Source organism: Vitis vinifera, chromosome 3, assembly GCF_030704535.1.
Source record: "Vitis vinifera cultivar Pinot Noir 40024 chromosome 3, ASM3070453v1".
Taxonomy (NCBI): domain Eukaryota; kingdom Viridiplantae; phylum Streptophyta; class Magnoliopsida; order Vitales; family Vitaceae; genus Vitis; species Vitis vinifera.
Window position 1 is genome coordinate 11368007 of NC_081807.1, and position 72089 is coordinate 11440095.

The 72089-nt window shown below is 30.5% G+C and overlaps 3 protein-coding genes, 1 long non-coding RNA gene and 1 other non-coding gene across 8 annotated transcripts; 2 read left to right on the forward strand and 3 right to left on the reverse strand.

Moving 5' to 3' along the window:
• The first annotated feature begins 16681 nt into the window (after positions 1-16681).
• LOC132253576 (small nucleolar RNA Z122) lies at positions 16682-16775 on the forward strand. The gene has a single exon (XR_009465438.1). It is a non-coding gene; the product is annotated as a small nucleolar RNA Z122 (small nucleolar RNA).
• A 353-nt stretch (positions 16776-17128) lies between these two features.
• Positions 17129-17830, reverse strand: LOC104878853 (uncharacterized). The gene is made up of 4 exons (XM_059735734.1): positions 17764-17830; positions 17570-17673; positions 17385-17460; positions 17129-17295 (listed from the first exon to the last, which is right to left on the reverse strand). The coding sequence occupies exons 1-4, from the start codon at positions 17785-17787 to the stop codon at positions 17197-17199; spliced, it is 303 nt and encodes a 100-aa protein (XP_059591717.1). The 5' UTR covers positions 17788-17830; the 3' UTR covers positions 17129-17196.
• A 15032-nt stretch (positions 17831-32862) lies between these two features.
• LOC104878535 (uncharacterized) lies at positions 32863-37024 on the forward strand. Of its 4 annotated transcripts, XR_009465416.1 has the most exons (12): positions 32863-33476; positions 33590-33730; positions 33820-33915; positions 34012-34592; positions 34705-34789; positions 34869-34949; positions 35052-35144; positions 35262-35497; positions 35566-35641; positions 35735-35854; positions 36593-36791; positions 36885-37024. XR_009465416.1 is itself a non-coding variant. In XM_059735992.1 (11 exons), exons 1-10 carry the CDS (start codon positions 32904-32906, stop codon positions 35846-35848), a joined length of 2076 nt encoding a protein of 691 aa, XP_059591975.1. In that variant the 5' UTR covers positions 32863-32903; the 3' UTR covers positions 35849-35854; positions 35993-36374. The 4 variants fall into 4 exon arrangements, 3 of the variants coding, with proteins under 3 accessions (XP_059591975.1, XP_010647392.3, XP_059591976.1); XM_059735992.1 differs by lacking the exons at positions 36593-36791; positions 36885-37024 and adding an exon at positions 35993-36374; XM_010649090.3 differs by lacking the exons at positions 36593-36791; positions 36885-37024 and having other exon boundaries at positions 32864-33476; positions 35735-35952.
• A 13466-nt stretch (positions 37025-50490) lies between these two features.
• LOC104878892 (uncharacterized) lies at positions 50491-52119 on the reverse strand. Its single transcript, XM_010649805.3, has one exon. The coding sequence runs from the start codon at positions 52117-52119 to the stop codon at positions 50491-50493; it is 1629 nt and encodes a 542-aa protein (XP_010648107.3).
• A 3306-nt stretch (positions 52120-55425) lies between these two features.
• Positions 55426-56551, reverse strand: LOC104878888 (uncharacterized). The gene is made up of 3 exons (XR_785494.2): positions 56447-56551; positions 55846-55891; positions 55426-55735 (listed from the first exon to the last, which is right to left on the reverse strand). It is a non-coding gene; the product is annotated as an uncharacterized LOC104878888 (long non-coding RNA).
• Between the last annotated feature and the right edge of the window lie 15538 nt (positions 56552-72089).

A 72089-nucleotide genomic window follows, 5' to 3' on the forward strand; every position in this document is an offset into this window, starting at 1 on the left:
TTTTTTAAAATTTTTGGTTTTAATTGTATTTAATTTCTAATTTTTTATTTTAATTGTATTTAATTTTTAAGTATTTTAATTTTAATTGTATTTTTAATTTTAAAATTTCTTATTTTATTGTTGATGCCAACTAATAAAATTTTTATTAAATTTTATTTAAAAAAATAAGAAGATGAATATATTTATATAATATAGTATTTAAAATCATTATTAATAAGAGAATTAGAAAAATCTTATTAATCATTTGAGGATCTTGGAGAATTTTTTCAAAATGATTTATATCTAATATTATATAATAAAAAAATTATAATATTGTAGACCCAAAATTTGTCATAATTTTATCTTTACATTAATTTTTAGTCCAATTTTACTCTTAAAATTAAATCCCGATTACATATGATATTTTTAACCTACTCAATATTTAATTATTAGTTTTTATTATTTTACATATTATATTATTTTATTTTATATTATTATTATTATTATTATATTTTTTCTTTTCTTTCTTTTCTCTCACCTCTCTCTTCCATTCCTTCCCAACAACCCTTCTCATTCTCTCTCTCCAATTTTACTCTTAAAATTAAATCCCAATTACATATGATATTTTTAATCTACTCAATATTTAATTATTAGTTTTTATTATTTTACATATTATATTATTTTATTTTATATTATTATTATTATTATTATATTTTTTCTTTTCTTTCTTTTCTCTCACCTCTCTCTTCCATTCCTTCCCAACAACCCTACTCATTCTCTCTCTCTCCAATTTTACTCTTAAAATTAAATCCCTCTTCAATTTTACTCTTAAAATTAAATCCTGTAATGATATTTTTAATCTACTCAATATTTAATTATTAGTTTTTAATATTTTATATTATTTATTATTATTATTATTATATTTTTTCTTTTCTTTCTTTTCTCTCACCTCTCTTCCATTCCTTCCCCAACAACCCTACTCATTCTCTCTCTCTTTCTCTTTCTCTCTCTCTCTCTCTCTCTCTCTCTCTTACCCCCACGTGCAAAGACCATCCCCTCATCTCTTTCCTCTTCTCTCTCTTCTCATTTCCCCTTTTTCTTTTTAGTTTTTTTCTTCCCATTTGTATTTTAGAGTGGCCAACCCCATTTTTTTCCTTCCCTATTTTTCTTTTTTCTTCTCGCCCCCAACACCCACACACCAGCAGACCCATTCCTTTTCCCTTATTATTGCTCTCTTTCTTCTTCATCTTCTAGGTGGACCACTCTACACACAACCCAACGCCCCGTAGGGTCGATTTTTTCCCCTTCTTCCCCATTTTTTTCACCTATTTTTTTCAACCACTCACAAAGCACACACCAACTGACTTTTTTTTTTTTTTTTTACTCCAGATTTTCTCTCTTTCTTCTTCCACTTTTTCTCCCCCACAAAAACGCTTCTTTCCGTTGAACTGCCACCCGCTCCCCACTTTCCTTCATTTTTTTTTTCTTTTTTCTCTTCATTTTTCTTTCCTTTTCCCCTCACCATGCTGGCGCCATTGCTCGCAACGTGACGCCGACGACATGACACCGACCCCACTTCCAATATCACCTTTCTCTTATCGTCTTTAATTTTCATATTTATTTATTTTCCTCTCCAACCACTGCATGCCTCATGGTCTCCAAAAAAAAGTGTAAATTCATTTTGATTTATTTTACTTTTTCTTGTTTTGATTTTAATAGTAATTATTGTTTGTGAAATTTGGATTATTGAATTAATATGAAATTTGAGCTTTGTTAATTAATATGGAATTTTGGTTAATTTATTGTTGGTAAATTAATATGAAATTTAGGTTCATTTATTGTTGGTGAATTAATTTGGAATTTGTTAATTTGGGTTAGATTAATTGATAATTTATATGGTTGTACATATTTGAATTATTTAATTTGGATATGATATAATATAGTGGTATATTTTGGATGTGGGTTTGCATATTAGGCTTGTATTATGGGATATTGAATTTATGCCTAATGAGATTTATTTTAATTTATCATGTTTTGAGTTTGATTAATTGAGTTTAATTTATGACTATTAATTTGAAAATTTTATATTAGGGCCTATGACATGTGAGATATTTTTGTTGGGTTATATTTACTAATTTTGATCTATTTTGATTGATGAAATTTATTGGTCTAATTTGAAGTTTGGATTTGGATTCGAATATTTGTTTTGTACTTTTGTACATTTTTGAATATTTATATTTGAATTATTTTTTGTTTTTGCATGAACTCATTTTGTAATTTTGTTGGCTAAGTATGGATTTATGACATGTGGAACACTAAATTTCATGGAAAAAAGTGAGAATAAAAAAACTGTAGGAAGACATTGACCTTGTTGTAAGCTTATTTGAGTATATATTTTATTTCCCACTACTATTTGATTTTATTTTTATTGGTTTCTATAAATATTTGTTTGTATATATTTATTGAATATGTACAGAACTAGATATCAAACAAACCAGAAATTTTGTTTAAATAAAAGGAATAATTTAGTAAATATGTTTTAATAAAATAATAATTTTAAAATATTCTTCTTAATAAAAGATTTTTTTTATTAATAAAAATTCAGAAAAATGCTTTTAGAAAAATTTATAAAAATATTTTTAATAGAATTTAATTTTTTTTTAATAAAAATGTCCAAAAATTTATTTGTTTAATAAAAATTGCCTGAAAATTGTTTTGCAAATAAAGTTGTCCCAAAAATTAATTTTTAATAAAATTGTCCAAAAGATGTTTTTTAAAAATAAAATTCTTTTTCCTTAATTACAATGGGATGAAAGTAATTTTTAGAAATAGAGGATTTAATTTTTTTTAATTAAAAATTATTTTGCAAATAAAGTTATTTTTTTTTTAATAATTTGTATAAGTCATTTGTCTTAAATGAAAAAAAAATTATACACTTTTTGTTTTTTATAAATAAAATTGTAAAAATTCATTCATTTTTAATAAAAGAGAGTAAAAATAATTTTTGTGACCAAATTGAAATTTTGTAATAAATTCTTTTGATACAATAAGTGTAAATAACTTTTTTGAAAATTGAATACAAATGAAATTGAGAAAATAAATTGACTCTTTTTTGTAAAAAAAATAAAATTCTTTGAAATTTTCAGAAAACTAATTTTTTTCAAATATATATATATATATATATTTTTAATTAGTTCAATAAATCAATTTACATAATTCTATTGTCATTTATTTTGTACATTTTTGTAATTTTATTTTGTCATCATCTTTGTGTATATTGTTTTATTCCTTTAATCTTGGTATTTATGATTAATTAATTAATTGTCACAATTCCCTTCATTCGTTTAGTAGAGACCGTATGTATACGGGCTTAAAGGGGTGCTATGGCTTGCCATTGTACCTTCCCAATAGGTAACTTGACCCTCGAATCTATATTCGATTTTTCACAGGCCTGTTTTTTTCCTTTAGAGTCACACTTAGGGTTTTTGTTTTTTATTTTATTTTTCCCTTAAAAAATAAAATAAAAATAAGTGGTGACTCCAAGTTTTTTTCTAAAAATCAAATTTTTACTAATAAATAAAAAGAGAGTCTCGCGGTCAAGTGGGGATGCACGTGAAAAACGTGGGCCCACAAATATATTTATTTATAAGATATTTTTATCAAATTAAAATGATAAATTAATTTTTTGATAATTTTATTTAATATTATTAAGTAAAAAGGTATTTCAAAAAATAAATATATTTGTGGATCCCATATTTCGGCTCAAGCGTTTCTCACTCGATGACGAGCTCGATTTTAATTTGAAAAATGATTTTTATTGATTAAGAAAAATTGACTTGGAGTCGCCACTTATTTTTGTTTTATTTTTAAAGGGTAACAAAATAAGAAAGAAAACCCTAAGTGCGACTCCTTATTTTGGAAAACGTGATCTACGAAAAACCGGATCGGGCTCGGGGGTCAGGTTGCTTATCAGGAAGGTACGGTAAAGACCGTAGCACCCCTCTAAGTCCCTAAAGTTGGGTCTCTACTAATAAAATGAAGTTGACATGGCAATCAATAGGAAGATCAATGGATACTCAAATCGATTAGGCGCATATGGGAATCGAAACATGCAATGGAGAATGAGCAGAATAGGAATGGGTGCGTACCTGGGCCATGAACGAACAGTGCACTATCATAGAAATGGAATCAGTACACAATTAAGAAATAATCGCATGCATGTCAGAGAGCAGGATGTACGATCATCCAATCAATTAATCAATTAATCATAAAGTCACCCATGTTGGGTCCCCACCAAAGCCCGTTTATTTAACACAACTTAATGTCACAGATTCCATTATTCTGGAATTATGAAAAATTCATTCACGCTTACTAAAACCAAGAGGAGCGGAAGATCGTTTGAAAGCTAAAGCGGAATTAAAACTATTCAGGAGAAAATTAGATTTTTGAAATTTAATTGAAAAATTGGAATCTCAAAGATCACTAGAAAGTTGGAGTTTTAGAGTTTATTTGGAGATCAGACTTTTAGAGATTGAAGGTGAGAATGAGAATTTTTAGAACTTGAATTTGAAAGAGGTTTGGAATTTTGAAAAAGATTTGAAGGTTCGAGATTTTAAAGAAAGATTAAGTTGCGAAAATTGGAACCTTGGGAGTTAAATTTTGAAAGAAATCATAATCGTGAGTTATTTGAGAAGTAGAAATTATGAAAATTGGAAATCTCGAAAATCATTTGAAGGCGGACTTTTTAGAAATGAACAAATAAAATGGTAGTAAAAATAATGATGATAACAAATGAGTAACTGGGTAAATACGATAATCAGAATATTAGGAACTGAAAATTAAGTTCAGAGATAGGACACTCGGAATTTTAGATAGCTAAATTTAGAAATTGGAATTTTGAAGAATTAGACTTTAATGATTGAGATTTTTAAGAGAAATAAATAGGTAAATATGGAATAATGCTATAAATTAATCAAAATGATATTTGGACGGATGAAAAGTGAATAGTGAGATTTGTGAGATTAAAAATTAAATTGGAAAATTGGATTTTGACAAAAGTGATATTTGAATGGATGAAAGTGAGTAGCGGGATTTTGAAAATTAAGTTTGAAAGTCGGATCTTTGAATAATTGAACTCTAATTATTGGAATTTTTAGAAGAAAGAAATAAGTAAACGTGGAATTTATAATAATGATAACAAAGATGATATTTAAATGAATAAAAGTGAATGGTGGAATTTTTTAGTCTAAAGGTTAAATTTGGAAATCCGGTTTTGAAGAATTGAATTTTAATGATTGAAATAAATAAATAAATAAATATGGAATAATGATACTATTTAACAAAAATAATGTTTAAACGAATAAAAAAAGAATAGTGGAATTTTCCTAATTGAAAATTTGAATTAGGGCGTTGGATTTTTGAAAGATTAGACTTCGAATGAATAGGTAGGTATGAGATTATAATACTAATTAACAAGAATAATATTTAGTCAAATAAAGATAAATAGTAGAGTTTTTGGGATTGAAATTTTAATTAAGACATGGGGTTTTCGAAATATTGGACTTTGAATAGATATGGAATAATGATTCTAATTGATGAGGATAAAATTTAGACGAATTGTAGAATTTTTGGGATTTGAAAAATTAAATTAAGACACGAGATTTTTGAAAAACTAGATTTTAAATAAATAGATGAATATGGGATAATAATCCTAGTTGATGAACATAAGATTTAAACGAGTATTTGAAGAATTAAATTAAGACATGCGATTTTTTGGATGGATTAGACTTTGAATAACCAATAAATACGGGATAATGATTTGATTTATGAAAATATGATTTAAACAAATATTTGAAGAATTAAATTAAAACATGGGATTTTTGAAGGATTAGACTAGATAGATAGATGAATATAGGATAATAATTCTAGTTGATGAACATAAGATTTAAACGAGTATTTGGAGAATTAAATTAAGACATGTGATTCTTTTGAAAGGTTAGACCTTAAATAACGAGATAACTACGGGATAATAATTCTAATTGATGAAAATAAGATTTAAACGAATTAGTGAAAGACTAAATTAAGATAGGGGATTTTTGAAGGATTAAGCTTTGAATAGCTAAATAAATACGGGATAATGATTCGATTGATCAAAATAAGATTTGAACTAATTATTGAAGAATTAAATTAAGACACATGATTTTTTAAAGGATTTTGGACTTTAAATAACTAGATGAGTATGGGATTATAATTCTAATCGATGAAAATAAGATTTGGACGAGTTATTGAGAAATTGAATTAGGGCGGAGGATTTTTGAAGGATTAGACTTTAAATAACTAGATAAGTATGAGATTATAATTCTAATTGATGAAAACAAGATTTGAACAAGTTATTGAAAAATTGAATTAAGGTAGAGGATTTTTTTAAAGGATTTTAGACTTTAAATAACTAGATGAGTATGGGATTATAATTCTAAATGATGAAAATAAGATTTGGATGAGTTATTGAGAAATTGAATTAGGGCGGAGGATTTTTGAAGGATTAGACTTTAAATAACTAGATAAGTATGAGATTATAATTCTAATTGATGAAAACAAGATTTGAATGAGTTATTGAAAAATTGAATTAAGGCAGAGGTTTTTTTAAAGGATTTTAGACTTTAAATAACTAGATGAGTATGGGATTATAATTCTAAATGATGAAAATAAGATTTGGACGAGTTATTGAGAAATTGAATTAGGGCGGAGGATTTTTGAAGGATTAGACTTTAAATAACTAGATAAGTATGAGATTATAATTCTAATTGATGAAAATAACATTTAGACGAATAGTGGAATTTTTAGGATTGAACATTAAATTGAGACATGGGATTTTTGAAGGAATTGGACTTTAATGAATGCGATTCTTAGAAGAGGATAAACAAATACGTATGAAGTAATAATAATAATTAACAAACATGATATTTAAAGGGAGAATTACCCTTAAGGGTAGGCTGGGGAAAAAAATGACCAATGAGGGTGGGTAAATTTGATAATTATTGTAAAGGGTAGGGTAAAATTATGATAATTCCTCCAAATGCCTTATTTTGTTTAAATGCCAATACTACCCTTAATAAGTGAAAAGCAAGTAAAGTGAAAAGCAACAGAAAATAAAAAAGAGTTTATTCTCCCTTTCTTTAACCTACCTAGAGCCGAGTTGTAGAAGAAAAAGGGGAAAGGAAAAAGGTGCGCACTTCAGGTCATTCTCTGCAACCGATACACAAAACTTGTTTTTTTTTGTGAATCTAGCAAGAAATCCATTAAAGGTCAGTTTTTTTTTTTAATACAAAAAAAACGTCAGTTTATGGAAAAATAAATAAATAATTTAAAAATCGGATTGAATGAAGGAAAAGTTAATAATTTTAACAATGTAGTTGTAAGATATTAGATCTGAAATATTGAATGAGGTTTTGAGAAAGAAATTACATTTTTTTTAAATGTTATTTAAATTTATTATTTTGAATTTTTTAATATTATTTAGGTCATATTGAAGATGTGTTTTTATTTTTAATTTATTTTCTGGGTGGGTTGTTTGATATGATTATTATTGATTTCCATTGAAAAGGTTTGCACTTTAGTTTTGTTGTTAAGACTTTTTGACATGATTGAAGAAAAAATGTTCTCAGTTGTTTCATGCTTGTTTGGGACCACTTTGTTTGTGTATTTATAAACATATTTGGATTGTCATTGAAAACTGAAATCCCCTTTGTACGAGACCACTTTGTCTTTTATTATGAATTTGTTAAAGAGTTAAGATCACTATATTTTTGTTACAAATTTGTTACCTTTTTGTGTAAGTATTATTTTGGTATGATGAGTCGAATGCCTAGTAGTTTGAAGGTTGTGTAAAAGAACCATTATTTCAGTTATAAAGTATAAGTACAATACAAATGCAATATAGTTACAATGAAAAAATATTAACATTATGATACATTACAATATACCAAAATGACAAAATATTGAATTATTTTTTACTGAATTGGCATTTCTAGGCTATCATGTTGTATTCATATCATAAAGCATCCTTGCAAGCCAAAATTATAAAAAAAAACATCAACAAAAATACACTATTGTAATTTCAATACATGAAGTTGTTGATGATAATCCAATGATGGATTAAAAAAAATCTATAAAATTAATTTTTTTTATATAAAAATATAGAGGTATAATAAAAATACAGTACAATTACAATACAAATACAATAATATTACGATACATTACGATAAGGTAAAATTTTGAAAATGTCAAATTTCTTATGAAACTGGGCAATTATGGGTTCTTTGGCATATCCCTAACATGTATAATATACAACAAATATTGTTATTTATTATATAAAATATGTCTCTCAATTGATTACAATTTTCATTTGTTTATTTTGTATTCGTTGTAAAATTTTCATTGATTGTAATATTGTGAAATAGTTGTTGATGATAATCCAATGATAGATAAAAAAAATCTATAAAATTAATTTTTTTATATAAAAATATAGAGGTATAATAAAAATACAGTACAATTACAATACAAATACAATAACATTGCGATACATTATGATAAGGTAAAATTTTGAAAATGTCAAATTTCTTATGAAACTGGGCAATTATGGGTTCTTTGGCATATCCCTAACATGTATAATATACAACAAATATTGTTATTTATTATATAAAATATGTCTCTCAATTGATTATAATTTTCATTTGCTTATTTTGTATTCGTTGTAAAATTTTCATTGATTGTAATATTGTGAAATAGTTGTTGATGATAATCCAATGATGGATAAAAAAAAAATCTATAAAATTAATTTTTTTTATATAAAAATATAGAGGTATAATAAGAATACATTACAATTACAATACAAATACAATAACATTACGACACATTACGATAAGGTAAAATTTTGAAAATGTGAAATTTCTTATGAAACTGGGCAATTATGGGTTCTTTGGCATATCCCTAACATGTATAATATACAACAAATATTGTTATTTATTATATAAAATATGTCTCTCAATTTATTATAATTTTCATTTGTTTATTTTGTATTCGTTGTAAAATTTTCATTGATTGTAACATTGTGAAATAGTTGTTGATGATAATCCAATGATGGATAAAAAAAATCTATAAAGTTAATTTTTTTATATAAAAATATAGAGGTATAATAAAAATACAGTACAATTACAATACAAATACAATAACATTGCGATACATTACGATAAGGTAAAATTTTGAAAATGTCAAATTTCTTATGAAACTGGGCAATTATGGGTTCTTTGACATATCCCTAACATGTATAATATACAACAAATATTGTTATTTATTATATAAAATATGTCTCTCAATTGATTATAATTTTCATTTGTTTATTTTGTATTCGTTGTAAAATTTTCATTGATTGTAATATTGTGAAATAGTTGTTGATGATAATCCAATGATGGATAAAAAAAAAATCTACAAAATTAATTTTTTTTATATAAAAATATAGAGGTATAATAAGAATACATTACAATTACAATACAAATACAATAACATTACGGCACATTACGATAAGGTAAAATTTTGAAAATGTGAAATTTCTTATGAAACTGGGCAATTATGGTTTCTTTGGCATATCCCAAACATGTATAATATACAACAAATATTGTTATTTATTATATAAAATATGTCTCTCAATTGATTATAATTTTCATTTGTTTATTTTGTATTCGTTGTAAAATTTTCATTGATTGTAATATTGTGAAATAGTTATTGATGATAATCCAATGATGGATAAAAAAAATCTATAAAATTAATTTTTTTTATATAAAAATTTAGAGGTATAATAAAAATACAGTACAATTACAATACAAATACAATAACATTGCGATACATTACGATAAGGTAAAATTTTGAAAATGTCAAATTTCTTATGAAACTGGGCAATTATGGGTTCTTTGGCATATCCCTAACATGTATAATATACAACAAATATTGTTATTTATTATATAAAATATGTCTCTCAATTGATCATAATTTTCATTTGTTTATTTTCTATTTGTTGTAAAATTTTCATTGATTGTAATATTGTGAAATAGTTGTTGATGATAATCCAATGATGGATAAAAAAAAAAATCTATAAAATTAATTTTTTTATATAAAAATATAGAGGTATAATAAGAATACATTACAATTACAATACAAATACAATAACATTACGACATATTACGATAACGTAAAATTTTTAAAATGTCAAATTTCTTATGAAACTGGGCAATTATGGGTTCTTTGGCATATCCCTAACATGTATAATATACAACAAATATTGTTATTTATTATATAAAATATGTCTCTCAATTGATTATAATTTTCATTTGTTTATTTTGTATTCGTTGTAAAATTTTCATTGATTGTAATATTGTGAAATAGTTGTTGATGATAATCCAATGATGGATAGAAAAAAAATCTATAAAATTAATTTTTTTTATATAAAAATATAGAGGTATAATAAAAATACATTACAATTACAATACAAATACAATAACATTATGACACATTACGATAAGGTAAAATTTTGAAAATGTGAAATTTCTTATGAAACTGGGCAATTATGGGTTCTTTGGCATATCCCTAACATGTATAATATACAACAAATATTGTTATTTATTATATAAAATATGTCTCTCAATTGATTATAATTTTCATTTGTTTATTTTGTATTCGGTGTAAAATTTTCATTGATTGTAATATTGCGAAATAGTTGTTGATGATAATCCAATGATGGACAAAAAAAAAAAAATCTATAAAATTAATTTTTTTTATATAAAAATATAGAGGTATAATAAGAATACATTACAATTACAATACAAATACAATAACATTACGACACATTACGATAAGGTAAAATTTTGAAAATGTCAAATTTCTTATGAAACTGGGCAATTATGGGTTCTTTGGCATATCCCTAACATGTATAATATACAACAAATATTGTTATTTATTATATAAAATATGTCTCTCAATTGATTATAATTTTCATTTGTTTATTTTGTATTCGTTGTAAAATTTTCATTGATTGTAATATTGTGAAATAGTTGTTGATGATAATCCAATGATGGATAAAAAAAATCTATAAAATTAATTTTTTTATATAAAAATATAGAGGTATAATAAAAATACAGTACAATTACAATACAAATACAATAACATTGTGATACATTACGATAAGGTAAAATTTTGAAAATGTCAAATTTCTTATGAAACTGGGCAATTATGGGTTCTTTGCCATATCCCTAACATGTATAATGTACAACAAATATTGTTATTTATTATATAAAATATGTCTCTCAATTGATTATAATTTTCATTTGTTTATTTTCTATTTGTTGTAAAATTTTCATTGATTGTAATATTGTGAAATAGTTGTTGATGATAATCCAATGATGGATAAAAAAAAAAATCTATAAAATTAATTTTTTTATATAAAAATATAGAGGTATAATAAGAATACATTACAATTACAATACAAATACAATAACATTACGACATATTACGATAACGTAAAATTTTTAAAATGTCAAATTTCTTATGAAACTGGGCAATTATGGGTTCTTTGGCATATCCCTAACATGTATAATATACAACAAATATTGTTATTTATTATATAAAATATGTCTCTCAATTGATTATAATTTTCATTTGTTTATTTTGTATTCGTTGTAAAATTTTCATTGATTGTAATATTGTGAAATAGTTGTTGATGATAATCCAATGATGGATAGAAAAAAAATCTATAAAATTAATTTTTTTTATATAAAAATATAGAGGTATAATAAGAATACATTACAATTACAATACAAATACAATAACATTACGACACATTACGATAAGGTAAAATTTTGAAAATGTGAAATTTCTTATGAAACTGGGCAATTATGGGTTCTTTGGCATATCCCTAACATGTATAATATACAACAAATATTGTTATTTATTATATAAAATATGTCTCTCAATTTATTATAATTTTCATTTGTTTATTTTGTATTCGTTGTAAAATTTTCATTGATTGTAACATTGTGAAATAGTTGTTGATGATAATCCAATGATGGATAAAAAAAATCTATAAAGTTAATTTTTTTATATAAAAATATAGAGGTATAATAAAAATACAGTACAATTACAATACAAATACAATAACATTGCGATACATTACGATAAGGTAAAATTTTGAAAATGTCAAATTTCTTATGAAACTGGGCAATTATGGGTTCTTTGGCATATCCCTAACATGTATAATATACAACAAATATTGTTATTTATTATATAAAATATGTCTCTCAATTGATTATAATTTTCATTTGTTTATTTTGTATTCGTTGTAAAATTTTCATTGATTGTAATATTGTGAAATAGTTGTTGATGATAATCCAATGATGGATAAAAAAAAATATATAAAATTAATTTTTTTTAATAAAAATATAGAGGTATAATAAAAATACATTACAATTACAATACAAATACAATAACATTACGACACATTACGATAAGGTAAAATTTTGAAAATGTGAAATTTCTTATGAAACTGGGCAATTATGGGTTCTTTGGCATATCCCTAACATGTATAATATACAACAAATATCATTATTTGTTATATAAAATATGTCTCTCAATTGATTATAATTTTCATTTGTTTATTTTGTATTCGTTGTAAAATTTTCATTGGTTGTAATATTGTGAAATAGATTGATTTGATTGTCGGTGAAAGAAGACGTACTTTTGAATTGGTAAATGGACTTGGAAAATTCCATTTATGGCTACCTTCATGAAGGAGGGGAGATTGTACCGAAGGAGGATAAACAAATACAATACAAGGGTGGACAACAAAAAGGCATGTACATTGGACAAAGGATGTCATATGCTGAATTTGTTTCAAAGGCATGTGAACGGTTGGATATTAATTCAAATGGATATACATTTCATTACACCCTTGAGTTTGATCCATCTGCACTTCAACAGTTGGATGATGATGAGGACATGCATATGATGTTATCCCATAGTTATGATTATGCTCGTATTTATGTATTAAAACGGACTCGAAGAGTAGAAGTTGAAGGAGGTATAGTCAATGTGCAAAATGATTATTGGTAAGTGATATATCTTGTATTAGTTGTCATTAATTCCATGATGCAAAGTGCTTTTAATATTAATTAATTGAGTGTGCTATAATATGCAGTCACAATAGTACGGAGGAAACACACAATTCAGTTGCATCATGTCAAGCAAACAATGAGTCTAATTTAAGACTTTCTCAAGGCTTCATGTCCAGATGTGCAGAAACTGAAATTATGCCACATGATTTAAGTCTTTGTCCTCAACCTATTATTGGGAGTGGGCATAGTTTTCCTAATGCAGATGAATTTAGAAATGCATTATATACGATGTCATTAGTTGGTAGATTTCAATACAAATTCAAAAAGAACTCTCCAAAGCGAATATCTGTGTGCTGTTTAGTGGATGGGTGCCATTGGAGAATAACTGCTAATTCAATAGGCACAACCAAAATTTTGAAGGTTAACATCTTCATTGATGTACACAATCATTGTGCAAATGTTGAGTGTTCAAGCCAACCTTCAATGAGGGGAAGGAGAGGTGCTCGTGTCATAGAGCAAGTAATAAGGGCAACCCCTCAGTATTTGCCCCTTCAAATTTGTAAAGACTTCAGGAGTCGGTATGGTGTTTCATTGAGTTATAAGCAAGCTTGGACATACAAAGAAATGGCAAAAGAGAGAATATATGGTCTTCCAGAAAACTCATATATGTTGTTGCCATGGTTATGTCAGAGATTGGTAGACATTAATCCAGGGACGATTGCTGAATATAGCACACAAGATGGGCATTTTTGGCAATTGTTCATTGCACATTCTTTTTCAATTCAAGGGTTTTTAATGGGTTGTCGACCTGTTATTGCAATTGACTTAACTTATTTGAGTGGACCGTATAGGGGCTCTTTATTTTCTGTAACAGCTTATGATGCTGATGATGGCATGTTCCCAATTGCATTTGGTGTTGTAAGTTCAGAAAACTATGAGGATTGGCTATGGTTTTTGTAGAAATTGAAGGGCATACTTCAAGATAAAGAGGTAGTCATAATATCAGATAGGCATCAAGCAATCCTTCATAGTGTTTCTCAACTTTTTGGAGTAGAAAATCATGCATATTGTTATCGTCATGTGAAAGAGAATTTTAGTAGCTATGTGACGAAACATAGTATGAAGGGAAAAAAAATGTAAAATGGATGCATTGTTGCTACTTGATAATGTTGCGTATGCTAGGTTGGATGATGATTATGTTGTAGCCATGGAAAAATTAAAGACATATAACAGTGACCTAGCGAAGTGGGTTGAAGAGAACAGTCCACAACATTGGGCAATGTCAAAGTTTGCCAAAAAACGATGGGATAAGATGACAACTAATCTTGCTGAATCATTCAATGCTTGGCTGAAGGAGGAACGTCATTACACAATTTTCAACTTAGTAATGACACATATGGATAAGTTTGCTCATCTAGCATGTGATCATATGGGTTCTACAGAAAATTGGAAAGCTGCAATTGGCCCAAAGACCGAGGAAAAGTTGTCGGAAAACATTATAAAGAGTGGGTCATTGCCTGTATATCCCTATGTTGGTGGTGTGTTTAAGGTATTCAATATGAAAGTATATGTAGACGTGAATTTGAGAGAGCGTACATGTACTTGTAAGGCTTGGCAAATGGCCGGAATACCTTGTGAGCATGCATGTGCAGCAATACGCCAGATGAAGCAAGATGTTTATGAATATGTTGACTCATATTTCAAGCTTCCAATGCAAGAGTTGATATATTCTGGACACTTCAATTCAATTCCAAATCACAATATGCCTATAGTTGATGCTGATGGATGTGTTCGTGATGTTCAAGGTCGCTTATATCCTTCGCTTAAACCTCTATGCTCAAAACGACCACCTAGAAGGCCTCGACACCATCGAATAGAGTCGCAATTTAGTTCAAAAAGGCTTATCTTCTGTTCACGATGTCAAGTTGCAGGCCATAATCGAGCTTCATGCAAAAATCCATTAGCCGCTCCATGATTCTAGTGTTATGCTTGTTTGGTGACATGCTACTTTTTATCTTATTTTGATTGTGATGATATGTGTGGTTTATGAAATTAGAATCTGTAAGAATTTGTTTTGGAACTTACTTATTTACTTGATTGTCATGACAAAGATGTTTGTATTACATATGCCACTATTTTAGACTTATGATCTTATCATTATTTAGGGTGGTTTGTAACCATGTTTTTAATGTTATTTTGAAGATCATTATTGACTTTGTACATGTTCATTACATTTGTTTAACTTGTTTTCCATTGAAATACAGGTTACATCATGGCATCTTCAAGTGCTTCATTTAGAAATATAAGAGGTAATACTAGAAATGGTGAATATCTACTTTATCATAACTGTATGTGTAAATGTTCACCCAGATAGAGGGCGGCTGTTAGAATCTCTGAATCAAAGGATAACCCAAATAGGTTATATTATTGTTGTCAATATGCAAATACTAGAGATGACTGTCATTTCTTTAAATGGGCATTCCCGGAAGGAAATGGTGATGGCAACACCTACCAAGAACCAGAAGAGGTTGTTCAAAGAAGAATGTATGGCGTGGATGAAGATTTTAAACATATTTTAACAAGAATTGAGTTCATGCAGAAAGTAATTGTAGTAGGACTACTTTTATTTTTTGTTCTATGTTTGAAAATTGCTTAATCATACACTTACTTCATGTCTATTAAGTTTTGGATTATATATGTAATGCTTAATTGTATTGTACTTTGATGTATTTGTATTTAGAGTTATTTATAATAGGTTATTTATCTCCATTATGTGGACTTGTATTAGATTTTTAATTATAATAGTTCACAGTTTTGCCTACATTTTTAATTACATTTACAACATAAATTCACTAACATTACGATAAAAAAACACTAACTGTATGATAAATTACAACATAAACTAACAATGCAATCTTTTGACTAAATAAAGTCCAATTTCTTGGGTTGATTACCAATTTCTTATATATAATGGTTCAATAATTTTTCTTTTTTTTTTTAACCTCAAATTAGAAATGTCTTCTTAGCTTTGATAATGAGCTGTTGTATTTTTTTTTTTTAAAAAAAAAAATTGCAATGATCTGAAAACATTATAGAATAGAATTATTCATAAACTTATTTGCCTGTAAAAATAAATTATATTAATTTTTTAATTTATTAAATTAAAATCCATTTCTTATTTTTCTATTTTTTTAATAATTTTTTTCATTGAAATGGACTCAAAATGGTAGCTTTTACCATGCAAAACTAGAGTGTAAAACCTTTTGTCATTTAGTTGTAAAGACTTTGAAATACTTGAAATTACTCTCTTATAAGTTTCTTGAAAATGTAATATGTTTAATAGGAATTTTTTAAAATCAGATAAAATAATAGACCTCATTGTGTGTTTATTACTACAGTGAAAAAAAATTGCTACAATGAATCAGTGATTGTGCAATTTTATGTCGTTGGAGTTACAATAATAGACCTCATTGTGTGTTTATTTTATGGGTTAGATTTCTCATTGTATGACAATATAATTATGAAATCAATCTCATATTTTGGAGTTTGGGAAATGATGAGAGATTCAAACAGGTTAGCATAGGCTTAATGGTTTTTTTGCCATGCTGAATATTTTTTGCACGTCAGTCTGATCCCAAACTTTGTGAAGTACTACAAATATGACAGTCTTTTTGTTTTGTTCTTGATGTTGTTATTTCAATTCTGCTTTGGCAGAAAAAAAAAAAAATTTGATCACCCAAGTAGCTGAGCTAAGTTATCCCAGATTGGCCTATCATTGATGCGTTGGAGTTATCAATGTGTAATATCATTTTGATACCATGGAGTTTGGGAAATGATGAGTTGACAGTGCAATGCCTACAACAATTCAGAGAAATTTGAAGATCACAAACAAATGATGGCATAACAATAATTATTAATAAATAGTAGCAGCTATGAGTTCCAAACAAAGTAGTTGATGTAAGCCAATTTGTAAAAAAATATCAGACTAGTAAATTTGGAAATGGAACTCTATCAGACTATAAAAAAATATCAACAACTATAAACCAAAAAAATTACAACATCATTGATCCATAGCCTGGTAGACATTTTCCCTGACTTCATTTTCTGGAGACATTATCAGTTGTGTTAGGAGTTTTTCCTTGTACTTTATGACCTTGTCCTGTACAAAAGAGTATATAATATAATATTAAGAAAAATTCATGATCATAAAAAATATATATATATATTTTATTCACCATAATATAATACATTTGCAATTGCACGAGAAATTCCACGGTTACTCCATAATTGCATAAACTTCATTACAAATATGCCACAATCCGTTCTGCAAATAGTAATTAAGGAAATTATAAGTCAATTGGGTATCAAATTAGTAAATTTATAACCTGATTTGCTTTCCATAGTTAAAGAGGAATACAAATCCTGCAACTTACGGATTCAATTGTTGGACAACTTCTGGAACAACAAATTCAAATTCTGTCATGTCCACTGATGGTCTTCTTTCTTGAATCCCAATGACAGTTGACAAAACGTTCACCTTAACACAATATACAATTATAAATATGGACATCTTTAAAAAAATAATGACAACGATTCACATAAGTAATTGGACTATAACTATATTTACCAGTTTCTCTATGAAGGCATCCATCCGTTTTTTCCTTCCGTCAATTAATGAATCCAACAACTCTATTCTTTTCTCATGAATATTCAAAATGATTAAATACCAATGATTTTTCCTGCATATTGGTATGAACAACTAAAAGGAACAAAAATAAAATAAAACAATGATTTTATCAAATTAGTTGTGTTCATGTATTTTCTGCACAATACTTAAAAATATCCAACTACAAAGTACTTTTATTAAACTAAATAAAACCTGTTCATATGTGCACAACCGAGTATTTTTGAAATATTTCCATAAATTGTCACATATGTATTTTGGAGATAAGGAACCCCTCTTCTTTTCCACATCAGACTGTAATAAAAAATTTACAAACCATACATTAGATTAAAACAATCTACGTAAAACAAGAAAACCAATCTATAATTCTTACAACATATCTTACCACAAAGTTTGGAGATAAGAAATGCTTCCTATTTTCTTTATCCATACCATTCAAAATTCGACAATGCATGGTTACAACCTTCATGTAAATTAATGAAAATTAGATATATAGTTTTAGAGTAATTTTATCCTAACTTCACATAACTAAATATGAATACCTTATTGTCAACCAATTTGTCGGGTCCCAAGCATTTCAAGTCAAACCTTGTCAAGAAGAAATTGTGCATGGAACATAATATTTGGCTACACATAAATAATTATGATGTTAGAAATTAAAACTAATTATTTCAATTGCCTATCTTAATTGTATTTGTTTATGCTAAACTAAGTTCAACCTTACCTTTCATCACGTGTATCGTCCAATGCATATGCCAAAACTTGCTTTGCTACAGATGAAGACGCTGAAAATTTGATTGACGATTGTACCACGTATGGTGATTGTAGGGCAGTAGCATGTCGACGTAGCCGATATGAACGTATTGGAGGATGTCCAGTCTCATAAGGAATAATAGCATTCATCTGAACTTCATCCTCAACTATATGTATAGAAAATAAAAGAAAATAAAATATCACTAATGAAAATAACACGCACAGGAAATACTAGCCATTATTATATACTCATTATTATTTTGATATTAAAACATAAAGAAGCAGAAAGTATACTGCTATGCTGCGCTGCTGGCTGTGAGGTTGATGGGCCTACATTATCTTCACCATTAGCAAAACGATCATTCAGTGGTGATCCATAAGCTAATTTTAGAATGCATAATAACCAAAATTATTTTTTCCAAAAAAAAAAAATTATACAACATTTGCAATTAAATTAAAAGTAATACAAAATTATAATGACTAGTGCTATAAAAATCGTACTACCATGTGGTGGTGATGGGAAAGAATCATTGATATCAGGTTGATTATGACTTCTGCTTTGATGAGAAGATGATGGGGTTTTATTTGTATTCTGCCGCTTTGCTAGTTTACCAATTGCTCCTTTCATTGTTCGAAGCAATTAGTGAATTTGTCTCTCTGCTGCATTATATTCTGTTATAATTTCCTACAAAATGGTACAAAGTGTCAAAGATGTATATTATTATGCATAACATATTTGGTTTTCGCTTTAAATAAAAGAATAGATGTAGAAGGTTCTCACATCAGTAGTCTCTTCTTCAACTTCATTTACTGGATTACCAGGGTCTTCATGTGCATTTTCCTCCCTTTCATCTTCTTGAACCTACAATAATAAAAAGAAGAATATATAATTTTTATAAATTTATTTTTCAAATATGAAAATAAAATAAAATGTTGAAAGAAAATTGTCCCTTACATCAGCTAGTCCAAAATCACCATAATCATGCAATTCCGCATGCACCCTTTTCTTCATCAAGTCATTAGTCCACGCTGCACATATTGGGATGGTACGTGGTACCAACATGGTTGGAATGTAAAATTTATTTACATAAAAAACTTGAAACACAAATATTCCACACATCAATACGTTATTTAGAAAAGACTTGTTAAAACATATAAAATGATATGGAAACCTTCAACATTTAATAAAAAAAGGTATCTACCTGTAAAAAAATAAGGCAACCTGTAAACCATGAGCCTTTACCCAATCGAAAATGTCTAATTCCAGCAACCAGTGTGTCAAGTACAAATTGACCCCAATTAACATTGATGTCAAAGTCTTCAGCAAGCAAAGTACACCACAACTCATGACTACCATCCAACTTTGATGTTGGAGCAAGTAATGTAGCACATGAGAAGAAGATAAACAATTTTTTGAACTCGGCCATGTCTTCCATTAAAATCAGCCTATCTCTAAGATCTGATAGGTTTTCCATCCTATCATTCCTATTGGTAGGTGAAAGTAGGAGCCTCCTACCAATATATGGAATACCTAGAATTTCACCTACATCAGAACAAGTTATTGGAAATTGCCTTTCTTGTCCTATGTCTAACCTATAGTGGGCTATATTGAAATGAGTTATTATCCATCTACATAAGCTATGCCTTATCTCTGTGGAAGAGAGCTGAAGTAATCCACCAAAGCCAATATGTTGAATTATACTCTTCTTTTCATCACTTAGCTCATCAAGTAGATGTCTAAGTTTTTTGCTGGAGCATCGACTATTTATTTTGACCTCCTGTAAAAGTAAATAAATGATAATATAAAATTAAAATGAAAACAGTCAAATTAAACAACAATGTCAAACATTAATATAGTCAAAATAAAATAATACTAATTAAAATAATGTTCAAACCTGGTTGTATTGTATTGTTTTTTTCCTTTTATCCATGTATTATACTCCACACTGCACTATGGAATTTATATCAAATAATCATTGTCATAATTAAATGTATAATGAATCAAGTAATGTTGTAATATATTGTACTTCTAGTGCAATTGTATTGTAAATGTAGGGCATTTGTATTGTCGCCTTATTTATTTTGGTTTAACTACTATTAGTGATCCCAAATACAGTTACATACATGCTACTAAAAACACACAGAGCCATTGTATTAGTGGATAACAAATTTAAGTTGTTTGATGGTAATCCAATATGTACAAATTGTTAATGCTCATCATGGCTAACCTTTTAAATCATATATAATTCCCCCAAATTAGCCCACTGATCAATAAATAGACTTTAGTTGCTTATAGAAAAGCCAAAGCCAAGAACCCTTTATTGCCAGTTCACCTTTTTCTTTTTTTCTTTTCATTTTTGTTATTTTAGTAACCTGTCACAAAACCTCAATATATGAAATATTGACAAATTTGCATATTGAATAATGCTCAAAAAGGGTTTGTGAAAAAAATTGATGAGACAGGGCTTTGTTAAGCCAAGTCAAGTTGTACATATTTTATACATCTCCACTTTTGCCTTCTGTATTACAAAATATAATATGGTCAGCCTAACAACTGAATTTTTCATCAGTTTCCTTGAGTAGATACCATGAAACAAAGGGGTAGCATATAGAAATTATCATCATATTTATAAAAACAATACTAGCGAAGATTGCTAAATGAAAGTGCAAGGATATTCTTGATAACAAAAGAAAATAAAAAAGGGACTGATGTGCAGTTCTTAAAGAATAAAAATTTCATTCCATGCATACAGATCCAATCCTACTAAGATGCTATCAAATGTTCTTGGCTTGAAAGAGCACTTAAATAGAAGGAGTTTAATACAAAAGGAGTGACCCTAAAATGTTTTAAAAAGAATAGTTCTCGAGAGAAAAAAACAAAATTTTCTGAGATTTTGTAATGAAAGAAAACTTACCAGGAGACTTTGTAATAAAAAGAATCTATAATAGATAAAAATTTCTTCAGACACATGAAAATTCAACCCTTTCTAGGATGATGTCAAATTTTCTTGGGTAAAAAAAAAGGATTAGAGGATTTATGCTGAAGGAGTTCACTTACCAAAAGCAACCAACAGAATGATTACATAAATCAGTTTCATAAGAGAAGATATATGAGATTTTATACAGTGAAAGGAGTTTTCAAGGGAAACAACCAATTGATTTAAAAGTAAATAAATTTCATGAATGAAATTACTATCTGAGATTTTCAATGAAAGAAAATGAGTCAATTCCAAGAACATTACCTGTCTAAGAATTGGGGTGGCACTTGTTTCTCTTAACTTTTGAGCATCTGAGTAAGTCAAGCATGGAACTGGTTTCAGTTCTGCATACTGCAAAACAGTAAAAGGGCTATGCCATCATGCATGTGGGAAAAAAAAAAAAGAAGCATAATTTGATTTCCATCACCATTAAACTAAAGAACTAAGTGGTGTACCACTTTTAAAGAAACACTAACTTTTACTTTTCCTACATGAAAATATATTTCACAAGCAAGAAAGGGAATTTATTTGCTTGCTTGCATTTTTTTTCCCCTTGCTTGCCTTTTCTCATGTTTCTACAAAGACAGACAAAAATCATATTACACACAAATCAATATTCGACCAAGTATAAGAAAGTATATGTGAATATGGTTTTGATGGAGGACACCAACTTGGTGGTGGAAGTAAACATGGAGGCAATGATGGTGACTACAGTAGTAATGAAGAGATGCTATGGTTACTACAGTAGAATAGGCAAGGAATTGGTGATGGTTCTGATGGCATAGATAGAGGTGATGAAGGCAGTGGCAATGGTAGTGTTAGTGATGGTGCACAAAGGCAGTGGCACTCATAGGGATTTTTTGAGAATTACTTGATTAAAAAGGGATGAAATGATCCCAATTTGTTAAACCTCTCTCATGTTTTAATTTGAAGAATAACCCATTTTTTACATAAATATCCTTAATTACATGTAAGTTTTAAAAGAAAAAGTTATTTTTAAAAGAAAAAAGTATGGGTATTTTTGTCAAAAAAAAGTATTTTTTAGGCTGAAAAAAAAGGAGGGTTAGATTTACAAATGGGGGATTAGTTTCATACCTTTTAATCTAATAGCCCATTTTTTTTATCATTGTGTAGTACCATCAGCAGTGATGGTCTAGCAATGCTGCCATCAATAATAGAGGTGATGAATGTGTGATGGCAACAACAATAGAAGTGACGGCAGTGATGTGTGGACCATAGAGATGATGATGAAAAAGGATACAAACTACTTTTGTGAGTGACAATATATTGCCTTCACTATTTTGTGTTGCTCCCAAAAGCACTTTCAATGCAATACTATTCCACGTTTTTGCTTTCTATCTAACCTATTCGTCTGTCAATGACTTAGTAGGTGTTTGGTAAAACTTAACACCTAATACTTAATGACTTTAGTTAACTTTAAATTAAATTGTCCTTAAGTTGTTAACTTAAAAACTTATGACTTATTTTACTTTTAAGTAATAAGATTGTTTGATAAAGTTAAATTTTATTTTAAATCATCAAATTGACTCATTTATTCTCATTAATTTTAATTAATATTTATCTTCATTGATTTTAACTTATATCTATTTTCCTTAATTTTAAACACTAAATTTATTTATAAAACATTCATATTTAAAGTATGGTAGATATATAAGATAATCATATAATATTTAGGGGAATTTATGTAACCATACACCAAGGGGCAAAATTTTGCCTTTTGGAAACTTAACTTTTTACTTTTCAAATTCAATGGATTTTGTGAAAAATAAATCACATTTCATACACTGTAATAGTGATATTGAGGAGCCTTCCAAAAATACCCTCATACACTTTGACATAATCAATTACTCAGCAAAGTCTTGTTCCACTTAAGCCAGTGACATGGCTCATATGACATGTAGACACTCCATGTGGCAATATTTTTTTAAAAATATTTACTAAAATATAATAGTGAGATTTACCCGAAATCATTTCTTCTGTGTTGAATCAAAACCCTAAATCCCTTCTTCTCTCTTTCAACCAAACCCCCCAAATCCCTTCTTCTCTCCTGAACCAAACCCTAACTCCAAAAACCCATATTTTTTCACTTTCTTTCACAGCCACAATTCGCGAGGGGAGCTTGCAGTGAAAATAGAGAGAAGTGGTCCGAGCTGAGAGGAGCTTTCCCAGGTACGAATGTAATGGATTTATGAGTTAATTTGGGTTGGTATTGATGCTTGTTGAGATCTTTGACAGAAAATTTGGTAATTTTTTAAAAATATCACACATGCACACAGATCCACAATTTGAGGGCAAAGGTTGTGGTTTTCAGCGTGGCTAAAAAATCATGGATTTAGGGTTTGTAGAATTTAAATCCAACCCGCCGCACACGCACACAGATCCACAATTTGAGGGCAAAGGTTGTGGTTTTCAACGTGGCTCAAAAATCGTGGATTTAGGGTTTGTAGAATTTAAATCCAATGGCACAAAAACAAATAAAACCTTAGAACAGATGCAGAAAACACAGGGAGCAACAAAATAAAAGCATATTTTTTTTTGGTTTTCCTTGGGAGTTTTGATGGATTTCTCTCGGAAATCAAACGAGGATGAATTTTCCCGGAAATCGAATGGGGGATGGATTTTCTTGGGAAGCAAATTGGGGTTGAAAATAAATATTAATAAAATGATTAGATTAGCACCTGCGAGGATTGAGAGTGGCAGAGGAAAATAAGGCATGATGCTTGCCTGGAGAAGAATTCAACAAAGGGGCTTCTTGATGCCTCACGCGTGGTGGCCGGACCCATCAAAATCTGAAGCATCAACCACCATTAGAACCACAGACTGAGTTCCAGAGGTTGAAACCAATCTCCTGTGCTCAAAATCAACCTCCGGCAACAAATTCTCCACCGTTGGGTCCTTCACCTTCCCATAATGCCTCAACGAATGGCAACGAGCATGTTTGTTTTTTAGATATAGTATAAAAATAAAAAGGAAACAAATCACAAGAACAATATTATAAATCAAAATTATTAATTATTAATTATAAATAATTAATTATCCATCTTTATTTTGGTTAAATCAAAATTTCAGTTTTTATCAGTAATATTTTATAAATTAAAATTAATTTGATAAGATAAATTATTAATAATATTAATTATTTAAATAAATTAATGTTAATAGAAAATTTTGTTACCATATATTTTTAATACAAATGTAGAAAATTTTTAAATGGTAGGTTACTCTTTTCTTTAAGTAGTTTTGTAACTTCATTAATTTTGTAAACATTGGTCTTGTTGTTGTTTGATGGATATTGTAGTTTAAAATGTGAAATGGTCTCTATTTGTTTATGTAGATTTGTTTCAATTATGACAATTCATCGTGATGGCGCTAACTTCATGAGTCATATGAAGTGAATTGTAGGATTACGTACCTTTTAATGAAACAGAGGTTTGAGGACTATGATTTTTATTGAATTGGATTTTGATATGTCATATTTTCTTTTATAGCTATTTTTGTAACCATATCAATGTTGGGGCCACCGATCTTGTTGTTTGTTGAATAAAGTAGTTTAAAACAATATGACTTTTATTTATCAATATAAAAAAATATTATATTTTAATTTTTAAAAAAATCAAAATTTACATGAACTGTTATATATATATATATATATATATATACAAAAACTAACCTCCTGGAGCTTATCCGTTACAAGAACATTTTTTCTCAAAACTGATTGGTTGACAAAGAAAATTCCAATATTATCTTCATTTATTTAAAAATAATTTAAAATGCATGCACTTTTTAATTTATGATTTAATTATTCCCAAAAATAGCCCTTTACTTGTCATGTCATCCTAATCCATTGACAATTAGAATCCTTTGTATAAATATTTCCATTCTTTTTAGATATTTTATTATTATTATTACTTTATTATTTTATTATTTGGGAATTTTTGTTCTCTAGAAACATTATAAAGTAAGAATTTGAAAAAAAAAAAAAACAGAATTTATTATAGTATTAATAAGTTAAAAATAGATTCGTATTCTTGATAATAAATAAACCAATAATAAATTTCTATTTATTATATAATATTAATAATTGTTTAATATAATAATGAATAAAATTTGTTATTAGAGTTTTTCAATAATAAATTTGTTATAATATTAAAATAATTATATATTACGAAGTTTATTCTTTATTATTTAATAAACAATCTTATTACTTTTTGAATTCATAATTATGATTAAATATGATTTGTTTGACAATATTTCCTAAACTTTTAGAAAACTAAAATAAGAATCCTATAAGGTGTTTGTTTCTAGAGGAAAAAAAATCTTAAATAAAAAAATAATAAAATAAAATAAAAATCTAAAATAATAAGGAAACATTTATATGGAGGAGTGTAGTTGTCAATCATCTTAAATTATTATTATTATTATTATTAGTATTATTATTATTACTTTATTATTTTATTATTTTATTATTTGGGAATTTTTTTTCTCTAGAAACATTATAAAGTAAGAATTTGAAAAAAAAAATACAGAATTTATTATAGTATTAATAAGTTAAAAATAGATTCGTATTCTTGATAATAAATAAACCAATAATAAATTTCTATTTATTATATAATATTAATAATTGTTTAATATAATAATGAATAAAATTTGTTATTAGAGTTTTTCAATAATAAATTTGTTATAATATTAAAAGAATTATATATTACGAAGTTTATTCTTTATTATTTAATAAACAATCTTATTACTTTTTGAATTCGTAATTATGATTAAATATGATTTATTTGACAATATTTCCTAAACTTTTAGAAAACTAAAATAAGAATCCTATAAGGTGTTTGTTTCTAGAGGAAAAAAAAATCTTAAACAATAAAATAATAAAATAAAATAAAAATCTAAAATAATAAGGAAACATTTATATGGAGGAGTGTAGTTGTCAATAATCTTAAATTATTATTATTATTATTATTATTATTATTACTTTATTATTTTATTATTTTATTATTTGGGAATTTTTTTTCTCTAGAAACATTATAAAGTAATAATTTGAAAAAAAAAAACAGAATTTATTATAGTATTAATAAGTTAAAAATAGATTCATATTCTTGATAATAAATAAACCAATAATAAATTTCTATTTATTATATAATATTAATAATTGTTTAATATAATAATGAATAAAATTTGTTATTAGAGTTTTTCAATAATAAATTTGTTATAATATTAAAAGAATTATATATTACGAGTTTATTCTTTATTATTTAATAAACAATCTTATTACTTTTTGAATTCGTAATTATGATTAAATATGATTTGTTTGACAATATTTCCTAAACTTTTAGAAAACTAAAATAAGAATCCTATAAGGTGTTTTTTTCTAGAGGAAAAAAAATCTTAAATAATAAAATAATAAAAAAAAAAATCTAAAATAATAAGGAAACATTTATATGGAGGAGTGTAGTTGTCAATAATCTTAAATTATTATTATTATTATTATTATTATTATTATTATTATTACTTTATTATTTTATTATTTTATTATTTGGGAATTTTTTTTCTCTAAAAACATTATAAAGTAATAATTTGAAAAAAAAAACAGAATTTATTATAGTATTAATAAGTTAAAAATAGATTTGTATTCTTGATAATAAATAAACCAATAATAAATTTCTATTTATTATATAATATTAATAATTGTTTAATATAATAATGAATAAAATTTGTTATTAGAGTTTTTCAATAATAAATTTGTTATAATATTAAAAGAATTATATATTACGAGTTTATTCTTTATTATTTAATAAACAATCTTATTACTTTTTGAATTCGTAATTATGATTAAATATGATTTGTTTGACAATATTTCCTAAACTTTTAGAAAACTAAAATAAGAATCCTATAAGGTGTTTGTTTCTAGAGGAAAAAAAATCTTAAATAATAAAATAATAAAATAAAATAAAAATCTAAAATAATAAGGAAACATTTATATGGAGGAGTGTAGTTGTCAATAATCTTAAATTATTATTATTATTACTTTATTATTTTATTATTTTATTATTTGGGAATTTTTTTTCTCTAGAAACATTATAAAGTAATAATTTGAAAAAAAAAAACAGAATTTATTATAGTATTAATAAGTTAAAAATAGATTTGTATTCTTGATAATAAATAAACCAATAATAAATTTCAATTTATTATATAATATTAATAATTGTTTAATATAATAATGAATAAAATTTGTTATTAGAGTTTTTCAATAATAAATTTGTTATAATATTAAAAGAATTATATATTACGAGTTTATTCTTTATTATTTAATAAACAATCTTATTACTTTTTGAATTCGTAATTATGATTAAATATGATTTGTTTGACAATATTTCCTAAACTTTTAGAAAACTAAAATAAGAATCCTATAAGGTGTTTTTTTCTAGAGGAAAAAAAATCTTAAATAATAAAATAATAATAAAAAATCTAAAATAATAAGGAAACATTTATATGGAGGAGTGTAGTTGTCAATCATCTTAAATTATTATTATTATTATTATTAGTATTATTATTATTACTTTATTATTTTATTATTTTATTATTTGGGAATTTTTTTTCTCTAGAAACATTATAAAGTAAGAATTTGAAAAAAAAAATACAGAATTTATTATAGTATTAATAAGTTAAAAATAGATTTGTATTCTTGATAATAAATAAACCAATAATAAATTTCTATTTATTATATAATATTAATAATTGTTTAATATAATAATGAATAAAATTTGTTATTAGAGTTTTTCAATAATAAATTTGTTATAATATTAAAAGAATTATATATTACGAGTTTATTCTTTATTATTTAATAAACAATCTTATTACTTTTTGAATTCGTAATTATGATTAAATATGATTTGTTTGACAATATTTCCTAAACTTTTAGAAAACTAAAATAAGAATCCTATAAGGTGTTTGTTTCTAGAGGAAAAAAAATCTTAAATAAAAAAATAATAAAATAAAATAAAAATCTAAAATTATAAGGAAACATTTATATGGAGGAGTGTAGTTGTCAATCATCTTAAATTATTATTATTATTATTATTAGTATTATTATTATTACTTTATTATTTTATTATTTTATTATTTGGGAATTTTTTTTCTCTAGAAACATTATAAAGTAAGAATTTGAAAAAAAAAATACAGAATTTATTATAGTATTAATAAGTTAAAAATAGATTCGTATTCTTGATAATAAATAAACCAATAATAAATTTCTATTTATTATATAATATTAATAATTGTTTAATATAATAATGAATAAAATTTGTTATTAGAGTTTTTCAATAATAAATTTGTTATAATATTAAAAGAATTATATATTACGAAGTTTATTCTTTATTATTTAATAAACAATCTTATTACTTTTTGAATTCGTAATTATGATTAAATATGATTTATTTGACAATATTTCCTAAACTTTTAGAAAACTAAAATAAGAATCCTATAAGGTGTTTGTTTCTAGAGGAAAAAAAATCTTAAATAAAAAAATAATAAAATAAAATAAAAATCTAAAATAATAACGAAACATTTATATGGAGGAGTGTAGTTGTCAATCATCTTAAATTATTATTATTATTATTATTATTATTATTATTATTACTTTATTATTTTATTATTTTATTATTTGGGAATTTTTTTTCTCTAAAAACATTATAAAGTAATAATTTGAAAAAAAAAACAGAATTTATTATAGTATTAATAAGTTAAAAATAGATTTGTATTCTTGATAATAAATAAACCAATAATAAATTTCTATTTATTATATAATATTAATAATTGTTTAATATAATAATGAATAAAATTTGTTATTAGAGTTTTTCAATAATAAATTTGTTATAATATTAAAAGAATTATATATTACGAGTTTATTCTTTATTATTTAATAAACAATCTTATTACTTTTTGAATTCGTAATTATGATTAAATATGATTTGTTTGACAATATTTCCTAAACTTTTAGAAAACTAAAATAAGAATCCTATAAGGTGTTTGTTTCTAGAGGAAAAAAAATCTTAAATAAAAAAATAATAAAATAAAATAAAAATCTAAAATAATAAGGAAACATTTATATGGAGGAGTGTAGTTGTCAATCATCTTAAATTATTATTATTATTATTATTAGTATTATTATTATTACTTTATTATTTTATTATTTTATTATTTGGGAATTTTTTTTCTCTAGAAACATTATAAAGTAAGAATTTGAAAAAAAAAATACAGAATTTATTATAGTATTAATAAGTTAAAAATAGATTTGTATTCTTGATAATAAATAAACCAATAATAAATTTCTATTTATTATATAATATTAATAATTGTTTAATATAATAATGAATAAAATTTGTTATTAGAGTTTTTCAATAATAAATTTGTTATAATATTAAAAGAATTATATATTACGAGTTTATTCTTTATTATTTAATAAACAATCTTATTACTTTTTGAATTCGTAATTATGATTAAATATGATTTGTTTGACAATATTTCCTAAACTTTTAGAAAACTAAAATAAGAATCCTATAAGGTGTTTGTTTCTAGAGGAAAAAAAATCTTAAATAAAAAAATAATAAAATAAAATAAAAATCTAAAATAATAAGGAAACATTTATATGGAGGAGTGTAGTTGTCAATCATCTTAAATTATTATTATTATTATTATTAGTATTATTATTATTACTTTATTATTTTATTATTTTATTATTTGGGAATTTTTTTTCTCTAGAAACATTATAAAGTAAGAATTTGAAAAAAAAAATACAGAATTTATTATAGTATTAATAAGTTAAAAATAGATTCGTATTCTTGATAATAAATAAACCAATAATAAATTTCTATTTATTATATAATATTAATAATTGTTTAATATAATAATGAATAAAATTTGTTATTAGAGTTTTTCAATAATAAATTTGTTATAATATTAAAAGAATTATATATTACGAAGTTTATTCTTTATTATTTAATAAACAATCTTATTACTTTTTGAATTCGTAATTATGATTAAATATGATTTATTTGACAATATTTCCTAAACTTTTAGAAAACTAAAATAAGAATCCTATAAGGTGTTTGTTTCTAGAGGAAAAAAAATCTTAAATAATAAAATAATAAAATAAAATAAAAATCTAAAATAATAAGGAAACATTTATATGGAGGAGTGTAGTTGTCAATAATCTTAAATTATTATTATTATTATTATTATTATTATTACTTTATTATTTTATTATTTTATTATTTGGGAATTTTTTTTCTCTAGAAACATTATAAAGTAATAATTTGAAAAAAAAAACAGAATTTATTATAGTATTAATAAGTTAAAAATAGATTCATATTCTTGATAATAAATAAACCAATAATAAATTTCTATTTATTATATAATATTAATAATTGTTTAATATAATAATGAATAAAATTTGTTATTAGAGTTTTTCAATAATAAATTTGTTATAATATTAAAAGAATTATATATTACGAAGTTTATTCTTTATTATTTAATAAACAATCTTATTACTTTTTGAATTCGTAATTATGATTAAATATGATTTATCTGACAATATTTCCTAAACTTTTAGAAAACTAAAATAAGAATCCTATAAGGTGTTTGTTTCTAGAGGAAAAAAAATCTTAAATAATAAAATAATAAAATAAAATAAAAATCTAAAATAATAAGGAAACATTTATATGGAGGAGTGTAGTTGTCAATAATCTTAAATTATTATTATTATTATTATTATTATTATTACTTTATTATTTTATTATTTTATTATTTGGGAATTTTTTTTCTCTAGAAACATTATAAAGTAATAATTTGAAAAAAAAAACAGAATTTATTATAGTATTAATAAGTTAAAAATAGATTCATATTCTTGATAATAAATAAACCAATAATAAATTTCTATTTATTATATAATATTAATAATTGTTTAATATAATAATGAATAAAATTTGTTATTAGAGTTTTTCAATAATAAATTTGTTATAATATTAAAAGAATTATATATTACGAGTTTATTCTTTATTATTTAATAAACAATCTTATTACTTTTTGAATTCGTAATTATGATTAAATATGATTTGTTTGACAATATTTCCTAAACTTTTAGAAAACTAAAATAAGAATCCTATAAGGTGTTTTTTTCTAGAGGAAAAAAAATCTTAAATAATAAAATAATAAAAAAAAAATCTAAAATAATAAGGAAACATTTATATGGAGGAGTGTAGTTGTCAATAATCTTAAATTATTATTATTATTATTATTATTATTATTCTATTATTTTATTATTTTATTATTTGGGAATTTTTTTTCTCTAAAAACATTATAAAGTAATAATTTGAAAAAAAAAAACAGAATTTATTATAGTATTAATAAGTTAAAAATAGATTTGTATTCTTGATAATAAATAAACCAATAATAAATTTCTATTTATTATATAATATTAATAATTGTTTAATATAATAATGAATAAAATTTGTTATTAGAGTTTTTCAATAATAAATTTGTTATAATATTAAAATAATTATATATTACGAAGTTTATTCTTTATTATTTAATAAACAATCTTATTACTTCTTGAATTGGTAATTATGATTAAATATGATTTGTTTGACAATATTTCCTAAACTTTTAGAAAACTAAAATAAGAATCCTATAAGGTGTTTTTTTCTAGAGGAAAAAAAATCTTAAATAATAAAATAATAATAATAAAAATCTAAAATAATAAGGAAACATTTATATGGAGGAGTGTAGTTCTCAATTGATTTGAATAATATAAAAAATAAAATGACATTTTTTGGAATAATTGGATAACTCATTGCATGTATTTCAAATTATTTTTAAATAGATGAAGATAATACTAATTTAAAATATTTGGGATTCTTTTTACCATATATTTTCTTATTAGTGAATCAAATCCCACTTTTCCCTAAACTATATTGATTTGGTTAGATGAGTATGTAACTTTGAGGCGTACCATTTGTTTTTATTGGCTGCCCCACTAAAATGCACATTGTCTGTTTTTTTTTTTTTTTTTGCAGTGGGTATCATAGTGGGTGAGCCTATATATAACAATTTCACCCTTATTGATAACCATATTATTGAAAGGCTAGAGGAAACCGATGTCAATGATTATCATTTACATGATGTAACAAAATGTTTCCCATTTCTTTGTTAATATATGTTATATTTGTGTAATAATTATGATGAATGTATATAGGAACACTATATTCATGTTCACATGTCTTTAACATTTGATTAATTTATTAATGAATTATGGTTGTTTAATGCAGTGATAATATGAACATACGGTGTCGTTGTTCTGGCCGTAGATTCCTCTCTGGAATCCATTTGCTCTCAGAAGTGAAGAAGGATGTAATACGAGAACTTGGTTTTGGTGGGCTATTGCAATTAGGTTGTAAGGAGGTTAATTTAGATTTATGTTTTTGGTTGATAAAAAACACAAACATTGCTTATTCCCAACTCGAGTTATTTGGGGGTAAGAAGGTTTCTTTGACATGTCATGATGTTGGGATGACGATGGGCATTCCACATAGTGGAAGAAAGTTAATTGTTGAGAAGGGAAGTGTTAAAGCTAGTCAAATGCCGAGTTTGCAAGATATAGAGTCAATGATGGTTGGCATCGATGATATGGAGGAATTTAAGCGGGTCTTCTTGATTTTCGCTTGTGCAACCTTATTGGCACCCACTTCTCGTTTGGAAGGTAGTCACTCGTTATGGTATACACCCCGAGAGCAGTTACTTGGGAACATAAATTGGGGAGAATATGTCTTAGAATTTTTTATTCAAGCTATACATGAACATAGGAGGAAGGAAAGTGTTTGGATTAAAGGGTGTTTGATGTTTCTACAGGTAACTTTTTGTCTTATTTATAAGTATATGTCCATGTATTAGATATTCAATAATGGTTATACACTATGTTGGCCATGATGTTACCACTAATTATGTCTTATATAATGCAACAGATATTCTACTTTTCAATATCTAATTTTCCAGCCATGTATGTGGAACTTACCACTCCTCGCATTGCTGCATGGAATGATTTTTTGGTCAAGCAACGCATCAAGTTGGAGTTAGAAATGCTTGGAGGATTTGGCAAAGTTGAGGTATAATTAGCTTTTAGTTATATTAAGATAGTTGATTACCATTGTAATTATATTATTGGGATGACAATTTACATGTTTTGCAATGATAGTTGGTTAGCACATCGGCGGAGCAAGATGAAACAAAAAAAAATAAGGCTCCTACAGTTGATGACCCAGTTGACCCAGATGAGAATGAAGACTTTGATGTAATCCTTCATACCTAATGACTATGAATAGTAACTTATATTAAGGCTTAGTTTAAATATATGTCATTTAATGTTCCTTCATTATGTTTGACTTAGGTTATTTGTGCTCGCATGGAGGCAACACAACGTCAAATCACCGATGCACAAAGTCATCTTAATAGTCTTATTGCATCATACAACCGTGACGTGAAAGTGTTGAGGACTCGTTTCACCTCTTCACATTATCGCACAGATGAAGGCCAACCGTTAAATTTTCATGAACATGTTAATGAAAGTGGTGCACCATTTTATACAAATAATCCACAACATTCACCTGTTCATTCTGGTGGTCAAAGAAGATCTTTTGAAGATGATGTTGGATGTACAAATGAAGGGGTGTCAAAAAGACCCAACGTAGAAGATGGTGTGTTCTTTTCAAACGAGGATCCCCTTCACCCTGGGCCACACAATATGTTGGTGTTAGTGCAATCGTGCATGAACAACAATGTGGATGTAGCACCACAAGCCTCAGAAGAAATACGACCACAAAGAGTAAAAATGAAAGTACGTCGTCATAGGCAACGAGCAGCTGCGTGTAAGTCACCTTTTGTACAATTATGTGTATCAAAATATAAAAGGTTGACGGAGGAAGAGACACATGTTGCCGACTATGTATTTGACGAGTCAAAAGATCCAAGGTTAGTCCCAAATCACACGTTTAGCAAGTATTGTTCTTAAAAGACTATGATTATGGATTTATCTAGAAAACAAAAAAAATTACTCACGTCTTGTGTTTCATGTGATTAATAGTGAGATGCTTTGTGCATATGGTGGCTATGGCGTGACACGGGAACAATTTCAATGCTTAGTAGGGGAGAGCTTCATTGATATTCCGGTAAGGTTTATGATAAATAAGAAAAAAATACTTTCATCTTTCCATTGATCATTTTAACTAATGAAGAGGCATTATGTAGGTGATTTCCATGTTTTGCCGATACATGAATGCAAAAGAAGAGAATCCTTATCGCAGACACTTTTTTAATCCATACTTTGGGGTGAGGTTTTTTCCTCGAGTACACCAAATCTTGTCCCTAATATAAGATGCATGTATAACTTTAGTCATACATTGTTACTATGCTCTCAACAACTTTTTACAGGAAATATGTGGTTCAATGAGCAAGTCTACCTCAAAATCAACACTCAAGAAAAGATTAGGTAGCTATTGTGTTAATCTTGAATGTTGCAACCAGGTAATGCTTGACTATTGTATTGATTACATAGATTGATGACAATTTTTTAATAATTTCGAATTTATATTTCAAATATTTAAGCCTTCAGTGTTGTTATGATGATTGTCTGTTTTGTAGTTTTATATCCCCTTATTCCAATTTAATGAATGGGTCATCATGGTAATCAATTTGGAGGCTAAAAGGGTGGATCTACTTTCATCATATAATAGCATTCAACGTGTTCACTTTGTTAATGAAGCTTTCAAAGTAGTTGGATTTATGTCGCAGTTATTAAGAAATTCCTTCAAACGGAATGATGTGAATATAAATAATTTACATCCACAGTATGCAGATATCGATGGCGATCCAAAATTGTTAGTTACATATTTTTTTTTTCATGTATTCATTTTCAATCCTAATTGGGTCATACTTGTTATTGCAGATGTCATACTGGGATGTATGCTATTCTCTATATGCAACATTGGGATGGAAGTGGTCTTAATAGAACCATTAATTCTGTAAGTTGTTAAATATGATGTTATGGTTTTATTTTCAAATGTACATGTTAAATGTTACCGGGATGTAGGGTTTAACATAAGTTTAGTGTGTAGGAACGCATGAGCCTTGAAAGATTGAAATTTGCAACTCATATGGTTCTTGATAGCGAAAACGAAATTGGTGAAATGGTTACAGCTAATATTTGGTCAACCAACGATGCAGAATAGTATTGGGTAACCTTCACAATTAATTTCTTTTGTTTTATTTCATTCAATTTTTTAACTATACATTCAAATTTAAACTTCAACTTGGTCATCGATAGTGAATAATAGATTTTAAGGCTATGTCATGTCTTTTTTATGGTACAATAGAAGGGATAAGTTATCAAGACTGCTTCCAATGCATGCATGGTTCATTTGACTACCAGGTTAGGTGCTATCTCCTCCCTATATATATAAAACTATAGTAAATGACATTTTTATTTTATAAGGTTATATTATTGACAATTTCTTAATGCTTCCATAAATCGTTTGTGCTATTCCATATAACCTGTTTAAATCAGTTGATAATATTGTAATGACATGGTCTGGTTGCTTAAACTTATCCCCAATTTTCTATGTTTATGTATAATCATGAGCTAATTATTAGATAATTCAACAACCCTGTAAACCAATTTGGTCAAATGGCTGTATTTTCTGTTTAGCTGAAAGAATCCTTGTTACCATCTTATTGTGGGTTTAGCTGTCTCACATCTATAAATCAATTGATATTAAACTTAGTTTAGAGTGATTTTTGATGGTTAGACATTTAATAAGACAAAAGACGACTTGTTCCTGCTTTAATATTTCCTAGGGGAGTGTTGTGGAAGGAACCCTCTAAAAGAATAAGTTCCTTCATTACTCATAAGCTTTATAGGTTTTTATTATGTTTTATTTACATCTTGTGGTTAACTGTACTTCTCTTATCTTTAGGAGGTCACTGATAAGCTGATTGAGGAGAATGAATTTGATGCAGATCAAAAGGATGCATTTAAGGTGATCTGTAATTGATGATATGCATGTAATTGCTTGCTCTTGCATGTAATTAACCATACCATGAACTTAAATTGTTTTGGTTGCTCATAATTTTGTCAAAGACAATGTCCGAGATGCAAAAAAAGCCAATAGACAGGTATTTTATAACAGATACCAATCGTTACAATAGTTTTGGTCTTGCACATAAATTTCAAATATGTTGAGTACTTGTCAATTCCTTTTCTTGTAGGCTAGAGAAGCCTAGAAAAAGGCCTTGCAGAAATGAGTTAATAGACTAAAGCAGCATTTGAAAACATGAAGTTTAACAAGTTCTACTCAGTCCAGACCGATGATAATCCTGGCATATCAAATGTTAAGGTACAATTTATTTTTTCTTTTGCAATAGCTAATATTATTAACACCACCTAATTAAAAGAAGGTGCACAAATGTACACAAGAAGTTTAGAAATAAGACATAAAGGCAATTAGATTGAGAGATTAACAAAAACACCTCTCTATAATCATCAAGAGCCCAACCAATCAACACAATCTAATATGGACAGTCATGTTAAAAGCTAGAGAGAGCATAAGATATAATTTGTTAGAGTTTGTTCCGATTATTCTTCATTGACAAAAACTCTAAAATGTTAAGGTACAATTTTGAACATTTCTTCTATTGAAAGAACAGAATATCTTTGACACCACTATTTTTGTTTCTCCATATGAGACTATTGATAGCCTATGAATCTTGTGCATTTTGAAGCTGGCCTTAATGCGATATTCAAGATCATGGTGTATTGCTATAAGTCGTTCCCTACATAAATAGTAAAAAAATAATCTCTTGATGGAATATATGTTTAATTTATTTATCTGTTCCATGCTAACATAACATGTCTGCTATTTTTAATATCAACTAACTGATCGCCCAAAAGCTTTGTCATTATGTGGCCATTTTTTTTCCTTGGTATCCAAATGGATCAATATGACACTATTTCTAAATGGTTTAACTTTTACTTAGCTAATTAAGTTGAGTTTTTTTCTGTTTAGTCACCTTGTTTTCACTTGGCCATGGTTTATTGAGGGTATGTTTTGCCATCCATTCTGTGAATAAGTACAAAAAATAGTTGATTGGTTGTAGCATATCAATGAATTTGGCCTCTTCTATTAGAGCAGACACTTGTTAATGAATGCTAATTGCATTATCTTATTTGTGCCCTCTCTACATTTTTTTCAGGAAATAAGTATGACTCATTAATCTTTAAATAGTAATTATTGTTGTTTGGAATGCCTTTCAGGCACTGTTTATAAACAGGTATTATGGGAAAGCTCATGAAGTTCTGTGATTGGGCTCATCAACCACAAGTATTTCTATTGCAAAAGATGCCAATTGGTTTGCATTGGGGACAATAGTTAGCTATTGATTCTAGGAAATGTTTCATGATGAAAGTTCATAATGGAACCCTAAATGTGTGCTAAATCTGGTGGTTCTTTCTTGGTTTCTCAATTTGTCTTACCTTTCCAATTTATGTACTTTGTTAGAAGTTCTAATTTTGTCCCATCAACATTATTTCTTGTATTCCCAAAAGGTTCAATTCTGCCAATGCCATGAAATACAAATAGTTATTGATCATTTATGGAGGTTTAAATGATTGTGGATGATATAAGCATTTACAAAACGAAATTGCATACTCGTGCAGCGTTTGGCATGATGGAAAATATCATACTGGTAATAAATCTTTGTTTAGCAAGGTGATTAGCTTCTATGTGTAGCTATCAGATTAATAAAGTCATAGAATTTTATATTTACGGATGATTTTTAAAAATAATTATTTTTAATGATATGGGTCATTTTTTTCCAAATTGAATTAAATAAACTTCTACTACTGTTTTTATGGGAAAAAATTGGAGTCCATGCACATTTTTTGTCAATTGTGAAAGTTTTTTTTAGCATTTTTAATAATTTAATGATACATTTGTTAAAGTATTTAAAATGTCATAAAATATGTTTTAATATACGTATTTTTTAATTTTAAAATAAATCTCTTAAATATATTAAATCAATTAATGCTACTTTTCTTATAAAAATTTAATAAATATTATATTTATTCATACTTATATCAACTACATTACACTTATTTGATAAATATTTGGCCATTTTATGTCAACGAGAACAAAAACTTGGTACATCCTTTTGTTGCATTTGATTTGATTGTACCACAGTGGACATTTAATAACTAGAGGTCAACATATTACCAATATTTATGATGCACCTACCACATAATAACTTCACATTCACTCCACATAATGATAGTCTTCAATTGTAGGCTTGTAGAAGACTTCATATTACCAATATTTATGATGCACCTACCACATAATAACTTCACATTCACTCCACATAATGATAGTCTCCAATTGTAGGCTTGTAGAAGACTTTATTCACGTTGTTTCATCCCATCCTTTTTTAGTGACTTGTAACTATGCACTCATTATGGAACATTAAATGCATGTATGTACTAGCCACATCTCGTGCACAGGCGGACCTCCATTCCAACTTCAACCATTTACTCAGTTTGGTTGACATCACATCCTCAACAACTCATATTCATTCCCATTTACACCTCATTTTCTACTATACACGTTGCACATCACAACCTCCCTCTTCCACCCACCCATTCCTCCATTTTAGCTACTCTACCATTTCACTGTAAGATTTTCACTGGCATAATCGTCAACAATTTGCTACAATAACAACAACAATAAGGTTTGTTTTTCATTGTTTTCTGCACATATTTTCTCTTGGTTGTGGCAACCACTCTTTTGGAAGTTGCTTGAATTCCTTTTTAAGCTATTTGTGGTTGGCTTGGATGCAATGAATTGAAACTTTTCATCTCTAACTTCCATCACTGAATTTTTAACAATATGTAATGCCATTACAAGGACCAAACATCATGCCGCCTAAAAAGAAGGTTAGACATGGCTCAACGTCAACTGTACCTGAGGAAGTCCAACATGACCCTTTCATGCCTCGCCACCCACCTGATGAGCACGAATGTGATAAGCTCATAGCAAAACGACCAATTGCCGTTGAGCGTGTCATACTAATTGCTGGGTTTGAAGAACATGGCGTTGCTGAGTTACTAGATTTTTACAAATTGAGACCATTTATACAGCTAACGCAAGAATGTTATCCAACTCCTGTGCGAGCATTCTACAGCAATATCAGAAATGTTGATGAGGAGAAATATTCATTTCACACTTCATTCAAGGGAGTTGCTGTGCGGGTTTCCCCATCCCTTATTGGACGCACCTTCTCTCTGGAAACACCCAAGAAAGCTATTAACTTTTGTATTCCAGAGATTGATATCAAGGCAATGTCAGACACAATAACAAAGGAATTATGCGGCCATTCTTTTCAGTTGGGTACAAGCGTTGAACGTAGATCTCTACTTCCAAAATACAGGATTCTAAGTCTGATATTGTTTCATACTGTCTTGAATAAGAAGGGTCATCTTAATGAGCTTACACTATATGTTCTGCATATTCTGTTTCACATGGCACGTCGCAGTAAAATTAATTTGCCCGCACTTATTTGCCATAACATGATAGAGGCACGGCGTAGTAATGTGAGCACACGTGCATTACCATATGGTTCAACTGTTTGCTTGCTTTTACAAAATGCAGGGTTGGATTTCAAGACACTGCCTTATGAGTCAATCCCGCGCATGCAACCTATGCGCATGAAAATGTCGATAGACAAACAAACATCATCCTCTTCGTCGCGTAGGTCAACTAAAAGTTCTCAGCTTGGGGATATTTACGCAATGTGCAAATCAATGAACAATCAATTGAAGATTGTGCGTCAATAATGCGATCGTTCCATTGCAGCATGGAAAGCATTGCACCCTGATGCTCTACCTCCTACGCCATCACAGACAGATGACGAGGAAGATGGTGATGATGATGGTGGAGATGAAGAAGACGAAGATGCACCGACTGATGGAGAGGAATAACCTTACTTTCTATCCGTCTTACAACCGAATGCGTATGTGTGCGCACAACATTTTCATGGATTTTGTAATAAGTTTATAAAATCTCGTTCTCAAACAACTTCTTAACTCCTTTTACTTTAACGCTTTCCAATGCTTATCAATATGCATGCTTTCATTAATCATCAGTAAACTTTATACTCTCTTGCACCAATTGTCAACACTCTATGCAATATTTATGTGTAAATGTGATGCTAGTTATGAGGTTGGTTTAAGTTATTTTGAATGTCTGAATGACATTTTGCCTATTTTCCAATCATAGTATGTATTGACTCTATATTTTAGGCTTTAACACATATGAATCAATTATCCATACATTTTATTTCAATGTGAATGTGTAGGGCCAACCCTTCATGTGTTGGGTCTGCCTCCCATGACCACACTGTCCAATCAACAAGTAAGATAAAGTCACTATGAAGGCATGCCACCTGCACAAGGGCATGCTTCTCTTTTTGATAGTGCACAAATAATAACTACGATTAGGTTTTCACCCACTTGCATGCATGTCATATGAAAGGTCTGCCCCTAATTTGGCTACTGCACATGGCATCTTCGACACATAGGCATGCCTGTGAAATAAAGGGTGGGCCCTTATTTTGTGTATTGCATATAACATAAGATTCCAAAGTTTATAATACCATTGGGGATGTGTATGACATGAAGGCGGTGGCCATAGTTTTCCTTCATGCTCATTCCTACAAAAAAAAACGTTGTCATTACCTAATACTTTATTTCAAAATTATATTATCATTCTATTTTACATTATCTTTATTTTTTTAACTACTTTTTTTATTTAGCTCATTATTACTTTTTTTTTTATTTACCCATTTACTTTTATTTAATTTCAAAATTTTGTATTTTTAAATATTAGAAAAATAGTTCTACTCATAATTTACTACAAAAAAAAAATGATGAAGTCCTAATATTTTATAACTTAAAATTAATTTGATTAGATAAATGATTAATAATTTTAATTATTTAAATACATGAATGTTAATTCAAAAATTGTCACCACATATTTGTAATATATTTTTAGAAATCATATTTCAAATCAAATATTTGATATAAATCAATTTACTTTTTATTTAAAATGTAATAAAATATGTTTTAATAAAAGTATTTTTTAAATTTTGAAATAAATCACTTATGGGTTGCCAAATTAAATTATGGTCCATCCATGGCACTAAGGGGGTACCGGAATCACTAGGGTCAGATGTACCAAATTTAATGAAGGATGTACCAAATTTTGTGAAGGATGTACCAATGGTCCGAAAATGCGTACCGAAGTGGGGATCGGCCCCAAATCAATTTGTTTTGGGTTTTTAAATGAAATAGTGGCTCATCCACGGTCAGAAGAGGGTCCCAGAATCACTAGGATCGGATGTACCAAATTTTATGAAGGATGTACCAAGGGTCCGAAAATGCGTTCCGAAGTGGGGATCGACCCCCAATCACTTTGTTATGGGTTTCTAAATGAAATTATTGACCATCCATGTTGAAATGGGGGTCTCGGAATCACTAGGATCGGATGTACCAAATTTAATGAAGGATGTACCAAATTTTGTGAAGGATGTACCAAATTTTGTGAATGATGTACCAAGGGTCCAAAAATGCTTTTCGAAGTGGGGATCGGCCTCAAATCACTTTGTTATGGGTTTTTCAATGAAATAGTGGCCCATCCATGGTCAGAAGAGGGTCTCGGAATCACTAGGATCGGATGTACCAAATTTTGTGAAGGATGTACCAAGGGTCCGAAAATGCGTTCCGAAGTGGGGATCGACCCCCAATCACTTTGTTATGGGTTTCTAAATGAAATTATTGACCATCCATGTTGAAATGGGGGTCTCGAAATCACTAGGATCGGATGTACCAAATTTAATGAAGGATGTACCAAATTTTGTGAATGATGTACCAAGGGTCCAAAAATGCTTTTCGAAGTGGGGATCGGCCTCAAATCACTTTGTTATGGGTTTTTAAATGAAATAGTGGCCCATCCATGGTCAGAAGAGGGTCCCGGAATCACTAGGATCGGATGTACCAAATTTTGTGAAGGATGTACCAAGGGTCCGAAAATGCGTTCCGAAGTGGGGATCGACCCCCAATCACTTTGTTATGGGTTTCTAAATGAAATTATTGACCATCCATGTTGAAATGGGGGTCTCGGAATCACTAGGATCGGATGTACCAAATTTAATGAAGGATGTACCAAATTTTGTGAAGGATGTACCAAATTTTGTGAATGATGTACCAAGGGTCCAAAAATGCTTTTCGAAGTGGGGATCGGCCCCAAATCACTTTGTTATGGGTTTTTAAATGAAATAGTGGCCCATCCATGGTCAGAAGAGGGTCCCGGAATCACTAGGATCGGATGTACCAAATTTTGTGAAGGATGTACCAAGGGTCCGAAAATGCGTTCCGAAGTGGGGATCGACCCCCAATCACTTTGTTATGGGTTTCCTAAAGAAATTATGGACCTTCCATGTTGAAATGGGGGTCTCGGAATCTGTCGGATCGGATGTACCAAATTTAATGAAGGATGTACCAAATTTTGTGAAGGATGTACCAAATTTTGTGAATGATGTACCAAGGGTCCAAAAATGCGTTCCGAAGTGGGGATCGGCCCCAAATCACTTTGTTTTGGGTTTCCTAAAGAAATTATGGACCTTCCATGTTGAAATGGGGGTCTCGGAATCTGTCGGATCGGATGTACCAAATTTAATGAAGAATGTACCAAATTTTGTGAAGGATGTACCAAATTTTGTGAATGATGTACCAAGGGTCCAAAAATGCTCTTCGAAGTGGGGATCGACCCCCAATCACTTTGTTATGGGTTTCTAAATGAAATTATGGACCATCCATGTTGAAATGTGGGTCTCGGAATCTGTCGGATCGGATGTACCAAATTTAATGAAGGATGTACCAAATTTTGTGAAGGATGTACCAAATTTTGTGAATGATGTACCAAGGGTCCACAAATGCTTTTCGAAGTGGGGATCGGCCCCAAATCACTTTGTTATGGGTTTTTAAATGAAATGGTGGCTAATCCATGGTCAGAAGAGGGTCCTGGAATCATTCACAAAATTTGGTACATCCTTAATTAAATTTGGTACATCCGATCCGACAGATTCCAAGACCCACATTTCAACATGGATGGTCCATAATTTCATTTAGAAACCCATAACAAAGTGATTGGGGGTCGATCCCCACTTCGGAACGCATTTTCGGACCCTTGGTACATCCTTCACAAAATTTGGTACATCCGATCCTAGTGATTCCGGGACCCTCTTCTGACCATGGATGGGCCACTATTTCATTTAAAAACCCATAACAAAGTGATTTGAGGCCGATCCCCACTTCGAAAAGCATTTTTGGACCCTTGGTACAACATTCACAAAATTTGGTACATCCTTCACAAAATTTGGTACATCCTTCATTAAATTTGGTACATCCGATCCGACAGATTCCGAGACCCACATTTCAACATGGATGGTCCATAATTTCATTTAGAAACCCATAACAAAGTGATTGGGGGTCGATCCCCACTTCGAAAAGCATTTTTGGACCCTTGGTACATTATTCACAAAATTTGGTACATCCTTCACAAAATTTGGTACATCCTTCAGTAAATTTGGTACATCCGATCCGACAGATTCCGAGGCCCCCATTTCAACATGGAAGGTCCATAATTTCTTTAGGAAACCCATAACAAAGTGATTGGGGGTCGATCGCCACTTCGGAACGCATTTTCGGACCCTTGGTACATCCTTCACAAAATTTGGTACATCCGATCCTAGTGATTCCGGGACCCTCTTCTGACCATGGATGGGCCACTATTTCATTTAAAAACCCATAACAAAGTTATTTGAGGCCGATCCCCACTTCGAAAAGCATTTTTGGACCCTTGGTACATCATTCACAAAATTTGGTACATCCTTCACAAAATTTGGTACATCCATCACAAAATTTGGTACATTCTTCATTAAATTTGGTACATCCGATCCGACAGATTCCGAGACCCCCATTTCAACATGGATTGTCCATAATTTCATTTAGAAACCCATAACAAAGTGATTGGGGGTCGATCCCCACTTCGGAACGCATTTTTGGACTCTTGGTACATCCTTCACAAAATTTGGTACATCCGATCCTAGTGATTCCGGGACCCTCTTCTGACCGTGGATGAGCCACTATTTCATTTAAAAACCCAAAACAAAGTGATTTGGGGCCGATCCCAACTTCGGAAAGCATTTTTAGACCCTTGGTACATCATTCACAAAATTTGGTACATCCTTCACAAAATTTGGTACATCCTTCATTAAATTTGGTACATCCGATCTGACACATTCCGAGACCCACATTTCAACATGGATGGTCCATAATTTCATTTAGAAACCCATAACAAAGTGATTGGGGGTCGATCCCCACTTCGAAAAGCATTTTTGGACCCTTGGTACATTATTCACAAAATTTGGTACATCCTTCACAAAATTTGGTACATCCTTCATTAAATTTGGTACATCCGATCCGACAGATTCCGAGGCCCCCATTTCAACATGGAAGGTCCATAATTTGTTTAGGAAACCCATAACAAAGTGATTGGGGGTTGATCTCCACTTCGGAACACATTTTCGGACCCTTGGTACATCCTTCAAAAAATTTGGTACATCCGATCCTAGTGATTCCGGGACCCTCTTCTGACCATGGATGGGCCACTATTTCATTTAAAAACCCATAACAAAGTGATTTGGGGCTGATCCCCACGTCGAAAAGCATTTTTGGACCCTTGGTACATCATTTACAAAATTTGGTACATCCTTCATTAAATTCGGTACATCCGATCCTAGTGATTCCGAGACCCCCATTTCAACATGGATGGTCAATAATTTCATTTAGAAACCCATAACAAAGTGATTGGGGGTCGATCCCCACTTCGAAGAGCATTTTTGGACCCTTGGTACATCATTCACAAAATTTGGTACATCCTTCACAAAATTTGGTACATCCTTCATTAAATTTGGTACATCCGATCCGACATATTCCGAGACCCCCATTTCAACATGGAAGGTCCATAATTTCTTTAGGAAACCCATGAAAAAGTGATTGGGGGTCAATCCCCACTTCGGAATGCATTTTCGGACCCTTGGTACATCCTTCACAAAATTTGGTACATCCGATCCTAGTGATTCCGGGACCCTCTTCTGACCATGGATGGGCCACTATTTCATTTAAAAACCCATAACAAAGTTATTTGAGGCCGATCCCCACTTCGAAAAGCATTTTTGGACCCTTGGTACATCATTCACAAAATTTGGTACATCCTTCACAAAATTTGGTACATCCATCACAAAATTTGGTACATTCTTCATTAAATTTGGTACATCCGATCCGACAGATTCCGAGACCCCCATTTCAACATGGATCGTCCATAATTTCATTTAGAAACCCATAACAAAGTGATTGGGGGTCGATCCCCACTTCGGAACGCATTTTTGGACTCTTGGTACATCCTTCACAAAATTTGGTACATCCGATCCTAGTGATTCCGGGACCCTCTTCTGACCGTGGATGAGCCACTATTTCATTTAAAAACCCAAAACAAAGTGATTTGGGGCCGATCCCAACTTCGGAAAGCATTTTTAGACCCTTGGTACATCATTCACAAAATTTGGTACATCCTTCACAAAATTTGGTACATCCTTCATTAAATTTGGTACATCCGATCTGACACATTCCGAGACCCACATTTCAACATGGATGGTCCATAATTTCATTTAGAAACCCATAACAAAGTGATTGGGGGTCGATCCCCACTTCGAAAAGCATTTTTGGACCCTTGGTACATTATTCACAAAATTTGGTACATCCTTCACAAAATTTGGTACATCCTTCATTAAATTTGGTACATCCGATCCGACTGATTCCGAGGCCCCCATTTCAACATGGAAGGTCCATAATTTGTTTAGGAAACCCATAACAAAGTGATTGGGGGTCGATCTCCACTTCGGAACACATTTTCGGACCCTTGGTACATCCTTCAAAAAATTTGGTACATCCGATCCTAGTGATTCCGGGACCCTCTTCTGACCATGGATGGGCCACTATTTCATTTAAAAACCCATAACAAAGTGATTTGGGGCCGATCCCCACTTCGAAAAGCATTTTTGGACCCTTGGTACATCATTCACAAAATTTGGTACATCCTTCACAAATTTTGGTACATCCTTCATTAAATTTGGTACATCCGATCCTAGTGATTCCGAGACCCCCATTTCAACATGGATGGTCAATAATTTCATTTAGAAACCCATAACAAAGTGATTGGGGGTCGATCCCCACTTCGGAACGCATTTTTGGACCCTTGGTACATCCTTCAAAAAATTTGGTACTTCCGATCCTAGTGATTCCGGGACCCTCTTCTGACCATGGATGGGCCACTATTTCATTTAAAAACCCATAACAAAGTGATTTGGGGCCGATCCCCACTTCGAAAAGCATTTTTGGACCCTTGGTACATCATTCACAAAATTTGGTACATCCTTCACAAATTTTGGTACATCCTTCATTAAATTTGGTACATCCGATCCTAGTGATTCCGAGACCCCCATTTCAACATGGATGGTGAATAATTTCATTTAGAAACCCATAACAAAGTGATTGGGGGTCGATCCCCACTTCGAAGAGCATTTTTGGACCCTTGGTACATCATTCACAAAATTTGGTACATCCTTCACAAAATTTGGTACATCCGATCCGACATATTCCGAGACCCCCATTTCAACATGGAAGGTCCATAATTTCTTTAGGAAACCCATAACAAAGTGATTGGGGGTCGATCCCCACTTCGGAACGCATTTTCGGACCCTTGGTACATCCTTCACAAAATTTGGTACATCCGATCCTAGTGATTCCGGGACCCTCTTCTGACCATGGATGGGCCACTATTTCATTTAAAAACCCATAACAAAGTTATTTGAGGCCGATCCCCACTTCGAAAAGCATTTTTGGACCCTTGGTACATCATTCACAAAATTTGGTACATCCTTCACAAAATTTGGTCCTTCACAAAATTTGGTACATTCTTCATTAAATTTGGTACATCCGATCCGACCGATTCCGAGACCCCCATTTCAACATGGATCGTCCATAATTTCATTTAGAAACCCATAACAAAGTGATTGGGGGTCGATCCCCACTTCGGAACGCATTTTCGGACCCTTGGTACATCCTTCACAAAATTTGGTACATCCGATCCTAGTGATTCCGGGACCCTCTTCTGACCGTGGATGAGCCACTATTTCATTTAAAAACCCAAAACAAAGTGATTTGGGGCCGATCCCCACTTCGGAAAGCATTTTTGGACCCTTGGTACATCATTCACAAAATTTGGTACATCCTTCACAAAATTTGGTACATCCTTCATTAAATTTGGTACATCCGATCCGACACATTCCGAGACCCACATTTCAACATGGATGGTCCATAATTTCATTTAGAAACCCATAACAAAGTGATTGGGGGTCGATCCCCACTTCGAAAAGCATTTTTGGACCCTTGGTACATCATTCACAAAATTTGGTACATCCTTCATTAAATTTGGTACATCCGATCCGACAGATTCCGAGACCCCCATTTCAACATGGAAGGTCCATAATTTCTTTAGGAAACCCATAACAAAGTGGTTGGGGGTCGATCCCCACTTCGGAACGCATTTTCGGACCCTTGGTACATCCTTCACAAAATTTGGTACATCCGATCCTAGTGATTCCGGGACCCTCTTCTGACCATGGATGAGCCACAATTTCATTTAAAAACCCATAACAAAGTGATTTGGGGCCTATCCCCACTTCGAAAAGCATTTTTGGACCCTTGGTACATCATTCACAAAATTTGGTACATCCTTCACAAAATTTGGTACATTCTTCATTAAATTTGGTACATCCGATCCGACAGATTCCGAGACCCCCATTTCAACATGGATGGTCTGTAATTTCTTTAAGAAACCCATAAAAAAGTGATTGGGGGTCGATCCCTACTTCGGAACGCATTTTCGAACCCTTGGTACATCCTTCATTAAATTTGGTACATCCGAGCCTAGTGATTCCGGGACCCCCTTCTGACCATGGATGAGCCACTATTTTATTTAGAAACCCATAACAGAGTGATTTGGAGCCGATCCCCACTTCGGATCACACTTTGGAGCCCTTGGTACATCTTTAACAATATTTGGTACATCCTTAATTAAATTTGGTACATCCTTCATTAAATTTGGTACATCCAAGTCTAGTGATTCCGGGACCTCCATCTGAGCATGGATGGGTCATAATTACATTTAATATATTTAAGTTATTTATTTTAAAATTAAAAAATACTTTTATTAAAATATATTTTATTAAATTTTAAATAAAAACTAAATTGATTTATATCAAATATTTGATTTGAGATATGATTTCTAAAAATTTATTACAAATATGTTGTGGCAATTTTTCTATTAAAATTAATTTATTTAAATAATTAAAATTATTAATCATTTATCTAATCAAATTAATTTTTAGTTATAAAATATTTGGACTTCATTATATTTTTTGTTATATTGTAACATATTCTAAGCACAACTATTTTTGTAATATTTAAAAATACAAAATTTTGAAATTAAATAAAAGTAAACGGATAAATAAAAAAAATTATTAATGAGCTAAATAAAAAAAGTAGTTAAAAAAATTAAGATAATAAAAAATAAATTAAAAATTGAACAATTAAACTTTTAGAAAAAATCTATGATTTTGAATCAACAAGGAATCATTTCCAACGTTTATTTCATATGAACATCAAGGGCCAACCTTTAAGCTATCAATATGCCTCCATTTGCCTTACTGCCCAACCCACACCTCAACTCTAGTCATCCTAAAGGCATGCCTCTGACAGAGAGTCATGTCTTTCTTTTTCCTACTGTAAGTAGCTTAACAAAAAGAAGTTTTTCACCCACATTTATGTGTCTTCCATAAAGCTTTTGCTCTTAGGTTGACTACTGCACATAGCCTACCAATATAATGGTTTTAGCAATAGGCATGCCCCTAAAATCAAGGGTGTGCCCCTACTTTGCATACTGCATATAGAATTTCCCAATAAAGTTATCATACCCATGGGCATACCTATGCAACCAAGGGTGCACCCCTGCTTTGCCTTCTGCATGTAGTATAGTTATATAATATCATTAACACATAGGCATGCCTTTCAAATGGAAGGTGTACCCCTAGATTGCCTTCTGCACATAACATATTAAACTAATGTTTGAATGCCTTCCCATGGTGTTAATGGTTCAACCTCCCTTTTACAGACACCTCACATAACACGAAACCAATTTTAAAGATGAAAAACGATAGGGTTGCCTATGATCTAACAGGCACAACCTTATTTTGGCTACTGCCCATTTCACACAAAACTAAATAATATGCTTAAGGGTCATCAGCCAAAAAGCAGCAACCCCTACATGTAAAGGTTCGCCAAGATTATGCCCACTAGTTAACAATCTCGTTTTTTTGCCAAGGACGCCATATGAATCTATGTCACTTCAATGCCATCTTTGAACAATAATGACCAAGGTACATATTTTGCTATTACAATTACATTATCATGTAACATATCCCATAATATTGAAGAACAACATACAATCACAATATATATACACCAAACACTTCAAATCCAATAAATTACTCATTGCTTATAATCAAGGAAACAATAACGAAGATTACCAAACTATTTCATACTAATATAAAGTCGATCTTACATTATGAAGTTTAATAAAAAAAAAACTTACAGCAATGGGTTGTTACATGTCGCACGATTATGCCCAGGCTGATTACAACGAGAACAATGAACTGTTTTTTTTGACATGAATTGAGACTCGATTCGACGTTTCCTAGGTCTTCCAGGAGGTCGGTTTGTGGTTGGAGGATTAAGAAAGGGATAAGTATGACCCAAGGCATCACGAACGGTTCCATCTTCATCAATCATTGGCATGTCATGCGTTACCAAAGTACGCATGCTTCTAGAGTATATCTTCTCTTGCAAATTATACTTATACCAGTCATCAACATAATCAGATACATCAAACCCCATTCGCCGTATAGCTGCACAAGCATGATCACATGGGATTCCAGACATTTGCCATGCTTTACATGTGCAAGTTCGCTCCATTAAGTTCACTTCCAGGAATGCTTTTCCATTGGATACTTTCATCGAACTACCCAAGTGTAAATAAGTGATATAATTTTCACCTTTTCCAATGTTCAATGCAATCTTTTCTTCTGTTTTAGGACCAATACACCCATTCCATTTTACAAGTCCATTTTTATGCTCGACTAAAAGAGATCCTAACTTATCCATATGCTCGATGAAGAAAACACAAATGTTATGGTGTCGTTCATGTCTTAACCAAGAATTGAAAGACTCGGCCAAATTACTTGTCATCTTATCCCAACGTATCTTCTTAAATTTAGAGATTGCCCAATGTTGAGGGTTATTTTCTTCAACCCACTTCGCCAAATCATGATTAAATGTCCTTAAGGTATCCATTGCAACCTCATAATCATAATCTAACCTAGCATAGGCGATAGAATCAAGCATTTGCAAAGCATTTTCCTTTCCTTTTCTCCCTTTAGTGTTTAGCTTTGTTAGAAAGCTACTGAAGTTTTCTTTAATGTGACGATAGCAATGTGCATGGTTTTCACTACCAAATACCTCTGAAACACTACGGATAATCCCTTGGTGCCTATCAGATATTATTATAACATCTCTTTCACCAATGACCATCTTCAATTTCTCTAAAAACCAAAGCCAATCCTCGTAATTCTCAGAGCTAAATAAGCCATAAGCAAGTGGAAACATGCCATCGTCAGCATCATAGGAAGAAGCTGAAAATAAAGCACCCTTGTATGGCCCACTCATGTGGGATGAATCTATTGATATAATAGGCCGACATCCCAGTTGAAACCCATGTATTGACACTGAAAGGGCAACAAACAATTGCATAAAATGACCATCATCCGAACATCTATATTCAGCAATCGTCCCTGGATTTGTTTCAATAAGCCTTGTACATAACCAAGGTAACAACTTATACGAACATTGCGGCACACCATGAATTCGTTCTTTAGCCTTCTCTTTCAAGTTCCATGCTTGACAATAATTCAATTGCATTCCGTATTGTCGACGAAAGTCTTTACATATTTGACGGGGTAAGTAATCTGGATTTGAACGAATAACATCATCAATCATAGCTGTGGCTTGATTACAACGAACTACTGGTTCGGAAATTGACACATCTTCTAAAGAGTGGTTATGTTCATTTCTAAATGTATGCACTTGAACTATTTTTGTTCTCCCAACAGCACGAGCAGTTACTTTCCAAGGGCATCCTTCAACAACACATATTACAGTCATATGCTTAAGACAATTCCTCTTAAACTTATATCTAAAACGGCCTCCTACTAACATGAGATATATTGCATCCCGAAATTCATTTGCAGTTGAGAAGGTATGCCCACTACCCAATATTGCACTCTCAAAACGGCTTGACTCTAGTGGACCAACATGTGATTCAGCACATCTTTGATGAAATCCTCGTGATTGCATTCTAATATCAACATCTCTTGTTGAATATGGGACCAGTGAGTTAGACCCTACGATTGTTTCGTTCAAGCTGCATTATAACATCTAATGAATAAGCATAAATATTACAAAATAAATAAATACATGGAATCATTTAAGATTATATATTTTTTTGATATAACTTACCCTTGTCCTCCATTCTCAATCGTTTCATCATCTTCAACTGTTGATGCTAAACATATATATACACGTGCACATCGGTCACTAAATTGAAACATGTTTGTCAAGTCTTCATCATTTTTCAATGGTTGAAGTGCATATAAATCAAACGGGAGAGTATATGAAAATGTTGGTCCCACTATATTGATGTTCATTTTCCCACAAATCCTTGAAACAAAATCATTATATGTCATTGATCGTTCTAAACTTAGACTCTCTCGTCTCCCACCCATATATTCCACATTGCCATGTTCATCCCTTACTAGCTCTCCTCCAATGTGCAGATAACAATAAATTGTATTATTTGGATCCATTTAAATGCTACTCGATCATGTGCAGCCCCTGTTTAGAAGCATGAACCTTTAGTCAAGCTGAAACAATTAACTAATTTCTTAATAACACTGCATAAACCAACTTACTTATAACAAAACTGATTATCATGCCTATGACCATCATATATTAATACATCATTTATCTTTGAAACTTTACAAACGAGCTTCATTTACATTTCATAGTTTACAATTAATGGTGTAAATATAGACATGCATAGTGTATACTTAACATTAAGCAATGCAATTATTCTATTTTACTTCGTAGTAATTTGTTATGTTATATAAGTTAGGGAGTGAACCTCTCAATTCATGGGCTAACCATTGTTTTGGTAACTCTTCAAGCCAAATTGTGCTAATTTCACTCTCTTCGGGCCACCCCCTCAAACAATGGGTCGACCTTTATTTTGCCCACTGCCCAAATTTAACCATAACAATGTTACAACCAAGGGCTGACCTCCAAACAATTGGGCCAGCCCTTATTTTGCCTACTGCCCAACTTAAACCACAATAATGTTTACAACCAAGGGCCGACCTCCAAAAAAATGGGTCAACCTTTATTTTGCCCACTGCCCAAATTAAACCACAACAATGTTTACAACCAAGGGCCGACCTCCAAACAAATGGGTCAACCTTTATTTTGCCTACTATCCAGATTAAACCACAACAATATTTACAACTAAGGGTCTACCTCCAAACAAATGGGTCAGCTTTTAATTCACTTACTGCAACCTCTTACGAAAACAATAATTTCATCCAAATGTCATTAACTGGATTACGGCCAACCCCTTCATCTAAGGGTAGACCCTTACTATGACTACTACACACATAAACAAAACAAATTTCATATTTGTGGTTGTGACCATCAATTTTGAACCTAAGGCTCCAATACTATTTTCCCTAATTCCCACATAAATTCATGCCCGCTTTACTAAATTTGTTTTATTTTCTTCTTCAATTCAATCCTTATTCATTACAAATTCAAAACTTTTATTAAGAAATTTATTCAAACTTTAATCCCAATCATTTTTAAAATTTATACTCATCTACTCATGACTAAACATGAATTCTTTTCCCATGCATTAGATTCACCAATTAACAACTATAAAAGATCACTCAAATTACTCATTTTGGAATCCCAGATAAACAACATTAAACAACAAAACATCTCGAATCCCATATAAACAACATTAAACAACAAATTGTTTGAACATTCCTAAAAATTGTATTCCCTTCACATGCAATACTCATATTTTTCTTCTCTTTTCCGTATTCTTCCCAACAACCACATACAACACAAACACAACAATTCAGAAATAAAACAAAATCAATATAGCTTACCACCATCTCATTTTCCCATCATTTATCAAAATTTAAGCCATATTTCATTTCAAATAAACCCTAAATAAATTAAAATATAAATTTAGATACAATATTAATGGACATTGAACATGTAGAAATATGCAATGTAATCAAGTTTAAATCACAAAATTGCACAAATCACATAACTATGACATTATTCAAATCTCAAAGAATCAAAATGACAAATCAAAATATAAAGTTATTACAAAATTTAATAACATATATATATATCACCTGGAAAAACCCTTGCTTTAAAAGTTAAATGCAACTACAATATTTTTATTCTTCGTTATCTCGTTCTCTCAATTTCTTTCTTTCTCCTTTTTCGATATAAAAGCAAAATAGGAACTACAACCAGGAGAAAAATGACTGTCACTCCTGAAATAAGAAGAAGGAAATGGGTTTTTTTTTTGTCTACCTGGCCTTTGTTAAGGGGTTCGCACTTGGACTTTTGTTTTCAGATTAATTTTTGGTGGGAAAATGAAGATGTCGTCTTCCTTATGGTGATGAAGGAGAAACAAAATAAGAGATCAAGTTTGGAGGTTCGTTTGGGGTTGATGGGTTATCGCGATTTGAGAACCTACCAGATTTTTTATGGATCCTTTCGCCTTGTGATGGGTTGTGCCTGTGAACGAAGAAGAAAGAACATGGGTTTTTGGTGTTAGGGTTTGGTTGAAGAAAGAAGAAGATATTTGGGGGTAAATATTGTTTAAAACATCAATCCATGTGGAATGTCTAGCTGGCTAATGACATGTAACTGAGTCATGTCATTGGCTTAAGTGGACAACAAGCAACTTATCCAACTAGGAGAGATGTCAAATTATAGGAGGGTATTTTTGGAAGGGTCTCAATATCACTATTACAGTGTATGAAAGGTGATTTATTTTTCACAAAATCCATTGAATTTGAAAAGTAAAAAGTTAAGTTTCCGAAAGGCAAAATTTTGCCCCTTGGTGTATGGTTACATAAATTCCCCTAATATTTATTACAAAAAATAAGTCATGGATGTTGAATTATAATTCTAAAATATACTTTCATTGATGTGGGAAAATAAGGTAAAAAGAATTTAAAATTAAGAATAAGTTAACTAATTTAATTTCATACTTAAAGTTAAAAAGAACATTAAGTTATAATATTAAGGTATTTTATCAAACATGCTTAATCTACTTAATGACTTAAATTGAGTTATTAAGTGATTAAGTCGATTTACTAAACACCCTCTTAATGGTGGCTTAAAAAGGAAAGAGAAGAGTATTATTATCTATGTAACAGCAGGAGAAAGGAATGACAAAGTTAAAATTCATGTCTCATGATTGAAGCAAACTGCCAGTACATGAGAAACATCATTTGGAAAGGCCTAGCCCACCTTAGAAGCTCAACTCAAGGAAGTTGACTACTTGCATTTTCAAGAAAGGATTTACCAAGCACAGAACATACCAGACAAACTTTTAAAATGTAGCGAGTGGAGATCCTGCATTGGTGAAGTATGTTGCAAGATCAACATTCAAGTCTCTGTACATGCTGATAAAAGGATGTGCCTGGATCACACATGAAACAAAGAATCAATTTGAGTGCTTAGAAAACATCTATCCTATGCATATACCATTGAATCATAAAGAGGCAAGACAGGCAGAGATTATAGATATACCATAAGTTCATGCGCTGACTTTCTGTCATTTGGGTCTTTCTGTATGCTGAAATACACAAATGAACTCAGGCAATGATTCTCAGAAAACCAGAGGGATTGAAAACCTTAAAAATCGAAGGCAAAAAAAAAAAAAAACACTGAAGTGTCCATATGGGTGTATGACACAAGATACTGAATATCATATATTCAACACATGACAGAAATGACAAAAATATGACAACCAGTAACAGAACAACCTAGTATCAATTTTGAGCACAAAAGACAAAACCAACCCCAGCCCCCCTACAGTCCACACCACCCACCCTTGCTTACCAAACTCAAGCAACCACCCTCCACACCCACAAATCCCTAAACAAGAACAATAATAATAATAATAATCTGAAAAGAAAAATGAAGGAAAGATTTAGGCTGAGGTATTGAGACACAAAGCTTGCACAAGTCAAGCTTATCTTATACAATAGAATAGCATGACTGCATTTATAAAGATTAAGAATGAAGAAAAATGATTGAAATCAACTTGGGAGCTAAGATGCAAGAACTTGAACACAGTCTAATACATTACCAAGCAAAAATAGTGAACCAGGATAGTTGCAATCTTTACCATGCAGAAATGAAAGAGCAGAATTCTGCAGAAAATTGATTAGTAGATGCACAAGGCGGTGGCTGCTCAACAATGGCTTCCATAAGTTCATAAAAGCTGGTCCATCCTTCCTCACCATTTATTACTTACAAATTGGCTTTTTGAAGTGAACTTCATAATTTATAACTTGTTGCATTTTGGTAATTGGGATTCAGGAGCTATCTCAGATGGATCAGTTTATAAACTTAATCAACTAAATTCTATCATCACACGTGTCTGTTAAATGAATCGTAATCTTCCATTTTACTTTATTAAGGGGCATACTTTCCATTAATCATTGACCAACAATATCTTTTGTAACTTCCTTGATACTTGTCCAATTTGGGTTTTGCTCATGTTTATGGTGCCTTTAGCATAAATCAGATTGCCATACTGGTTACTTCCTTTTATTCCTAACTTTGCACTTTTTTGTTTTCACTCTCATCCATCTCAAGATCCTCGTTTCCATTCTATGAATGCTTTGTTTCTTAATGGCCCAATATCCTGTACCATCAGAAAGGACAGACCCTATAAGATGTAACACTCTTCCCAATTTGATGGTTTACACTGCTACAGAAACCAAAACCACCACCAAAAAATAAATAATAAACTATGGTTGTTCTCCAAGCTTGGGGCAGTATTCACTTCACTGTCTACATCTTTATGGTTACTTGAACTGGGGATTGCAAAGGTGTTATTGTTGCTATCTTTTTGTCATTGATCCTGGCTGCTACTAAAGTTCTACAGCTGGCTTTACTAAATCAACTAGTTTATTGCAATCATCAATTCACTTGTCAATCATCTAGTTTATTGCAAAACATATGATTCATCTTTATGAAAACACTCATGGTTGTGTGTAGATTTAGAATCTCTTATCAATCTCAAATTGTTCCTACTTTGCGGTGCTGCAGGAGCAGGCGTGTCATCTCAAAATGATGATGAAGGCCAGTGGTCTGCAGGGAACCAGTCAATAGCTGGTGCCCAAGCTGAGGCCTGGGATAAACAAGGATCAGGTTGGAATAGAGGAACAAGTACAGGAAGTGGAAGCATGACAAGAGATGGGGCTGAAACTTGGAATCAATCGAAGGCCCCTGATGGAGCTCAATCATCTGCTTGGAATCAAACAAAAAATTCAAAAGAAGGAACCAGCAATTTTAGGGAAGCAACTGATTCATGGGGTAAAGCTGCAGCAAATTCTTGGGGCAAAAAACGTGATCTCACACAAAAACCCAAATACTCGATACCCACATTCTTTGTAATCTCAAACAAAATCAGTAGCCTAGAAATCTTTTCTCAAAAATGAACTCAAACAAAAAAACACCCAAACAACTCCTCTAACAGAGCCTTGAAACTCAATATTCTAAGACACTAATTTCTTTTCTTTCCTTACCTTTTTCCCACCACCCAAGCAAAGCACAAAACCACTCTCGGCCAAAGAAAAGCCTTGCAATCGCCCACCGTTTGGTTCCTGAGAAAACGAAAAGCAAAACAAAAGAAAAACCCTGGTGAGTTGACTTTTTTTATTTCCATTTCTGGGTTTCCCTATACTCAAAAATTGAAAATGAAACCCCAAGTTTATTTCTTTTTTCCCCAAATTTTCTCAGCAACCAAACAGACCCAAACCCAAAACACTTAGGGCAAAGCATGAAATAAGCAAAATTTGGAAGGCTTTGTGAGGACTTTACCTTGGACTAGTGGGGCTTTTGTGCAGATCCAGCCTCTGGAAGGTTCTTCACCTCAGGCGGCGGCCTCCGAGACCAATCCGGATTTTCTGTTTGGGTTGGATAAAGGGCTCGCTCTGCCTCCCCCCGTGAAATTGCAAGATCCAATGCCTCCACCCACGGTTCCAGATGTGCTTCCCAAGGATTATTCAGTGAGATCAGATCCAGGATCGAAGGATCGCCATGTTGTTGGAGATCCAGTGGTGTCCCCCGCGGACTTCCAGAGGCAAATCCAAATGGAACAATCGTCTGGTGACAATGGCTGGTTCAATGGTCAAATTGAGGGTAAATTAGTCTAATAAAAATATAAGGCCTTCAAAAGAATTATCAAATTTACCCACCCTTTTCAGTCATTTTTTCCCCCAGCCTACCCTTAAGGGTAATTCTCCCATATTTAAATGAGTGAAATTGAATAGTGGAAATTTTGAGATTGAAAATTAATTTAAGTCAGAATTTTTTTTTTGAAGAATTGAATTTTAATGATTGGAATTTTTAGAAGAATTAAATACATAAATACGGACTAATAATAATAATAACAAGGATAATATCTAAACGGATGAAAGTAAATAGTCGAATATTTGAAATCGAAAATTAATTTAGGAAGTCGAATTTTTGAAGAGTTGAATTTTAGTGATTGGAATTTTTAAAAGAATTAAATATATAAATACGGACTAATAATAATAATACCAATAATAATATCTAAATGGATGAAAGTAAATAGTCGGATATTTGAAATTGAAAATTAATTTAGGAAGTCGGATTTTGAAGAATTGAAGTTTAATGATTGGGTTTTTAACGAATTAAATAAATAAATATGGAATAATAATAATAGTAATAAAATAAGTAAGCGTGAAAATTGAAATATCGGGAATCGGAAATTAAATTAGAAAATCGAAATTTTGAAAAATTGTTCAAAGGTGGAAATTGGAAAATGAACAGATAAATAGATAAAATAAAATAATAACGATAGAAGTAATAAAGATTTAATGGACGAATGTGAAAATTGGATTTTTTGAAGGTTAACTTTTGGGAAATTGAGAATTCGGAAATTATTTGAAAACGGAAACCTGGAAAATTAGATTTACAAAAAGAATTTTTGAGGAATTAAATTTTGAGAGTGAAGATTTTGAAAGTTAAAAGGGAAACCGAAAATTAAACTTTGGTTTCAAATATGAAGAATTTGCATAAAATAAACAAATAGGTAAACGAATAAATGAATATGGAGCTAAAAGGGGAGTGGACGTTAGGGAGATGGGCCAAAGGTGGCCATGTAAAACCATGCAGAGTGGAGTCCCGAACTTGGGGATTTGTGAGGCGGCAAGAAATAAAGGATTTTCAATACGTCAAACTGACAACTCCACCAGCTGTTTGAACATCACTTGTTTGTGCTTCCCATAGCTCAGGCTCGACCTCTTCGACACCTCACCACCTAATGCTCCCGGAAAGGTCGCCGCATTCCCGTTCAGCACCATTTAGTCTTGAAACGCTGATGCATCGGACCTATACACCCACGAATCCACCATCATAGACGGCGGCAACGGCGGAGCCTTCTTGCTTTGGTGGCTAGAGAACCACCTTAATGACCGCATCAAAGACAGTCTTCACGTTCTGCTGTGTTTCTGAAATTTCCCGGCGACTGCGGCATCCAGATATCTAAGCAAACCTCACATGCTGAAATATCCAAGCGCCCTCAAGACATTACTTCCAACACCTTCTCATACTCCTCAAGCGCCATCTCCTTGATTTTTTCCTTTGGGAAGTTATCACAGCAAACTTGAACAGTCTCATGGAACTTCCAGTGGAGATGCATATTTTGGACCACTCCTCCAAATACTCCACGAACACCAACAGGAACATAATTTTTATTTCTGAAACCAATCTTCTTATATGCCTGAAGGGAGGATATAATGCCGAAGACCGGGGAGGGTCTGGTGGGCACGAAGAAGGCGATGATGGGTATGGAAGTGAGCACCTGAAGAAAAAAACGGGTATGTGGTGATGCCATAGAGAGAGAAAAGGTGGTGATGTGAGAACATGGGTATGATGTATTGAAAGGTGAAGGAGTGGATATGTAGTGAGAGAAAAGGTGGTGGGGAGTATGGAAGAGGGCTGACATGGATATGCGTGGAGAAGGGTATGAGAGAGACGGGTATGTATGGTAGGCTTGAAAGAAAGTGGGTATGAAGATCATATGATATAGAGAGATGAACAGGTGAGGAATGGTTGGTGGATGAGTGGACCAGGGAGGGAACATATGGTGTGGAAATTGGCCTTGAAAAGAAAAACAATTTCTGGGTGACCCCGAGGAATTTGGTGGTCCAGATTAAGGTCTTCAATGTTCAGTAGGTCCAAATTGACACCCTGATTCAGATTCTTCCGAATGGATCCGAGTTGGGACTGAGTGGATTTTTCTAAACATCCAAGAGATGGCACAATGTAGTCCATCCTCAACTTTCTGGGCTCTCTCTTTTGCATCTCTCAGCATTTCATGAGTGTGGTTCACACATCTTACAGGTATCCAGAAATTTTCGTTTGTATGAGAATTGAGCTTCTCATGGGGCTCTCCCATAAATATCCCAACCAAAATGATCAACCCAGCTGAGATATCCAACACTTTGAACAGACCAGAAACAAAGGAGAACATCGAAAACAGAGTACAAACAGAGCACAAAAGAATGAAATAAAATGAACCAGCAGACAGCCACGTTTCATATTACAATCAATGTGCTTAAACGAAGGTGAGTGAGATCAATAAATTTTAGACAAAGACCCAGGCATGATTTAGACATTTTATAGGAAAGTTGCAACAGAGACAGTTCATACCCAAACAAAACTCCAGGAAATGTGAATCAAGAGATCAACAACAAGTTATACTCAAAAACAGCAATAATAGAGAAGGAAAATGAAGAAATCCAAAATAAAGAAATCCATGTTGGCCATACCTGAACTTCTCAGGCAGTGCTTACTCAGCTCCCTCCTCTATAAGCTCTCCCTCTCTCTGGATTCCTCCCCTCTTTTTTTACGTCTCCCCTCCTTTTTACAGATATCTAGCTTTTCTTCTTATTCCTATTTCTCCCTTCCTCAGCAAGCCACTACCAGCTCCACTATTGCTCCACTCAGCAAGCATGGCACCTCTGACCACCAGCATGGCCGTCCATGTCTCTCGCAGCTGGTCCCATGCATGGAGAGGGGTCCCCCCACACTTCTCGGGTTCTCGGGTGCTGCCAGCTCCTCCAGAATGCTCCCTTCCAATGCTATAAAAAAACCTTAAACCCTTAAAAAAAACTACAAGCCTTTTACTCCTCAAAGGGGGTCTACAATATCACTTGTGGAAAAGTGTGTATTTTAAAATATTTTTAAATAAACAAGTATAAAATTGATTCATAAAAGTTGAGTTACTTTTTCTTATATTTTATAAAATTAGTTAGTCAAAATCCACTTTTCCCAATAAATAAGCTATCCTAACTATTTCCAGTGTTTAAATATCACAACAACTCGTACAAATTTATACTTTTTATTAAGGCACTTAAAGATCCATTTCCCATGCGTGTTTTTCAATCAAAATCCTTAATTAGTCTTATGATCCATTATAAAGATCAATTTCATCCATAAACACATTATTACATCAATCTTTTCTATTGTTCATATCATAATATTTTATTTACTATTTTGACATAAAATTTAATAGTTTTAAATTTTTTCTATAATTTCTCATTTGATGTTTTAAAATTTAAATGCTTAACTAACCCACCCACTATCTCTAATATGTTTTTTTCTCTTGTCATCTCTTTTATCTTGCCAATATATTTGCAATATTATTTTAAGGGAGAAAGTGGGAGAAATGGAAAGGTTATTTACCATCATCAAAGTCATTCAAGTAGATTATTTTTTGTACTACACTTTGAATTTCAAATTTTCACTTTCTTTCTTCATTTTTTTTTTCATTTAAAGATTTGCTTTGATGAAAATTCTATTTAATTTTTGCACTTTTTTTTTTGTGAGTCTTAAATGATTTTAATTCACGAACTTATCATAGTTTTCTTTAAAATTTGTTAAAAATATCCTTATCATATTTATACTTTTGTATTTTTTTTCTAAAATATTTTCATGCAGAATCATACTCAAAGAATGATAAAAACAATCTTTGCCTATTTTTTTTTTCTTGTCATTTTTCTTTACTTTTTTGAAAAGGTTTTTATATTTTAATTTATTACTTTTTTTCCCTAGAAATTATAGAATGTTTATTTTGATATCATTTTTGAATTTCTATTTTTATTTTTAAATTATGCTTTTAATGAAAAATATGTTTAATTTCTATGTATTTTCTTCTTATATTAATATTATTTTGAGTTTAATGTTTTTATTCATATATTCATAAACAAGATTGAAAATTTTTAAAAGCAAATATTTTTTATCCTATTAGATCTAAGTTATGGATCCACATAGGGTTAAATCTTCCATAAACAATCCGTCATATTTCGATGAAAAAAAACTATCCACATTGAAAGACTCATGTAGTTTTTCTTGAAAATTCAAGGAGAACAAGTCTAGAATGCAATGAAGTTTGGATGGGAGTTGCCATTGAAATTGAATGGTACTGAAAGATTCATATGCGAACTCAACCCTAATCAAGAATGACATAAAATGTATAATGAGAGTAGTGAAGTAAATGCTCATGCTCTCTACAACCTATTTAAAGGGGTTAGTCTTTATGGATTTTCGCATGATAGCCACATGTAAGCATTCTAGAGAAGCCTGCAACAATCTCTCAATCATGCATGAGGGCACTTTGGTTGCGAAGTTCTCCAACTTACAAATGCTCACTACTAAATTTGAGAGTATAAAAATGAAAGAAGATGAGACCTTCACTGTTTTTTTTATTCAAAATTAAGAGGCATTGTCAATTTAAGTTTTAACCCAAGGTTTAATTTTGAGATCTCTCCTTTAGAGGTTTAAACCCAAGGTTACTACTATAGAGAAAAGCAAGGACATGGCTCTCTAAGAGTTGATGAACTTATTGACTTCAAACATAGGAGATGTCCCTACTTGATTCTCAGAAGCCATGAAAAAACACTTTTAAGGCTTCTAAAAATGAAGGAAAAGAGTCTAAAGTTAGTAATCAACAACTTATGATTATGGATGAAATGACCCTATAAAAAACTTGAATATGTTATGAGGGCTAAAAAAAAAAAACATTTCAAATAAAAGACTTAAAAAAATGAAAAAAGAATTGGCATTACCATTATTGAAAAAGAAAATGTCTCATCTAAAGAGAAAGCAATTGAATTTTTTTAACTATAATAAACTAGAACATATCAATTTTGAATGTCCTAGTCCCAAAGATGTGCAAAAAGGCTATGCAATTTACAAGGAGTGATATAAATTGAAGTGATGGTGAGACCTCAAATCTTGGAGATATCAAGTATGAACAAAACAACTATCTAGCTTTTGTTGCATCTATCAAGACTCATATTGAATTAATCTTCTTTTAATAGTGATTTTGATAAAAATGTCTGTGTCTTTGATAATATTGCTATAGAATATCATAAGCTCTTGAATAAATGCATAAAATTGAAAAATGAAAGCATGCATGTAAATGATAAATAAGTAGAAATATTTATGTAGCTTGAACATTCAAAGATGAGAAATCTACCATAAAGAATGAAGAGGAGAATAATCTTAAAAAATTCAATTTCTAGAAAACAGACATAAATCGTTCCTTGAAAGAAACAATGTTCTTTCCCAGAAATTGAACAATAAAGGAAAAATATTGCCTCTAAAAATGAAATCTTCCACCTAGGGACTAAGGTTTTAAATGAGATCATTAGTTAATGTAATTAAGTTAGTCCTTTGGAGAAAAAAGAGGCTTAAGATATGTGAACAAGGTTGAAACTATTAGTATAGAGTCCTTAAAAAGTATGACATGATGTAATAATAAATGAATTATTCTAATACTCCTTTCACTATCCCATTTATTCATTCTTGCATTTCTTGCATTGTACATGACTTGAGTGATTAAGAGTTGCATTGAAGATCCAAGTCATGGGTTCCTTATATTACAAGTAGATCATTTTTTTTTTCAAAATTGTTTCATAAACTTAGATAATCCATTTGAGACTATAGTGTAGTACCTCCTAATTAGAGGGATGACTAGTGTTAGTTATTAAGATGGGTTTTGATGGTGAGTGCACTAGTGTGTATGGTTAGACATTGGACAAGATCTATGATGAATTATGACATTAACTATCAGATAGTCATGATTTACTAAGCTACTAAACTACATGGACTCTCAACCTTGAGAGGATATTGAGTCTATGCTAAAATCATCATGAGGCTTTGACTTATGTGTGAGACTTTAAATTGGTCATATATTCCCTATAAATTAGGTCACTATTAATGGAAATTGGTGGCAATATGTATTTTTAATAAAGACATCATGATATCTCATGAGATTAAGTTAGTGTGTCTCTGTGGGCGATTCTAAGGACATTTGATCATGAAATCTATGGTTGTAATAATTCCTTGAGTAGAATTTGACATATGTTCTTGTGAGTTAGAGTATACCAGTTGATCACATAATAGGAGGATTTATAACTTAAGGATTGAAGAGGTAAACTTGAGAGGTTGATATTATATACTTTATTATATTATATACACTAGTTCCTTGAGAGTCTTGATGTAATGGATAATGATTACTATTCAAAAAGTACATAATTTGGATGTTAAATATGATATATGTTACATCTTTTGGATAGTAATCATGTCTTTTTTATTCAATTAACATGTTGACACTTTTGCAATTTTACTAATAAATCTTTTGAGTTGTGAGGCAATTTTTAAGGATAAATTGGAGTGAAATTGAGAAAAAGATATGGAGTATCATTTGTGTGGAAAGAAAGAAGTGATGATGTTTGAAAAGGGAGTTATTCAAAGGAAGATGAATTGTTGAAGTGAAAATTGTCTTGATGAGAATGCTCATGTTTAAGTGATTTTGACATGCAATTCTCGCATGAAGGAAGCTAAGTTCACATAGCCATGCAAACTGGACCAACAAGGGTGCATTTATAAAGAGCTTTATGGTGAATTTGGCATGTTATATGAAGTTGGCATAGTCATGCCAAGTACAAAATCAAGGATGAGTTCAACAGGGGCATTTTTGCATGGGAAAATGGATGATCTTGCATGGCTTATATTTTTAATGAAATTTTCACATGAAGGAGGTCAAGTTTGCATGCCCATGCTAGCATGACTAAAAAGGTGCATTTTGTAGACTTTTGGAAGCTATTTCACATAGTTCTTATCCAATTTGCATGCCCATGAGAAATAAGTTCTTATGCGAAATTTGATTATAAGTCAAATTGTAGCCTTTGATTTTAAAGGACAGTTCTAGATTATCTTTAGGATATTGCCATGTGTCCATTTAACCATGAAAGTATAAATAAGAGTTAGATATTTTCTTTGAGAATTTTTGGATCTTGAAATCAATTCTAGTTGTTTTGTATTGAAGATTTTCTTATCAAATACAACTTTATTTTATTCTCTTATTTTCTCACTAGTCAAATATGTATTGGGAGGTCAAATCTCCAAACATGAGTGGCTAAATGTCATCTAGAAGCAAGATCTATGGTGATGTAGGGAATTGAAGCTTGAATTGCCAAAGTATTTTGATCTAATTGATTGATTAATTGAATTTTGAGGATTTTTCTCTTGAAATTATCTTGAATGACTATTGCAATGCAAAGTAGGTCAATTCATTAAATTCTTAAATCTAATTTTAATGAGATTGAATAGTTGCATTGTATGAATCATTGAAAAATGATTTTAGATGATTTGAATATATTAATTGAATTGATCTTTTGGATTACATTACCTAATTAGAAGATAAATTAGATCTAGACTATAATATCATTACTTGCTCAAATGACCCTTCCTTAGGCTTATATAGGTGAACGAGAAGCTTTTAGAACCTTGGAGTTATCTACACTAATGGACGAGTGTGGAAGGCTATAAAGAGAGTTAAAGATGTCCACAGATCTCTACACCAAGGGTGGAAGGCAAGGGAATCCTAGGGGATATTCTAGAGACTTCCAAACATGTCTTGTTAAAGTGCACATAGCTTTTGTATAAAGTCTTCTAGATAATTTTAGGATAGTAGGGAACCTTTGTGGGTTCCAAAGACTTCTAAGGTGCCTATAAATAGGCGAGGCCCTCATTTGTCCAAGGCACCAAGTAAGTGAGCTTCCAAAGCATTGTAAGAATCCTTTGAAAGCAATAAACTTCCATTCTTTAAGTATTGTCTACGTGTGCCTACTAGCTTCCAAGTCATGTGCATCTTAGCCTAGCGAGCTAAGTATTGGGGGTAAGGTTGACTTAGCAAGATCAAGTGTCTTGACTTGTCTAAGTGGCACACATGAACTTAGGAAGAGCCTAACTCCGTGACAATAAGCTAAATAAAAAATTGACTTAGATGAAAATTTATATTTTCAATCTAACTTGATGAAGAATAAATCTTGATCACTATTCACTATAGAAATTGTTTCCTAGACAATCCTAACTCCGAAAGTTTTATTTATTTATTATTATTATTATTAATCTTCAAAATTTGATTTTTTTTAGATTGATTTTTTTATTATTTTATAATTCGAACTCATAGTCATTTTCATCTTTTATTGTAATTTGTCACATTTTCACTTGGTCATACTCATTTCTTTACTTCCCATTTAAGCCTTAATTATTGGGATTAATCCATCTTAGTGGACGATACCTAAAACCGCTATACTATAATAGCTTGTACTAAAACCATTTTTTATTAGGTATAAGCTACTCAAGAATAGTGAATTAGGTTATAAATTATGTTTGATGACGACAAAATTTTATTGCTCGGATAGTAGGTCATGGACCTGAGTTTTATCTCATTATAATATAAATAAGATATTGGAGTGTAGTTGACTCTTTATAGTGGGATGTTGAGTCAACTTCAAAATTAGATTTTAAGGGAGTCAATATTTTTCTATGAGTCCTAGTGGTCCCTACTTAAACTCTAGATTCGTGGTGGCACAATTTTGAGGCTATTCTTTTGGTTTCTAATTTATATGTGTGCATAAGGGAGTTTTGGTAAAAACATAAGGTTACATTGGATCATATAAATTGTCGTTCTAGACTAGGTTGATTAATTAATTGGAGCTTAATAGGATAAATTAATTAATTAGGACCTAAATAGGCTATATTAATCGACACAGGCCTAAGTTAAGATCAAGTCACTTAAGCCTATAGAGAAACCTAGTTTGCACCTCATTGGGGAGTCAAGTCATTGCCAGTTGGGATCAAAGGTGTAGAAAGTTCGAGCAAAAAGATTCCTTAGTAACAACACCAATTCTTGGCTTAGGTTGGTTCCTGGTTCAAAAAAAATAAATGGAACTAATTTTCAATGAGGTTATACTAGCTCAAAACTTTAAACCAGGGTGGTTGTTGTTGAACCAAAACTTAAAAAATAAAACAAAATAAAATAAATAAATAACTAATAGTTGTATAGTGGTTGGTTTTCTCCACGGGGAAAACTTAGTATCAACTTTGATAGTGGTAAAGACTTTGGGAGTATGATTGAAGTAAGGAAAGAAGAGATAGAAAAAGCAAGAAAAGAAAAGAAAAGCAAAACATATTTTTGTAATTTTTAGGAGGGGAAGGAAACCTAAAGAAAAAGAAACTAAAAAGTAAAATAGGTTTCCAAGAAGGAAGGTGATTGAAATTTCCACCCTCAAACTCATATTCCAAACATGGTCTTGAACTAGTGCTTATGGTTTTTGGAACAAACTTAGCATTTACACCCAAGTGGGTGGGTTCTAGTCAACAAGAGCATTAACCACCTTAATAAAGGATTAACTCAGCCTTACTGCAACTTTTTAGGTTCTCGCAGTCAAATGATTTGGATGGGTTTATCCTTGTATCAAAAGGCTTGCCTATGGTTTATTAAGCTAGCAAAGGACATGCAATTAATCTTGGTTGCATACGTTGCAATCTTCACAACCAAAATGTCATACCTTTTTTTTCCTCCCTAAGAGTACTACTTTTGGTCCTCATAGCCTTAGCCTAGCTTAGTGGAAACTTTTTCAGTCCTTGTGACCACTCATCCAAGATAAGTCCTTTTCAATCCTAGATAACTAAACTAAAGGTGAGGTGACTTGTGAGTTGAAGCTTTCAACCCCTATCAATGAAGCAACAACACAAACAAAAAACAAAACATAAAAACATAAAAACATAAAAGCTAAAAAAAAAAATTAAATAAATAAAAAAAACACTACAAAAAGAAAAACAAACAACTCTTAAACATCCTAGGTGGACCCACATTTTTCATGTGTGTTCCCACTCAATGGCAAGACTCATTTTTATTGATGGAAAATTAGTTTTAGAAAAGTTGGAGTAACCACTTACTTTATTTTATTTTATTTTAAAAGGAAAAATAAAACAAGAAAAAAAACCCTAAAGAAGTGACTCCATATCTTTGGAAAAGAATATATTTGAAAAACCAAGTCTTGGTTTGGGGATCAGGTTATCTATTGGAAAGGTACCTCTAGAGGTATCACCCCTTTAAGCCCTAAAGATGTCCCTAATGACTAAGTCGAGGGGAATGTGACAATTAATTAATTGATTGAAGATACCTAGGTAGACTGAGGTGATTTTAGAATTAACATACCAAGCCAGTGAGTCCAATCATGATCATAAAAGAAAGTCAAAGTGTGTACCTAAACTGCTTCTCAAGCTCTATCATAAAACATCAATGATTAGTTTGGAAAATTAAACACACATGTATTTTACCCTAGTCTCTTAATCAAACATGGCAAGCTAAACAAACAATTAAAAAGATATGCTGAACAGGTTGACAATCGCATACAAAGCAATACATAATGATCATGTATAAAGCAATACATAATTTATGGAATTAAGATAGGAAGGTAAGAAGCGTACTTGAATAGCATAGACAACTTGTAACGTGGTTCCACAAGACATGAGGGGTTAGATAATAAATAATAAAATAAAGAAATCCTAGCATGCTTGTTATCTAATTAGCATAGCAAAAATGATCAAAGTATACGAAATAATCAATTATCACATACATCTTGTATATAATTCCTTAAAAAATAGATAGATATGATTACAACAAGTAGAAAAGGTGGCAATAAAGATGAGTTTTGAAAAAAATGATTTTATGTAGGGGTTTCACCAATTCCCCAATTGATATACACAAATGTAGCCTAGAATTACCCCATTTATTTGGGAACACAAGCTTGGATTCATGTTTTACTCAAAACCGTAGTTTTTATTGAAAATTGAGAAAAATGTGAACTGATCAAAACATGGTTGCATATTATTTAAGAAAATGAGATTTTGATTTTAAGGACTCTAAATGTATTTATTTTTGAATGGATTTTCAAAGGGATCTTTTGAGAAAAGTATTTTATTTTAAAATAAAAGGAATTAATTTGAAAAAAACAAAACATAAGAAACAGAATACCAAGCAAAACAAAACAAAACAAAATGACAAGTAAAATTTTTGACAACTGAGCAAACTAAAGTGATGAGAATGGAGGTCAATCTTCACTATTTTCCGATGGCCCATCTGAAAAGTAAATTTGACAAGAGACTACTAAAGCAATAAACTATTAAAACTTAGATCAAATAAGGTAACAAGATATCCACCAAGAATTAATGACTAAGATTCAAGGAACACATCAATTGAGAATAACAATAAGAACTAACATAAGATCGATTAAACACACAAACACATTTAAACTAAAAAATAAATTAAAACTAAACTAAATTGGAATTAAAAACATCAACTTTATCTAATAAGATTGATTAAATTGTTGGATTAAAATTACGAACACATCTAAACTAAAATAAATAAATAAATAAGTAAATTAAAAATAAACTAAATCGGAATTAAAAACAAGATATTTACCTAAGAGATTTAATTAAACAATTGAATTAAAATCACAAACACTTTCAAATTATAGAATAAATTAAAACTAAACTAAATTGAAATTAAACTTTATCTAATAAGATTAATTAAACTAATAAAGTAAAATCATCAACTATTCCAAACTAAAGAATAAATTATAACTAAACTAAATCCGAATTCAAAACATGACATTTATCAACATGATTGATTAAACTAAAGAATTAAACTAATAAAATTTTGAATTTTTCAAACTAAAACAAAGAATCAAAAACTAAACTAAAGGATTTTAACTTAGCTTTTCCAAGATTTTTCTGTGTGATGCAACTATAAGGCTTATCAATGGATGGTGTGGATGTAAGACTTCTTAATGGATAGCACGACTACAAGACTCCTCAATGGATGGTGCGGATGGAGCATCTACAAGGCTTAAGGATGAATGATGGCTATGTGCTCCTACTTTCACGACCGAATGGAGTCCTTTCCTGCTTATGTGTCCTTGCTAAGAAAAATCTAGTCGTCCTCTTATATGTGAGTCACCATGTTCTTGTATGCGTCAGAGGGTTTTCTCCTCATGGAATCGTGTGCCACTACCACCTTCCAAGGAGAGTCTCACTTTCCTTAAACTCCAATGGTAAGTTTCCTTTTGGAGATGTATTTCCAAGCCTAAAGGAGATCCAACTTCCCAAACTTCTGATGACACTTTCTGTCTCAATACCCGTTGTCTCTCAATGTTGCAACCCCCAATCCCCCTTCTAAAAACGCTTTCTCCCAAAACACGAACTAAATTTTTTTCTTTGAACTCGGACTCTCTTCCTAAACACGAACTCAATTTTTTTTTAAATATCGACTGAAATTATGTTTTAAATATGGGCTAAATCTCCCAAAAATGCACAAACTGAACTTTTTAAGACACAAACCGAATCTCTAAAATAAATACCATTGATTCGTTCCCATTGCAGTCATGCCAGTTGATTTTGGCTCAGACGGGTGTTATTAACAAAATTTATAAAACCTAAATCACCTCACACTAGGGTAGCATAGCTAACATAGTATAGTGGCTCTAGGATCGTCCACAAGGATGGGTTTTCATCGTATAGTTGACTTAACTGAAGGAAATAACATGGTGCTTTTTCTTATGAAAGTTAGCTTTAAAAGAAAATGGAATTGTGGTTGCAAAGATTGATTTTAAGTTAAGCAAAAACAATAAGTGAAATTAACTATAAAGAAAAGGTCTCTTGGAGCTTTAGGTCACTAGGATCGAGTTCCTTAGGCAAAGGGCGAGATTTTGGATCTTCTCCTCGCATTGGGGATAATAACATAAAGGATGGTTATCTCCCGAACCGGCTTTATATTTAACAATTAAGATTTGATCCAAAGGTTTCATGAGAATTGTTAATTGCTTCTCATTAATGGCTTCAAACACTAAAGACTTTCACCTTGAACCACCTTCCAATGGCTTGTAAATGATAACTAATAGACATCCATGGATCTAGCAATAAGCATCCATGGAATTCGAAAAGCTTACCAAGTATTGGCCATTCAAGGGGATTTTAAGGGATTTAAACCTAAACCTTGAAATAAAAACCATTGATAGTTAACAACTATTGTAATTTAAAGCAAGAACAACTCCCACCTTTTCATTCAGGTCCTTCACCTAACTTCCATCACTCCAAGAAACGTAAAACCTAGCCACTCATCCCCTAAGAAATCATCCTCAGAGGTTGTTAAATACATGACTCAATTCGCATGGGGTGTGAAATTTTGCACACCCTGCGAACTAAGTTCGCACACCCAGCGAAAATAAGCCAACCCCTACGAAATTAATTCACACACCTTGTGAAATTAATTTGCACACCTTGCAAAATTAATTCGCACACCTTGCGAAATTTTCGCATGGCATGCGAAAAATTTTGCACACCAAACCAATTTTGCACATTGTGTGAAACCC

Excerpts from the sequence above, each read along its gene's own strand:
- LOC104878853 (XM_059735734.1), bottom strand. The coding sequence starts at position 17,787 with ATGGATGCCTTCATAGAGAAACTG. Across the intron at positions 17,674-17,763 it reads ATGCCTTCATAGAGAAACTG|GTGAACGTTTTGTCAACTGT; the intron begins GTAAATATAGTT and ends TATTGTGTTAAG. Across the intron at positions 17,461-17,569 it reads GTTGTCCAACAATTGAATCC|AACGGATTGTGGCATATTTG; the intron begins GTAAGTTGCAGG and ends TACTATTTGCAG.
- LOC104878535 (XM_059735992.1), top strand. The coding sequence starts at position 32,904 with ATGAACATACGGTGTCGTTGTTCTGGCCGTAGATTCCTCTCTGGAATC. Across the intron at positions 33,916-34,011 it reads ATGAGAATGAAGACTTTGAT|GTTATTTGTGCTCGCATGGA; the intron begins GTAATCCTTCAT and ends TGTTTGACTTAG. Across the intron at positions 34,593-34,704 it reads GACGAGTCAAAAGATCCAAG|TGAGATGCTTTGTGCATATG; the intron begins GTTAGTCCCAAA and ends TGTGATTAATAG.
- LOC104878892 (XM_010649805.3), bottom strand. The coding sequence starts at position 52,119 with ATGACTGTAATATGTGTTGTTGAAGGATGCCCTTGGAAAGTAACTGCT.